This window comes from Atheta coriaria, unplaced genomic scaffold, assembly GCF_025399875.1.
Source record: "Atheta coriaria isolate IRGN ID8LTWV9N9 unplaced genomic scaffold, Caltech_Dcor_3.1 hic_scaffold_10_pilon, whole genome shotgun sequence".
Lineage (NCBI taxonomy): Eukaryota > Metazoa > Arthropoda > Insecta > Coleoptera > Staphylinidae > Dalotia > Dalotia coriaria.
The window spans coordinates 3744723-3805670 of NW_027045452.1; the positions used below are offsets into that span (position 1 = coordinate 3744723).

The 60948-nt window shown below is 34.5% G+C and overlaps 5 protein-coding genes and 4 long non-coding RNA genes across 14 annotated transcripts; 4 read left to right on the forward strand and 5 right to left on the reverse strand.

Moving 5' to 3' along the window:
- Window positions 1–16037: 16037 nt before the first annotated feature.
- Karl (lipocalin/cytosolic fatty acid-binding protein Karl) lies at window positions 16038–17509 on the forward strand. The gene is made up of 3 exons (XM_065314618.1): window positions 16038–16237; window positions 16703–16931; window positions 16982–17509. Exons 1-3 carry the CDS (start codon window positions 16094–16096, stop codon window positions 17350–17352), a joined length of 744 nt encoding a protein of 247 aa, XP_065170690.1. The 5' UTR covers window positions 16038–16093; the 3' UTR covers window positions 17353–17509.
- A 584-nt stretch (window positions 17510–18093) lies between these two features.
- LOC135801228 (uncharacterized) lies at window positions 18094–20939 on the reverse strand. Its single transcript, XR_010550334.1, has 2 exons — window positions 20748–20939; window positions 18094–20660 (listed from the first exon to the last, which is right to left on the reverse strand). It is a non-coding gene; the product is annotated as an uncharacterized lncRNA (long non-coding RNA).
- On the forward strand, window positions 19858–25021 carry LOC135801216 (uncharacterized). 2 transcript variants are annotated; one of them, XM_065314611.1, is made up of 8 exons: window positions 19858–20018; window positions 21874–22064; window positions 22271–22380; window positions 22525–22620; window positions 23405–23481; window positions 23545–23901; window positions 23956–24127; window positions 24197–25021. In XM_065314611.1, exons 2-8 carry the CDS (start codon window positions 21943–21945, stop codon window positions 24424–24426), a joined length of 1164 nt encoding a protein of 387 aa, XP_065170683.1. In that variant the 5' UTR covers window positions 19858–20018; window positions 21874–21942; the 3' UTR covers window positions 24427–25021. The 2 variants fall into 2 exon arrangements, with proteins under 2 accessions (XP_065170683.1, XP_065170684.1); XM_065314612.1 differs by lacking the exon at window positions 22525–22620.
- Window positions 25022–30441: 5420 nt separating this feature from the next.
- LOC135800423 (centriole duplication and spindle assembly protein centrobin) lies at window positions 30442–33784 on the forward strand. 3 transcript variants are annotated; one of them, XM_065313658.1, is made up of 9 exons: window positions 30443–30654; window positions 30741–31666; window positions 31734–31967; window positions 32036–32257; window positions 32324–32527; window positions 32583–32809; window positions 32867–33314; window positions 33371–33445; window positions 33503–33784. In XM_065313658.1, exons 2-9 carry the CDS (start codon window positions 30911–30913, stop codon window positions 33566–33568), a joined length of 2232 nt encoding a protein of 743 aa, XP_065169730.1. In that variant the 5' UTR covers window positions 30443–30654; window positions 30741–30910; the 3' UTR covers window positions 33569–33784. The 3 variants fall into 3 exon arrangements, with proteins under 3 accessions (XP_065169728.1, XP_065169730.1, XP_065169729.1); XM_065313656.1 differs by having other exon boundaries at window positions 30442–31666; XM_065313657.1 differs by having other exon boundaries at window positions 30443–31666; window positions 33371–33440.
- LOC135800424 (fatty acyl-CoA reductase 1-like) lies at window positions 33473–36432 on the reverse strand. Its single transcript, XM_065313660.1, has 8 exons — window positions 35512–36432; window positions 35215–35463; window positions 34890–35148; window positions 34746–34829; window positions 34589–34697; window positions 34290–34526; window positions 33965–34222; window positions 33473–33900 (listed from the first exon to the last, which is right to left on the reverse strand). Exons 1-8 carry the CDS (start codon window positions 35740–35742, stop codon window positions 33780–33782), a joined length of 1548 nt encoding a protein of 515 aa, XP_065169732.1. The 5' UTR covers window positions 35743–36432; the 3' UTR covers window positions 33473–33779.
- On the reverse strand, window positions 36433–37269 carry LOC135800784 (uncharacterized). The gene has a single exon (XM_065314104.1). It carries the CDS (start codon window positions 37267–37269, stop codon window positions 36433–36435), a length of 837 nt encoding a protein of 278 aa, XP_065170176.1.
- A 4231-nt stretch (window positions 37270–41500) lies between these two features.
- Window positions 41501–47874, forward strand: LOC135801117 (uncharacterized). The gene is made up of 2 exons (XR_010550306.1): window positions 41501–41743; window positions 46656–47874. It is a non-coding gene; the product is annotated as an uncharacterized lncRNA (long non-coding RNA).
- Window positions 47875–48854: 980 nt separating this feature from the next.
- On the reverse strand, window positions 48855–50998 carry LOC135801070 (uncharacterized). Of its 3 annotated transcripts, none has more exons than XR_010550286.1 (7): window positions 50508–50998; window positions 50237–50288; window positions 50072–50123; window positions 49737–49787; window positions 49572–49623; window positions 49407–49458; window positions 48855–49315 (listed from the first exon to the last, which is right to left on the reverse strand). It is a non-coding gene; the product is annotated as an uncharacterized lncRNA (long non-coding RNA). The 3 variants fall into 3 exon arrangements; XR_010550285.1 differs by having other exon boundaries at window positions 50410–50998; XR_010550287.1 differs by lacking the exon at window positions 50072–50123 and having other exon boundaries at window positions 50410–50998.
- Window positions 50999–51603: 605 nt separating this feature from the next.
- Window positions 51604–52558, reverse strand: LOC135800616 (uncharacterized). Its single transcript, XR_010550194.1, has 3 exons — window positions 52403–52558; window positions 51877–52336; window positions 51604–51723 (listed from the first exon to the last, which is right to left on the reverse strand). It is a non-coding gene; the product is annotated as an uncharacterized lncRNA (long non-coding RNA).
- Window positions 52559–60948: the final 8390 nt, after the last annotated feature.

A 60948-nucleotide genomic window follows, 5' to 3' on the forward strand; every position in this document is an offset into this window, starting at 1 on the left:
TACGAGGTACCATCAGTACCACACCTGTAGAAGATTGCATAAATTTGAATGTGATTTGGATTTAAATTTGGGTATCCGAGTTCACGCCGAAACTTTGCGTTTCATTGGTGAGCGTGGTGGAAGGCATTTGACGCGCGTTTAAGTTATAGCAGTTCCAGTTCTACTGACCCGGTGTCCCGATGCGATATGCGCGCCGCGCGCACGGCATTCAAATCGGATCGGAATCGCACCTTGAATCGGATATTGAGCTATTACCGGTTCACTTGGCCAACTTGAGAGTGTTTATTGCGCTCGAAATCGGCGCAAATCGCACTTAATCATTGTATTTTTCTACGCAATTACTGGATCTGGTACTGATTTTATGCTGGCTGCTGTGTGCGGTGGGTCATTGATGTTGAGAATTTGATATTGTTATTTATTTGAAAGTATCTATAAAAAGCAGGAAAAAAAATTAGATTTATTGATTATTTCTTAGTAATATTTTATGTTGTTTTACTTAATATGTGGAAATACGCAGGCGGAAGCTCCACCCGTGACTAAAGTCCGTGACTAAAGTATTTTAGTCACTTTTTTGGCCGTTTGTATGTAAAATACTGCTTTTTGTGTCTTAAAACCGTGGAAAAGTACCAAAAATTTGAAAAAAATGATTATTTTCATTAATTTCACAATTTTTTTAAACAGAAAAAAATTTTAATTGCATAACTTGCAAAATATTTGATTTTTCCTAATTATTAACCTCTAAAACTTAACTTAACCTAATTTATTTCCACATAACTTTTATAAAATAAATAAAATTCATTATCCACGATTCTAAAGTCACGCTTTTCGATAAATCCGTTCTATATGATTAAACGCATCATATTTTCTCAATACCCAAAGGCTCTCTTGCCTATCCCAATCGCTGGCTATATAAAAATAAAACCATCAAACAATTACCATGCTCTATAGTTTATAGCGCCGCTAAACAAACAAACAAATTGTTTGCCTGACGCTCAATCTCTTTAACCCCAATTTAATCCGTGAACTCAAATTACCTACGGGTGTGATTTTCATCATTTTATTATTTACCATTCAACAGATTTCCTCATCACTGATATTAAGTGCTGCGTTTCTCGACATGCGATTAGATAATGTGACAGATGATGCCGGTGTGGAAGCACGCGATTCGCACGCATCGCCGGCGAAATTACGCTAAACGCAAGTAATAAAATAAATAGGCACACGCGAATCAATGGCGAGGAAGAAGACGTCGCGACCGTTGATGATGGCCCAAGACGCATGCGAGCGCATGAGCGCTGGAATACAATGGGGTCACTAGGTTTGAATTTTATTTATACTCAACAACTAATAAACCAGCCGGCGCAATTATTGTCTAATAATGCATTTTTGCCAAGTGCGGATGACAAATAAATCATCGCTTCGAGTCGGGAAAGTCTTCATAATATTTAGGTAATATTGGATATTATTAAATACGTAAAAGTGTGGATTATGATTTATTATAGCTTTTTAAACGACCACCCACGATATTTATTGAAAATCTATTAAAATATTTAAATGTTTTAAGCATCAAATTGGGTTCGGGTGCTTTCGAGCGTTGAAATTTCGTAACTAAATTTTATTTTCAAGATAACTACATATTAAAACATTTTAGAAAAATGGAATTAACCTCAAAATGCGTTCAATTAATCATAGTTTTGGATAAAATTATAAAATTTTGTGGTTTTAAGTAATAAATTGGTTTAAATAATAATTTTTAACGTACATTTAATGATTATAGTGATTAAAGTACTTTAGTTACGGCCTATAATACTTTAGTCACGGCTTTAGTTGTCCGTGTTTAAAGTACCACTTTTTGTGCCTCAAAACCATTTTAAAACCATATTTTTTAAATTTAAATTGGGTTCGTGTCTTTTCCAGCATTGAATTTCTGAAATTATTTTTTATTTCTTTTATAATTTAAGTTCTAGTTAACAGAAATAAACAAATTATATCAAATATTATTTAGAATTAACCATACTTTTATATACAATTTAAAAAATTTAAAAAAATTGAATGAAACATTTCTGAAAACTTCAATTTTATAAAATATTTTCGAATGCTTTTTTAAATTTTTTATTATAATAATAAAAACACTTTAGAAGATATTTATTCTTCATAAAATAATAAAATCTAGCTCAAATGAATCATAATTAAACATATTTTAATATTATAAATTTATAAACGTAGTTAATACTAATATTTTTCCATAAACTTAAATCATGCCTGGCTGCTACATAACAATGATTTATCGCATGTTCGTAATGGTTGCACGCATCGACCACCCACGTCCCACATGTGTACAATATAAAAATAAACAAAACATCTAAATCAACGCAAATATCCGACGCAGAGTAACGTGGTGAGCGCAATAATCTGCATGCGCGCGCGCTCATACGAAGATTTATTATCGACGCATAGAAGTAATAGTCGTCATTACCACCTATAATTAACGACGCCGATTAGGATCGATACGCGCTGGAAACATCTTATTCTTATACATGTGGCGCTAGTATTTGCTTGTGCGCATTGTTGTTCTATTTGCCGCTTTGCGCTCACCACGCGAGAGAATTGAAGAATGAAGATCGCCGCGTGCGATAATATTCAAATAGAGAACGTTTTGTCCAGCCGGCGGAGCGCCGCGGTTACACGACGGTATAGATTCATTCATCAAAGTCGAGCGCGATTAAAACGTGTGCATCGTGTGCGCGCGCGCGCGCTTCAATTACATTCGCATTTATTGAGATTATTTCTGTGGCAGGCTGGCAGGCGCACGCACTGAATGGAAATTGATTAATTCTTATTTGGTTCTTCTTATTTTATTCTTATTCTGGGTACGGTGTATGTTCGGACATGCGTTTAGTCTTCTTTTATGTATTTGTAACTGTTTGATATTCATGTCGATGCAATTGTGCGTGGAATACTAAATCAACTTGCAAAAGAGAATGATTATGACATTACAAGTACGATTGTAATAAATATCAATTATGTTCAAATTGAATTAAAAATAGTAGAATTGTAGTTTTATATTTTAAAACTTAATAAAAGATTAAAATTTTTGTATAAAATATGGGTATTTAGTTGCCTATTATATATTTATCATTATTTTATATTAATTTTTATATATTTTTTAATTTCCACCAGTTTTTCATGGTTTTGAGACACAAAATGTGGTACGTTATGCACGGACAGTCAAAGTCGTGATTAAAGTACTTTAGTCACGGGGTGGAGCTTGCCACAATAAATGCCATGCGTCTATAATAAAAAACATATTCTATTGCATGATATGCTGTAATTTGTCATTTGTCATTTGTCATTACCAGTTTATTAGTTATTCTTGCTCATATTCGACAATTTGCATTCATTTCCTGTGTGAATGGTCCAACATAACTTGTTTGGTGATTTGTGAACGCTATCATTCATCATCGATGATTTTCAGATATTACCAACGAGCGGTAATCGGCAATCACCAATGAACACGATACAAATATACAAACACACACACACAACCTCAATGGCTGATTATTACACTCGATATTATTAGTAGTCAAACGATTTCGGCGTCCTTTTCATCTGGCAGCAAACGGAAATCTCGCTGCTTCAAAGAAATCATTTCGGACAACTCTATTTGGCTTTTGTGATGAAATTATGCTTTCGTTTGCATTCATATACAAAAAAGCAATTTAGATGCACATTTGTGATAAATGCATTTAAATATTTTTTAATTTTGTATTATACAGAGTGTACAAAACTAGATTGACTAAAATTTAAGTAAATTTAAATGCAAAAATGTATGTCACTGGTGCTTAAGTGAAGAATTTCTTTGTTGGGTGCGTTTTGTTTGCCACCGCGTTACTTACGCACAATTGTTACGTAAACTTGCATGGTAATGAAGAGTGCTGACACCGTCGAAGTGCATTAATTTATTATCAAGACGGTAACCTAGAGACGCGTGTGTTTGACAGCTTCCCACGTGTGTTTTCAAGCCAGCGTTGTAGTTACTTATTTGTTTTGCACACAAATTCACTTAAAGCAGACGCTATCTGCTTGTAACTTAATACACATTACATTATTTACATTATTTGCATTTGCTATTAAGTGTTATAAAGCTTTTATTGCTTCAAGTAGAAAAGAAACTAGAAAATTTCATTACTAACATAACCTCAACTAATCTAACCTAAATTTTAAGTAAATTTTACAAATTTTTTTTGTGATTTTTCTTGAGATTTGTTGTATAAATTGTTATTTATGTGTTGTAAGATTTTAGCAGTGCCTAAGTTTGCACATGAGATTATAATTAAATTTAGTTCATTCCGGAAACCATAAATTATTATTAATACCTACCGAGTTCTGCTAAGTTCTAAGTAGTACTTAAGCTTCTGGTTTTGCATGACTTGTTTTTAAACATCATAACAGTTTAATAGCGTGAAAACAAACCTATCAATTCGACAAAAAAACATAAACATAAAAGTAAAGAAAAATATTTTGATTAAGATAAAATTGCCAGAATAAATTTTTGGAATTAAATTAATTGAATTGTCAGCCAATGTTTATAAAAATTAAAGAATTCCATTATTATTTAGCATTTCCTTAAGATTAGGCAAATTGTTTAGCCTAGATATAAATTGGCAAAGTATGAAATAATCCGGAAGGTATAAATTATTTAATATCTAAACACCATACCTAGATATGAACGAATTTTTCATATTTGGATAAAATAATGATTAATATATTTATAGTATACTAGCTTTAACCCACGGCTTTGCTCGCGAATGTCGAAAATAATGAAGTTGCGTCCGTACGCGTATGTAGTCATAGAAGAAGTAACAATGAAGTAGAATGGCGGGAAGCTTAAAATGGCTGAAATGGCATTGGATTTGATGTTGACGTAGGTAATACAGTGTGATAATACAGTGTGATGGTACTATAGTACTTAGGTTTGAGCTTCATTGCTGGAATGCTAGATGGCGTTAAAGTAGTCAAATAGCCAGATCCAGAGGTATTATTGGCTAAACAATTTCTTTATTTTATTTAAAAAAAAATTTTTTTCATTAAATAAAAAGTAGCCTATAACCATTCGGGGACCACTAAGAATATGTGTACAAATTTTCATGATGATCTGTTAAGTAGTTTTTGCGTGAAAGTGTAACAAACATCAGGACTTTCGCATTTATAATATTAGTAGGGATCTAGACAACATATCTAGATATGAACGAATTTTTCATATTTGGATTAAATAATGATTAATATCTTTATAGTATATTAAGTATCAAGAGACTAAACTGGAGTTTTTATCTAACCCGAGACTAAAACCCGTGACTAAAGTACTTTAGTCACGACTTTGGCCGTCCGTGTTTAAAGAATCACTTTTCAACACGCCTTCCACTGGAAGTAGAATAAATAGCATAATATTACTATTTTAACAAAATTAGAATGTAGGCAACTAAATATACAAATTATAGCCCTCCGCTAACAAATTTAAAACCAATTTGATGTACTCTTAGTTGCAAATCTATTATACTACTAAAATTTAATGAAATCTTAACTTATAACCAAATAAATAAACAAATATTTCAATTATTAGCCATGAGCTCTTAAATTTTACGATTTTATAACTAAATATTGCACGCATGGGAACGAGATAGCCGATCGACAAAATTTCGCGATTATGTACCACTTAATTATTCGCTGTGTTTTTTATATCTACTGCTGTAGGTAGTAGTATTCATCGTCGCGTTGTTATTTAATGCTATGCGATGGCCCGTTATCGCCTCAGTTATTATGTAGACACGCATTATTACGAGATGTCGAGATGTGATACGCACGTTACGCACAATCTGAAGCGCTAATCTCTAATCGCCGGCGCGTAATCTGATTCCATTATTTATTTTTTGTTGAGATATTCGGCGAATGGCGAGGCGAAAAACCTGCAAATTTCAATTAAGGTCATAAATTCAAAACTTGCGGCGCGTCTCTGATAATTAGCGAACGATTTTTGATTAATTAAAGTCTGTATTCCCAATCGCTTCAAGCAATAAACACCAGAAATACCAGGCGATAGCGTAAACATTCCAAAAACAAACAAATTATATCAATTTTCATAAATTTATGATTTCTGGATTTCATATTAACATAAAACTTCACTAGATGGCGCTATGAATTTATTAAATAAAATAACAAGTATAAATAAATTCGAATGAATCATTGATAAATCTTTAACTTTGTATACTTATATTTAACTTGTTTCAATATTAACTGTAGTTTTTTTTTTGTGGTCTGCGGCTCGACCTTACGTTCGTGATGGCCAAACAAGTTCGCGAATTTGTTGGCAAACTCTTCGGGGCCATGATGAGTCTGCGAAGAATTAGAAACAAACGGACAGAGTGCCCCGCAACCGTGTTGATGCTCCATATTCAAATTCAATTTTAATTCGAGATTCGATTCATGCCAAACTATGTGTGTGTGTGTGTTATCTGCACGTCGGCTTCATTATACGCCAATCAAAAAGCGGCGAATAGAATATAATAAATATAATATCGCGGATGAATTTGTATAATAACACGGCGAGTATCGATAATATGTTATTACCAGGTGTAATAACAATTTACATCTACAGGTTACCACAACAAGTATAAAAAATTAAACAGTGCAAAAGTTTATCGTGTATATCGTGTGAATATTTTTTTACTCTTTAATTAATTTCTGCATTAATTATCAACAAATACTGTGGAAGCAAATTTGTATTTTTTATCAACAAATGTCGCTTCAAATTAATTATTAAATTAATATAATTCTGTCTTTTGATGAAAAAATGTCAAAAACAATGACATTCTGTCAAATGTCGAATTATGCAATATGACAGCTGCGCGCGCATATCAAATGACATACCTAACATTACCGAACGCTTCCGAAGTATTTTTCTCCTTTAATTGTTTCTTAAATACCTAGACACCAATTTAAAATATAACAAATTAAATTAATTAACAATATTATGAAATTTTTGCGACGCTGTGGGTAATATCACGTTTCTGCGCACCCAGCGCGCGAGAAATAAATCTAATCAGCCGATATTGAAGTAAAACGTAAAAAAATAAATAATATGAAAGCTGACAGGCTTGGGAATCGGCACGAGCGTGCTTTAAACATTTATTAGACGTCTCCTGAATAGTGGATGACGATGCGATCACGACGAGAATAGAGCGTTTACATAATTATGCCAGAAATGTTGTCAATTAAAAAATGTTTCGTTTATTTATGCGCGAATTTCGATGCGTACAACTCGTACAAAGTCGTTACCTGCTTATTTATCGCTGTTTAATCATTTTGTATTTATTGCATTCTTGCGAGTGTCAAAAATTCTTGAAATGCGTGAACCTCTATGTCAAAACGTTCAACATAACCTATACAATAATAGTTAAGTGCACATCCAACACGTGTTAGTGATTAAAATTAAAATATTTTATATATTGTTACAGATAACGGGCTTGTAACAATGAAAAATATGATTTTATTGCAGAAATATTGTGCATAACCTAAAAATATTTGTAAAATAGATGATATTGTAATGATGTAAGTAAATTTGAAGGTTATTCTTTGTATTTTTGACAATTTGTGCCTCGCTGCTTGGGTTTACAACTCACGCACGTCCCGCTTCTGTTCGGCAGTCTTCTTTCTTGTCTTCGTGTCTCCGCTGGGTTCCTCGGCACGCTCGCGCCTGTAAGTCAAGGTCAGCCAGCATTCCATCACCGGAGCTGGTGCGGCGTGTGATCGCGAGTTCCACCTTACTGACCCACTATTTTCACTTCCTGCATCAGCTCATCCCGCACGATTTCACATGCAGTCCGCGAAACACGCCGGCATTCCGCCGGACGCCGCCTCAGACGACGCGACTCCGAGAATGAAATTACAACATAACTTTCGACATTTCATACGCGTACCTATCTCGTACTTATATTATATTTTATGCAAGTATCAAGTTTCTAGTTAATGTTTTGTATTTGTTACGTTTTGCAATATGCGGTTTATATCGATGGCGATAATTATCATTCTAGATTATTACGATTATCGTCGGGCTATTATGGTGGTGGTTATTAATAGCCGAGAATTACGGAGCAAACCGCTAGGCCGTTAAATTGATTAATTATAACGAAAAATAGAGTGCAATAATTGTATAATTTGGCGTCGTAAAAGTTAATACAAGTTTGCAATTAATTAGCCCATCTTTCAGCTCGCGATAATTTACAGTTAGTTCTATCGACCGCGCACGTCAAGTTGAGTAATCAATGGATTCATCACACAATCCACAATCAGGACTAATTCTTACATTTTTAAAATGTAAAATTGGTTGCCTATATGTACATTTCTTGAAATTTTGCCTAAAAAATTAAAAAAGTTAATTTTTCTTCATTTAATACTTGTTTAACCAGACGCAAATATTTATTGATGAAAAACGGTTTTAATTGCTCATCAAATAATAAATCTCGTAGAGGAAATGTGCGTGCCATGATATTGAGAAGTTGCGTGTTGCTTCATGTCTTTTTAATTTAAACTTTAATACTTAATAATGTATAAATGTCATAATAAAACTAGGCATCTCAAATAAAAAATTATTATATAGTCTTCTACAATCTTCTTTAAAACAAAAAAACGCACAATGCATAATAAAAACTTAAATGTTTTAATAAAATGTTTAAAAACATAGAAATTTGTTTGTTTTAAGACAGTTAAAACGCATAAACTTCCATTTTTGTACGCTTGGTGTAATTTAACTTGACCAAAGGCCAAAAAAAAGTTTTAAAATGATGACATACACATAGTGAATTAAAATATCCAGTGAATGAATGAAGTAATGAACGCTCACGCAGTGAATAATTCAACTCACACACACAGATTGAAGAAAAACGCACGAAGAAAGAAGCCAACTGCCAAGATGCTTAATTTAAGACGACCGTAGTCGACTATTAGAAACACAGCGGGATTTTACTCGTATCTCTTTCTCTGCGCCAACATTTCTTCTTTTTCCTGCGTTTTACGAAATTTTGGCATGAGCGTCATTTCATTACGCACATAAACACAATTTCCTGTGTGTACGTCCTGTCTTCGTTAGTGCCTAATTTATACTCCTACTCGAGTGGCACAATAGGCAAGACATGAGAAAACACGCCAAAACACAACACGCCACCGATAATATCTGGGAAATTTATTTTTGAATAATTGTTGTCTCGCTGAGATGAAATATTCATGTTTGTATGGTGTACCCGAAAAGAAACAACATTCTATGAATGAATATCCTACTATTATATGCGTACATAATACATTCGTTTGTTGATTCGACGAACATTCATGCTAATTAGTATGTTCTGAGATGATACAAACAAAACAAAAAAAGGGAACAAGTTTTACGCGCTTGTTTTGCGTTTTGGGTTTTTTTTTTCGGGATCACTTTGATTGCATTACGCTAGCAACGTGTAATTAAACCTCTCACGCGTTAAAATAATACCGTCTGATAAGTACGTAGATGTAGAAATGAATGAACGCTAAACATACTCTGAGACAATTATTAATTGCCTCGTAAATTATCGCGTCGACGTCGTTGAATTATGGGCGAATGAAATTCACACGGAAATCAATTAGTTCAATGCAAACATTCATTTGCATCCTGTAATTACATCAACAACATATTGAACTATAAATAGGAATAAGTATTATAAATATTTACCTGTTATTTGGTGTAAAATAAGTTAATTTCTGGGTTTGTGAAAAAAATTTGTAGTTTCAGGTTATTTCTTGTGTATAAGGGGTTGCCTACAGTTCTGAACTTAATACATGTTAAGTTTTTTGGAAATATTTTTAAATTTCCATCTGTTAATGCAGTAGTATCAGTATAATAAATAAATATTATAAATATTATCGTTTTAAAACAAGTAAAACAAGTTAATAATTGTTTTTTAGAAGAAAATTTAACAAATTGCAACTTACTTTTGGTGTTAAACTGGTTGCCAACAGTTGTGTTACCACAACATGTTTAGTTTTTGTAGTAATAAAAACATTTGAGGTTACTATAAGTTAGTTTACACATTTTGTTTTTCTAGAAAAAAAGTTACCAATTTACAGATTTCTCTTGATGTTAAAGAGGTTGCCTACTGTTGTATAACCACCACATGTTAAGTTTTTCTTTGCACTTGCACAACTTGAGGTTATGAAAAGTCGATGCAGCAGTAATGAAAAATTAATCCTGCTAATAATAGAGGTATCAGCTGGTTTGCGACGCGTATAATGCACAACTGCACAACGCACAGCTAATTAATTAATTTTCTCCTAATGCGAGTAAGTAGCCAGCAAATTTACATAACTGTATCTCTATTCGCAAAAGTATTACACAATCAACGTGTAATATTTGCGGAAATTATTGAAATTTAATTATTTGTTAGTGCTAAACATTAAATGTGTGTAATCTTAGTAATTAAATTCCGAAAATAACTCAATTAATAACACGGTGATCGATTGCCTCTCGAATTCCGCACGCTCGCGTTCCAAATTTCCGCCAAACACGCCAACTAATAAATATTAGATGTGTATTAATTTATGCGCCGGCAACCTCAAAAAGCAGATGATTCGATTTCGATTAAATTGAAAATATTCACGTTCGACAGCCGGCTGTTACGAATATAACGTGAAAGCAGAAAAAATCGTGCCGATTTAAAACAAATCAGCGTGCGGAAAAAAATCCCGTCGATGATTGATCGCCACCAAACTCTCAAATGTCCAAACTGCCAAAGTATATAGTACTATACAACTTGTGTGCGATTTTAAGGTGAGTTCGAGTTCATGTTCGACATCGACATCGCGCTGATATATTTTAATCGGCAATATAATTAAAGAGAAGCGAAAGAAAAGGAAGAAATTCGTCGCGAGTGGCGATGTGGATGTGAGGCAAGTGGAAGATGAAATTTTAAAATATAATATAATCGATCCAAAGCAGCTTAAACAGTGAGACAAGCAGTGAGAAGAAGACACGCAAATGGAACGCACGAAGAAGAAGAAGAAGAAGAAGAAGAAGAAGAAGTGGAAGAGTTATGTTGTATTACGTGTTCTACTTTTTGCGAACTGATCAAGAATATAAAAAAAAACTCAAATATATATACGTATATATTTAAACACTAATGATATCATCGATTTATGGGCAAAATTTAACAAGTTCAAATGTAAAATTGATGTTTTCAAAACGTTTTTGCTGTTTGCATTTGAATTGTAAATTTTAAAACGTTGATTTTGCTTGAAACTACTTTTTTGCATTAAAACAAAGTGTTTTATTGCTATTTCAATATAAAATATTGTTTATAAAGCACTTTGCTATCATTTTTTCTTTTATTTGCTGTTATATAACTGTCATTTTTCGTTTGGTGCATAATTGGTTGCCTATACTAAATTTAATATGAAACAAAAGACTTTATTCAATAATATTGATTGGAAAAATGTTACGTTACCTTTCAATACCGATAAACATAAAATATAGTTTTACACCGTCGAGTCAAAAAGCCTTGGCCTTGTTTAGATTTGGTTGCGTACATCATACATCATGCCGGCGGCCGGCCGACCGATTGACGATACGGCTGCTTTCCAAAGCGAGCTGATTCTGTGCCGCGGAGCAAGCGCATTGAATGGATGAGATGCGTAAGGTGTTCCACTGACCACCTCGCGGCCATAGGTGTCGACTCTTACGTATTCGAGCCGAATCGCCGAATTCCGCTATTGTGTCACCGGCGATTTGCATTGCACATGACAATGACACCAATGGCGGAAACGTGCGCTTATGCGCATCAGGGTCGTGCTGTGATTTTAGCACCGATCATCTTTGTAAACTATTTGTAAGCAATCACTGGTTATGTATTACCTTTGCATGAGTATGTTTGCGCGTGCGTGTGAAGCAGACGGCCGAAAATCGAAAACATTTGAACTCACAACCTCGATTCTGATGTAACACGTACGTGCTAATTGATTAGTTTATCACCGCTGAGATATTCAGTTGCAAGCGCACGTCCTGTTTACTAGATTTCAATTATTACGCCTCATTTTAAGCAACGCGACATATGCTGTATAATGTGTTGCATACTTAGCAACACATACTATTATAGTGCGTAAATGAAGGAATCGTTTTTTATTTTTTAAAATTATGTTTGTCATAACTCACAACCTTTGAGGTCGTGTATTCATAAATAAATTAGGTAAGCGTTTGAGTGTAATTAATGTTTCGCTTGTGAAACTTTTAGCCATAGCTGCGATCAGTGCTTATCTTTCGTTTTCGATCGTTTTCGATCGTTTCCGATCCTTTCGACGCTTCTTCCTTGAATGCGCGATCGTAAATATAGCGTTTTATCAAAACGTGTTGCACAATGCGCATAAAATATGTATTCTTTGGTTGATTCTAGCGTTAAGTGTTTGAGCGCACTCGTAAACTACACGTACGCCGCACATTAACTGTCAGTTAATGCAGCCATTAATATTTAATAAAACACAGATAGGCTATGAATCAATAAATTGGTATTTATACCATTATTAAATGCTTTAAACAATAAAAATATAGGAAAATATAGTTTTGTAAGCATTAGACTCGATATTATATTATTTACATACATTTATTTATTGTTATTTAAAGATTTACCACCCAAATTAACAAATTTTAAATTTTCATGTAAAATGGGTTGCCTACTTTGGCTACACAGACATAGCTCGAATATCCGAGCTATGAATCAATAAATTGGTATTTATACCATTATTAAGTGCTCTAAGCAAAAAAAATACAAGAAAATATATTTTTATATGATTTATACTTGTTACTATATTATTCACATGCATTTAATTTTTGTTATTTAAAGATTTAACACACAAATTAACAAATTTTAAATTTTCATGTTAAATGGGTTGCCTGCCTTGGTTACAGAGACCATCATTTAAGTGAATATAACGTAGCTTCTTGGAGTAAAATTTTGACACAAATCGAAAATTAATTTACGTGCTTTTGATAATCCTCTTAAATAATATATGTAATTGTGGCAGAAGAGGCGTGCGGCGAACGCACACAGATAAATTTCCGTATTAATTGCTAGCCCATTACGCAAAGCGCCGTTCAGATACCGAAACTGCGCTCATGTTTAATGTTTAATGTGGGAAGCTCGGCGAGTTACATGCAAGATTTACTGATGCACCGATCGGCAATAAATAAAGCAGTCTTCTAATTTATCAGGTACGCATCTCACACAAGTACAGCTTAAATATAAAAACATTTATTTGTAAATGAGTTAAAATCCATCTCTGTTCCTCTTTCAGTGCGTAACTGTATCGGAAAAATAACATCTTTGGGTTTTTGGAGCGATGGAACTCATGGAACTTAAAGCTAAACACACATATGAAGCATTAATTTAATTTTTACAACTTTAGAATTGTGTGTTGCGTTGATGCCGACCTTCGAAAAGCGTGAACGAGGTAAAAATGTAACAGCATCAGCGATGGACCGGAAAAAGTCCGGCTTGCACATTTAATTAACATTTTTTTATTTCATTAAAAATTGGAGCAGATAAAACTGTACTTTCTTTCAAATATCAAACTTCAAATGCATCTACGCGCAGGTTCTGATGAGATGATAAACGCGCGATAATCGTTGATAAATTAAACTTAATTATTATTTTGTTTCGCTCCTATAATTTGTACAAAATACAAGAGTTTAATCATCATTAATCACTTATAGAAATTTATGAAAAATTTTTGAGGTTAGAAAATAATTATTATGTGCAATTAAATTTTCTACGATGGAGGAAATAATTATACGCAAACAAACACCGCAAAAATGAATTTATTGCCTATTGTTAACTCCGGCGGCATTATAAACCTCTACCACTTTATTATTCACGATTGACACGCGCGTTTATTGCTTATTCCGTTTGCGCTCGTATTGTGCTTGTTTGGTTGCCGGTATGCTTGTAAAAATAGTTATGTAGTTTTACGAGCGCGGAATTAGCATTGCAAAACGATTAAATTCGTTTAAATTTCCAGCGTCGATTTGCGGCCATTTAATATATTTGAAGAGGGAACCAATCTAACCGATTTCGATTCACACCTGCAAATTGTACGTTTCGTGTGCGGTGTGCCAATAACATCGAAACGGCCCATGATGATCATCATCATGCCGGTGGTGATGTGATGACTAATCGCGCAAAAACGTCTAATGGACTCACGCTCGGATATTCGATTGGAATTTAATGCTCATGTTTGATAACTATATTTTATAATAAACTGTGTCACATTCTGTATGGCAGGATGATATTTTATGCTTTTAACTCGTTGAAATTTATTGCAAAGTGGAAGTTTATTTGAATTTTGGTTCTTTTATTAGTAACCAGCTGTAACCCGCGGCTTCGTTCGCGAATATCTAAAATAATGAAATTGCTTCCGTACGCGTCTGTAATCACAGAAGAAGTAACAATGAAGTAGAATGGCGGGAAATTTAAAATGGCTGAAAGTATAGTCTATGGAAGCATAGTGTACAGTCTCCATAGTGTAGTGAATTGGATTTGATGTTGACGTAGCTGTGGGTAATACAGTGTGATAATACAGTGTGATGGTACTATAGTACATAGGTTTGAGCTTCATTGCTGGAATGCTAGATGGCGTTAAAGTAGTCAAATAGCCAGATGCAGTGGTATTATTGGCTAAACAATTTCTTTATTTTATTTAAAAAATAATTTTTTTTTTAATAAAAAGGAGCCTATAACCATTCGGGGACCACTAAGAATATGTGTACAAATTTTCATGATGATCGGTTAAGTAGTTTTTGCGTCAAAGTGTAACAAACATCAGGACTTTCGCATTTATAATATTAGTAGGGATAAGTGATGATGAAGTCAAATAATAACTGTATAAAATCAATTGCAAAGTTTAAAATCACTTATATTTGGCAAAACACTAATAAAATACAGTTTCATGATGAAAAGTTGGTATTTATTACCTTATTATGCCGTATAAACAATTAACATACTTGAAAACTTCATTGTTTTCTTCGTTTATAGATTATTTCATGATTTGACAGACGAATTAACGAATTCCTGCAAAATTAAACTCAAAAACATCAATTTCTTTACTTTTAACCACAATAAAAACTTAGACATTGTCAAAATGATGTAAAATGGGTTGTCTATACATTTTACACAAAAATAAACCCCAAACAAATCAAATGAAAGATTTTATTTTTAATTCAACTTAAATCGATGAGTAAACATTGTAAAAACTAAAAAATCACGTATAATCGATTAGCATCATTACACTTGTTAGTCCGCAATATGTTTATACATTGTCTTGATTCGTTGGTGTACGTAACGCGCCACAAATTGCCTGAGCAAAGAAGCAAACGAACGAAAAAGCGAAGATAATCTTATTTACGAGCTCACTTACTAACCTAATAATGCATAACCACAACTATATTTGAGCTGGTTATGGATTATTAGTTTTTCGGCAGGTCGTTCGGTCAGCACAGCGCAAAAACTGGCGAACGATGCGCAAACGAGCGTAAACATGAACACCAAGCAGATTAAACTGTGATTAAATGTTATAGTCGTTTAGTCGAAAAACGACAATATAACTGGGTAATATTATCGTTGTGATGAAATTTATTTACATGCAAATAAACGTTGATAAATAATGAGACATTATCACATTTTCTGAGAATTTTTAATCATTATACTAATTGTTACAGTAGAAATAAGTTTACTAACAAAATAACAATAAATTATTAATGATAAATTTAGTTCTCAATTTAAAAAACAAAGTTTTATGAGAAAATTGTATGAAAACTTATTAATTTTCATTTATTTAAGTTTTTTTCTTAAAATATTAGAAAATATTTCAAACACTTGGTATATATTAATGTATACATATGATAAATTATTGTGTGGGATGTTTGGATGGAATAGGAAGCTCTTATCATTTGGTTTCCACTCGCAAACTTCCTCAGAAATTCAATTCAGTCAAAAATGCTCACTGTACTTGAAACTAACGCGCAGTGAAAATGTGCGCGATACAATTTTGTCTACTATTCCTGTTCATCAGTGCCACAACATCATCTTTCATCTCTGGTGGATTTAAAAAACGTCCTGAAATTAAAACAAAGTGTCCAAATGTGAAATCAATCCGGAATTTTGATCTTGAAGGGGTGAGAAACACTAGACAAGTATTAATTACACTATAGGCAACCCATTTCACACTTATTCATTCTGTTATAGAACACGCAAAAAATAACTCCTTTGTCGGTTGTTAAGATAAGATAGACGTCATCTATTATTATATAGTTATTAGCATCTAAGCTTATTAAGCAGTGTTCGCGCTTCGTGTTACAATTCGTGCTAAAATAACATATTATTATTACCTATACTAGTGTTTGGGTCGCACCTTAGGTGGCGTAGTGAAAAGCAGGAGTACGACGTATTGTTGACTGCGCCTGCGCAGAATTTCACGCATCGGCGATCCCATTAATTATTCATTCACAGCTATCTTAGCTTAAACAACATCTCGGTTATGTTATTCTTAACAAAATACATATTCACAGCATGTCCAAACATTAATTTCTCCCACAAACAGAAAGAAAACAAATGTATTGATGTTGTGATATTGCCTATAGCTTTTAGGTCCATGGTACATCATCGAATACTATGCAAGCTCAGAGGAAGCATTGTCCTATCGCTGTATGCGAGCTGATTTCACCATGTCGAAACAACTCCTGGACGTGACCATGAACTTCACTTACAGCTTCACGGATGATCCACTTAATGAGCAGTTGATTGGTAATATCACATGGAATATCCCGGATATGGAACAGCCTGCACATTGGACACATTCAGAAGACACTTGTAAGCAAAAAAATAATTTTTAAAACAGTTTTTAATTTTTTAAATTTTAGATGAAGGAGTATACAATACATACGTCCTGGACTCTGATTACACCTCCTGGGCACTGTTGATGCACTGTGCAGAAAAGTCCAAATCTCCACGTTATTTATCAAGTTTTATTATGAGTCGTGAAGCGACACTGGGCGTCAACGTCATCTCTTATCTCCGGGACAAACTTCCACGGTATGATATTGACTTGCAGTATATGTTTGACATGGGCCAGAAGGACTGCGATGTTGCACAGGCTGGCATTGAAATCCCGCCTAGTTTGCTGGCGTTAAACATAACCTTAAATACGATCAATGCTACAGGCTTATTGCCGCCGAGGATACGCAATAAGAAACGCAAGCATCCGATGAAACATCATCATCATAATCATTAACAAATAATTATTTAATAATTTGTTAATATTTTCAGTGTGCAAAATGTAAAAATATTTTTTTAGGTTAGATTTATTTTGGCTGATGGCTGATGAATGTGTTTCTCTGTGTTTCGGTTTTCGGTAAATTTGTCGCTTTAATAAATTCACATTCTTTGCATGTTTCACCGGCGTTATGGCCTAGTATCCTCTATGATTGGTGTTCGTCTGCACTCGTTTTTGGCAGAGATACACAGCGCGCACAGTTGTGTGTACTCGCGCAGACTCTTCGGAGAGCGAAGACGTCGAACGCTCGTCTAATTTAATCATTTGGAAATGGGCCATCTGGGTCATTTCATTTCGGTTCATTTACTAATGATCTTTAGATTCCAAGATAACGCTTTACGAGCCTGCGCTGCCGGTGTAAATTTAAATATAAATTGAATTTACACAATTTACGAATGGATGTTATGAAATGCGCAACTTTACGTATAGAGAAGACCAAGAAGTATGCGATGAAACAAAATTTGAACTCTTTGTGTAGTAATTTCATCTTTTTCGTTTTTTTTTAATGCTGTGAATGGTGTTATTAAATGTGGTTAGGTTGTGCTGCACGCGATTGGAAATATTTGGTTGCTTCGTAAATTATGCCAAATTGATTGGACATTTATTGCACATTAAAAATTTGTCACATAAAAAGCAACATTTTTATCGCATTTTTTTATTGCTATGATTTAGTGATGTCATCGCACAAAAACGATGTCACAGAGGAAAACGTATTTATTTTAACATACATAGTAAATTCCAACTTGTGCAGTGTTAAAATTCAGTCACATATTACTGGAAAAGTATTTTTTAAAGTCATTTATATGAATACTTAAATAATAAGTAGCTTTAATGACATAACCTCTCAACAGATAACCGGTAATATCAATACCAGTTTTATTTTATTTTTAAAACAGTACATCATATTTTACTTTGGATTCTAAGAGAATTTTGTTCAGAAGAATTTCTATGTTAGTTCTGTTGTTTTAAGGCAAACGCCGTCTCGAAGAAGTTCTTGTAATTAAATCCAGTATATTGTCTTGATATAGGCAACCCAAAGTGTTCTACACACGAGTAAAACATGAGTATAACAACCTACTCAACAAGCAACTCTAAACAAATCTAAACAAGTGTAAATAGATCAAAGATTTAGTATTTTATTATTTTATGTAATCGTTTATCATTATTTGATGTTTGATGTGAGTAAAATAAGTCCAAACAATTAATCTTTAAGAATTTACGAAGAAAACATATTCTTACAGGAATTGTGTTTATCTTCAAAGTTTTAAAAACTCACCGCTAGATCGCACACGTAGCCAGTTAAACTTCACATTGAATCTTATTTATTTTTAGCTTTGAAACCACAAACAAAAACACTAGCTAAATATAAACGAACGAGAAGGTATTAAAAACTTATTGCCGCGTGTTGTATGTACACCTGTGTTGTTTTAAGCATTCTAAACGCTCAAAAACATTAATTTACATTAAAATTTTGAAGTAAAAGCCACGAGTGATTAATACAACGATTTTGTCGCAAAGCAAATTTTAGGAGGATCAGTAATGTTATATTAGTCAAAAATTAATGAGGAAATTTGTAAATATAACACACTGACCTATTTTTATCATATTTTTAACTTGTAACATTCCCGATGCCGATAAGAGTATGCGATACGTGGCTGATAGATGCTGTTAAACGTCAAAAATAACCAGGTTTTTAGTTTTTCAGGTGAAGCAAAATAAACTTATTATTTTTAACTTCTTACGTGGCTGAGCAGCGCAAGTGTTGCGATGAGAATGGATTTATTGTTTTAATCTATTGAAGCGACTGGTTAAATATGAGAAAATTATACTGGGTGCTAAAAAATATAAAATTCAAACAAATATTTGAAAAATTCATAAAGTGAAAAAGAAAATCTTGTAAAAAATTATGTGTAATATTGGTTGCAGACAAATTTCAGTAAAATTTATAATTGTGTAATGTTGGTTGCGGAAAATAATGATAATATTGTTAATCTGCACATGGTACAATTTTTCTCCTATACAAATGCCTCGTAAAACTAAATATAAATATTTAAATCTACGTTAAATCATGTCGCAGACATTTCCACGTAGTTCGCACACATTTATCGACTCCGTGAACATATCAAAGCTACGCAAGTCACAGTTCCTAGCAGATATATAACTAGATACGTCGACGCAATCTCAAAGCTATATCTAAGCAATTTCAAGCATTCGAGAAAAAGACTTAACCGACGCACTAATTTTAAGCACGCTTTCGAGTGCGTCTCCGCGCGCAACTTTTGCACGTGGCTTAAAATTAGCCCGAAGTTCCTGAAGTGCAAATTACAACTCAATACACCAACGTATTTCTGCATTCTGCGTTCGTAATTACATTATGTTGTTTTCGGTATGATTGTACACTGACAAGTTTCTGGCTGCAAACCGTGTGCAATGAATAATGCATCAGCAAAAAACAACATCGCGAGATCGAAAAAAATGCTGATGCTCATCAGCGTAGTCGGCGGGTTCGGGGCGCTCGCCGCCGCTCCACGAGCCGCGCGTCGTCGGCGTCGCTTTTAGTTTCTCGCAGCGATCTGTGAAAAGCGGCGTCCGAACGCACACGCTCGTTTTCAATACGAACACAGGTATAATATTCTCATCCACTTATCATCGTGTATAGTTTCACTTCATTGTCGTAGACTTTCTAACAGTTTTAAGTTAGAATTCAGTTTTTGTTTTTTTCGTGTTTTGCGTATGCTTTACTACAACCTTGATGGTGCGCTATGCAAAATCGCTGCAAATGTGAAGTAATGTGTGCAAAGCTTATTTCTGGCGCAGCTTTGTTATCCTCTCGTGCGGGTAACAACTGCGCCTGCCAGTCAGGAGGCATTTCATGAAAATCTAGAAACTACGCCAACGAAACGCTTAAATTACGGATTATTAATTCTAATTAGTATTGTAATGATCAAAGCAAACGGAGCGTAAACAATTTGGCAAAACAATAACAATTATAAGCCAACCGCAGTGATAAAATTAACTAGAAAAAAACAACAAAACATCAATTTCATTCGGTGGTATTTTAATCCCGCGTTTAATCTTTTCGAATTTATGGTGTTTTGCGTGAAACCTTCTCGAAATCATTGTTGTAAACGTTAGAAGAATTAAATTTAGCCGTGTGAGTTGTGTGACAAACCAACGCGGACGGCGATGATTTATGAGCAAGCCTCGAACAATCTGCGTGCCAAAAACTTTTCAAAACTGCGTCATTACTGCTTTAACCCAGTGTGCTATAAGAAAAAAAAACGTAATTAATTCTATTATTAAAAAATATTTGAATTTGCTTGAATATGTGAGAGATATTATAAATAACTTACCTTGCCGTGTAGATACAGCGATATAAGTGTTCCAATCAGATACTTTGGGAATTTGTAAAAATAAAATCCGTGAACGAAAATAGATTGAATTACTACGAGCTGTGAAATATGCGCCCACGCATTGTGCGTATGAGATTTGTGACAAATTGAATATTCAGACTATTTCAGTGAGTTAATAAGAAATAAATGTGTTGAAAGATGATTTTTGAATAATTTTACCAGAAATATTTGTTGAAAAGGTTTAAAACTTAATTTTATACTTTTTATTAGGTTATGTTTAGTTTTTCGAAATAAAACCTGAGAAACTTAGTTGTATTGCATTAATTCATGGTAGGCAACCAATATTACATCAAAATTCACAAATTTAGTTTTTTTAAATCTTAAATTAAGTAATACTTGTAAATGTAAATGTAAATGTAGTTTATATTTACGTATGAAGAAAGATTCTTACTTCCATAAATAATCACCACCACCGCCGAATGAACGTCCGACGAATGACAGATTTATATTAAAACTAGACCTAAAAACAAGAGCTTTACATACGTGGTTTTTCCATAAAACTTGCCTCACATAAATAAAACGAAAGTTTTTGGCATGAAATAAACTTATTAAATTGATGAGGCTGATGTGATGCATGTTTTAACGTAAAATCTCAAACTAAAAGTAACACTTAAAACACACACTTTGTATTGGAGCTTTTTCCGCTTGCCAAACTTCAGAAACGCGATCTTTTTTACCTAAACATAATATATATTTGTTTTGGCAGAGAAGAAATTAAAAATGTGAATCATACGAGTTTCAACACGCATTGTGCTCAACTCGCACGAATTGAGATGCAATTGATACTCGTGTAGTAGTTTATAAGCATGACTAACCATATTCCTATTTTTATATGTCTCGCTTAGCTGAAACACGTTAGGTTTCCATGTAAATATTTTATTGTATCGTAATCGCATTTTTATTTAAGTTTGAATGTTCGCACTGTTTCACGGTATAATTTTAAATAGACGCATGATTCACGCACTTTAGAAAAGCGTTGCAATGCCAACAAAATCAATGCGTTCAAGGATACAATAAAAATTTATTATTATGATTTCATTAATCATGTAATATTTTGCATTTCCAGCGACGATTATAAAATCAACGAACTCGCCCCGGCAGTAGAGGAAAGCAGCCTAAAATCAAAGAAAACAAAATGGCAGGACAACAACGACTCGTCAATAAGCAGTTCAACAGCCCCATTGGCCTCTACTCGGAATCGAACGTCAGAGAGATCTTGGACAGGGAAAGCCAAATGCTTGCGAATGGTGCTGTCGGGTATGACTTTATTTTACTATTTTCCGGCGCACATTACTTCAGAAATAACTCCAACGTGTATACCGACGTTTCAAACGACTGTTTTTATTGATTTTACGTATTCGTACCAATTTTACGATGCGAACTCTTAACTACGGCGAGACATACTGCAAACAAATGTATATTTGGCTGCCTGCATTCGTTTATGTGCGTTTTTCCATGTTTAGAATCGACTTTCATAATCCCATCTCAAGCAAGCCTGCCAACTTACAAAATTCAGCCGTGCTGCGCATGCTCGAAGAGGAAGAATCTAGGCAACGCAATGGACAATCCCCAGGTAACCAAGAAATGTTTAAATGTTTATTTAGTAAGCTTACATCATAGTTGTAGCAAAACATTTTTAGTTATTTAGGTGTAGGGCTTTAAAATCACAATATTTTTGCGATTTTTGTATTGATTGATTTTATTGACTGATGGTCAGGGTTCAGAAGCGATGGTAGTAAGCCTCTGTGTCGCGCATGGCCGCCGCCGGGAGTAAATAATCAACGGCGACGTTTTCAAGACGCCGTCATATCAGGTAGATTTGTGCGAGTCTACTCCACTCCTGATTTCCTGTTTTTTGTCACGTCTACACACAAGAAGTACTTGCATGCGTAATTAAGCGGAGCGAATTAAACACAGCGCGTGAAATGGAACACGCTCGTAAATATTCCGAATGCGCGCGCCGGGTGGGGGGAGTGGGGACGGTCTTTAAATGTATATTTCGGCTTGGATTACCTTGCACGCGAATTCCACGCTGCCAAAACGCGAATATTGCGATGACGCCGACATTCATACAGTTCCCTCATACAAAATGTCCGCGTCGTGTACACCTGATACATTGTACTCGCCGCGTTTTTGCATTCCGGACAGATTGTGTGCATGTTGCGCATGCGCATTCGCGGCGCCCACACACATCCTCGAGGTGCTGCTCTCCTGCTGTGCGGCTGCAGGACGCGCTGGCTTAGATCGTCGCTAGGTGAACGCGAAAAAACGTCCCAGGCTCGTCGTGCAGGTGTTGCGACGCTCATAACACTCTTCAGTCATTATTGCACGCCAATTAAACAACATACTATTCATTCTTTGGTAAATAACTTGTTTATCTGTGGTTGTTTTTGTTGCATTTTTTGTGAATGTGTATTTTTAACGTGCGCATCCATTTTTTTGTTGGCAACCAGGGACAAACGCAAAACCAGGATTAAAACCATGCCAACACAGCCAGATAATTTGAAATTTATACTGGCAGGCAATTTTTGTTGCACTTTTGGTGCATAAATATGCAAATTTTCAACGCGCAGTGTTTAATTTATTGTTTTTGGCAGGTGTTAAGCGTGTCGCCTGGCCACCACCAAAGGAAGGTGAAGACGAATACTCCGAAGAAGAAGCTGTACAAGCGCAGGTAAATAAAATTTTATTAATTTCTATTGTAGTTTATTTTAATAAATAACATAATTATGGCTAGGGTGGACCGCAATATTCCTCTCAAGCGCCTAACAGCATTTCGCCAATTAACCACCACATTGGACAGCGCCCCCTTTCGAGCGGCAGTTCTGCATCGCCTGGTTGCAGTCCACAGCCGCAGCAAGCGCAGCAACCCGCCTGGGCTCCGCAGCAACAATTTAACTCGCAGCACAATCTTCTGCTGCAACAGGTGCCTCAGCAACAACCACAGCCTGCTTATAGCCCAGTGTCTGCGCCGTTTCAACAGGGCAATATCCGCCCACAATCACCACAACCTTTTAATCAATTACAGCAACAACAACAACAGCAACCTTTGTGGGCACCAGTTCAAACTCCACAGTCTGTGACTTCGCCAAAGGTATGTTTCTTATAATAAAATTTATGGAAATAAATTTTATTTGGGTGTTTATAGCCACAGCAACAACAACAACCACCTCAATATCAAGCACAACCTACTCAGTATCAACCTCCAGTGAAACAATTTGAACCTCCACCGACGACTATCACTTTACGGCCGGAAGTCCCCATTAGTCAGGCACCTGCCCCAATTGTAACCTCACAACCAGCCACGGCGACCTTAAAAGGTAAAATCATAACCACATAACCTCAATTTTTAAGTTTTTATATATTTTTGTTTTATTTTTTATTTTTAGGAGGTAAAAATCTGCGCGGCGACCTAAAATGGCCGCCGGAAAACGTGCGCGATCGCATGAACGCAGAAAACCAACTGCGCATGGAGCTCGCGCAGGGTCCATCCGTCCGGCCACGGAAAGTCGCGAAGGACTACAGCAGTTTCTTCGCACAGCACGCGTTAAACAGCAGCTACCCTGGTTATAAAATCCCACCGGGTACGCAATACTACGAACACCATCCAGTAATGTAGTCGCAAATATGATAACCGCCCCCCAATCACTTACACTTAGCCCCTCCTAATTTTTGGATATACATATTTTACTTGATATGATACAGAGTACATGCAATTTTTTGTAGGTTGACGACTTTAAGAGATGCTTGATATATGAATATATTTATTTTTGTGATATCGATCGAATGGCCGATCGAGGTTTTTAATGTTTATGATTATTGCAAACATGGACTTGAGATTGCTTAGCTTTTTACTGGACTAACACTAGAGTGGGCGTGCAATTGTCGTGAGTTTTTTTCTATTTACACGTGCATTGTACGCCCGCTAGCTGAAAATAGTTGAATGCAATAATTACGCAATTTTAGTGATAATTTTATGTAATATATATATATACTATATTTTAATGCGAATGCGATAAGAAGAAACAATGAAATGACGAAACAGATACCTTTATCTAAAGCCGCTTTTTCCGAGTATTTCGACTTGTTTACGAATATGTAAAGCTTTGATGGCTTTTGTGTATTTTGTGAATATTGTATTTTACAAGAATGCAACACTTTATATTTATGCCTGTATCTTGATTAATTGCTAAATAAAGATGCAGAAAAATGTTTGTTTTCTTAGTTTTCCTACTTTTACCTAACATAACCTATAATATTGAAATAATTTAAAGTTTTCTCTTGTTTACAACTTCTAAATTTTATAAATCTCCGAAATACAACTGAAAAGACTCTAAAATGCATATCAAAACTGCTCTTTGTGATATATTTTCAATATTTTGTATTTCCTGTCACATTTATTCTCATATTGTAGTAAAAAGGCCTTAAATTTATTGCGTAATGCTCCCGGAAACTCCCAAAAGTTTCCTGAAATAACGACTAAACATAGCATAACCTTAAAAACTTGGAATAAAAAACACCTTATATCTCCTAAACCCCTGAAGCAATTTTAAGATTTTCAATGTTAAGTTTTAGTTTAAGACATTCTTTATAAGATGTATATCTTTTGAACTTTCTAAATTTCCAAGGGAAGCCTCTAAAAATTAATAATAAATTCATCAATTTCAATGTTTGGGTCGAACAACAAGTTGCCTATATTTCAGTTCGTATGAAAACCAGAGGTGAAGTTTTCTATTAATTAGTTAGCGCCAACGAATAAGTTAAAAACAAATTAATTTTGCTCCAAAAACAGGAGAAACTCTACAAAAACATGATTTAGAATATTTGGGAGAAATATTTTGGTGATAGACTAATTTTTCAACAAGAAATTATCATATATAACGAAATATTCGTGATTTCTAAATGTAAATTTAAAATTCTCATTTAAAATCTATAAATAATTTAGTGTAGCTTTACTAATATTACACAATAATTACAATTATTATATTTTTTGCCTTTTTACGATATTACACATATCATTAAACGGTGATTATAGCCCGGACATTATTACCTTTCCTAACTGCTTGCATTGAATATATTGTTGTCACCGATCGCCGTAATAGTCAAATATAATTTTTACTAAAACCATTGTTTATAAACAATTGAACAATAAATGTAATTCTTGCAACAAATGGACGCCTGATGACCGTTTTTCTTATATACAAAATGAACTGCCAACAGGAACGTGAAATATTTTCTTTAATTTATTTGTATTCATCACGTTGAGAAATGAATACATTACTAGCTGAGACCACTTTAAACATTCTTCTGCAATTGATAATTAAGACAAACTTTCAAAATGTTTCTTGTATTATATATTTTTACCAAAATAATTCAAATATTCAGCTATCTACGAGTATTTCGTTAAACTCTACTATTTCATTTGTAATAAATCCATTACAGTGTATTCCTGGTTGCCACCATTACATTCTACATGATCCAAGAGAAAACAATCCGTCTTGGATTAAAGAGTGTATGTTTCAAAACAACGATTATAAGTTTAGAGCAATCATTATTTTGGAATCGGAAAAGATAGAAACGTATTCTAAGAAAGCATACGCAACCGACGCTATATTCATATTTAAAGAAAAAAAAGATCTTTACGGGATTAGCGCGTTTGACGATTGGAATGTTACACAAGTAACTATATTAAATTATTGGTGTGCTAAAACAAACAATTTTCTTCGTATAAAATACAATGCATCGGATTTTTTTGATGGCAAATGGAAGTATAACAAAAAAAGTGATTTTTTGTTGCGGCAGAACTCAATTATACCAATTTATCAAAGTAATTCAAGGGAAATTCCGGTGGGAAGCGACTTCAACGTGCTCAAAGAATTTGCAAAATCAAATGGATTCAACATCGTCGAGGCGTTTTCATCTAATATAGCTGTTAAACATAATTTTATTTTCAGAATTACTGATGATGGAAAATACACGAATGGCGGGATTTATTCATATCCAATGACGGCTCTTGAAGCGACGTTCCTTGTTCCAAGACCAAGGTAAAACACAATAAACACAAATTAAAAATAATTATAATTCTGTTATTGTTTTAAGAATGTACAATCATTGGCTCCAACTGCTTAAAGTATTTGAACTAAATTTATGGCTTATGATTATACTTGTTTATTTTATTATTGGAGGATATTTTTGGATTTTAAAACGAATTGAAAGGTAATCCCACTCTGAAATATTCAGAGATATACAGATTCAAAACAAAAATGAAAATATTTTCAGAAATCAACCCGTTCCGAGACCTGTATCAATAATATCATATTTTTTAATGCAACCATTTAGTGAAATTGAAATTCCAACTGCACTTAGATCTCGATTTGTTTTATCTTTATTACTATTTCTGGGATCTACGGATCTTTGTTTTCTTCAACAATCGTCAGTAAGATGATTTATCCAAGGTATTTATCAATGCAAGCAGTAGCTAAAACTTCAAATAAAATTAAAACAAATGTTTTAGTTATGAAAGTTTAGTACAAACCATGGAAGATTTGGCACATTCAAAACTATATGTTTTCTTTCACCCTGATCAAAACTACGCGGCTTTGACGCAGGATAAAATGACAGTAGGTAGAAAATGTAGGCAACTTCTCATACATGTTTAACATATTTTCTTCTAGCAATTTGAACGCTTGATATTTACTGATGAGCGCGACGCAAAGTTGAATCATATCGTTGATGTCTACTCCATTGCCACATCAATTACACGCACAGAGAATAAAAGTAAAATTACCCAATACAAGAATAAAAAGCGGATACATTTTGTTTAATTTTACAGTTTGGGGAATGTTAGCCGATGCCCTTATGGAAATGACAGAATCATTTTTTAAAGTCTATTCGAAATATCAATTGCAACCAAATTAAACTGAATATGCTCATCTGGTACCAAAACTAAACGATTTCATACTGCAGTGTAAAGCAGCAGGATTGCATCGTCGATGGGAATGGGAGTTTACAATTCACATATATCGTTTTCTCCCTACATCTGAAAAAGTTAATTATCGCGTTTCATATGATGTTGCCTTAACAGAATTGGGTTTAAAACATTTACGTATTGCATTTGTGTTGTGGTCTGTGGGCATTGTATTATCAATTGCTGGTTTTCTACTAGAATATCTAAAGTTTTGTTTAATTGAAAGAAATAACTATATTTAGATATTTTTAGGCAACCCAAATAGCATAATTTTATAACCATGGCATCAGTTTGGTGATATTCAGCAAATATTCGTGATTTCTAAATGTAAATTTAAAATTCTCATTTAAAATCTATAAATAATTTAAAGTAGCTTTACTATTATTATACAATAATTACAATTATTATATTTTTTGCCTTTTTACGATATTATACATATCATTAAACGGTGATTATTGCTTGGACATTATCACCGATCACCGTAATAGGCAAATATAATTTTTACTAAAACCATTGTTTATAAACAATTGAACAATAGATATAATTCTTGCAACAAAGGGACGCCTGATGACCATTTTTCTTATATACAAAATGAACTGCCAACAGGAACGTGAAATATTTTCTTTAATTTATTTGTATTCATCACGTTGAGAAATGAATACATTACTAGCTGGGACAACTTTAAACATTCTTCTGCAATTGATTATTAAGACAAACTTTCAAAATGTTTCTTGCATTATATATTTCTACCAAAATAACACAAATATTCAGCTATCTACGAGTATTTCGTCAAATTCTACGATTTCATTAGTAGTCAATCCATTGCAGTGTATTCCTGGTTGCCACCATTACATTCTACATGATCCAAGAGAAAACAATCCGTCTTGGATTAAAGAGTGTATGTTTCAAAACAACGATTACAAGTTTAGAGCAATCATTATTTTGGAATCGGAAACGATAGAAACATATTCAAAGAAAGCATACGCAACCGATGCTATATTTATATTCAAAAAAAAAGAAGATCTTTATGGGATTAGTGCATTTGACGATTGGGATGTGACACAAGTAATGATATTAAACTATTGGTGTGTTAAAACAAACAATTTTCTTCGCTCAAAATACAATGCAACGGATTTTTTTAATGGTAAATGGAAGAATAACAAAAGAAGTGTTTTTGCGTTGGCGCATGGCGCATTTATACCAATTTACTACAGTATAGAAGAGGAAATTCCGATGGGTAGCGACTACAATTTGCTCAAAGAATTTGCACGGAGAAATGAATTCATTTTGGACGAGTCGTTTCCATCAAAGAAAGCTGTTCAGCGGAATATTATTTTCAAAATCACTGATGTTGGAAAATACAAAAATGGCGGGATTTATTCATATCCAATGACAGTTCTGGAAGCGTCGTTTATTGTTCCAAAACCAAAGTAAAACATAATAAACGCATATAGCAAAAAATAATCATTATAATATTGTTATTGTTTTAAGAATGTATAATCACTGGCTGCAACTGCTTAAAGTATTTGAACTAAATTTATGGCTGATGATAATATTTGTTTATTTAATTGTCGGCGGATATTTTTGGATTTTAAAAAGAATTGAAAGGTAATCCCACTCTGAAGTATTCAGAGATATACAGATTCAAAATAAAAATGAAAATATTTTCAGAAATCAACCCGTTCCGAGACCTGTATCAATAATATCATATTTTTTAATGCAACCATTTAGTGAAATTGAAATTCCAACTGCACTTAGATCCCGATGCGTTTTTTCTTTATTACTATTCTTGGGATTGCTCCACGGATCTTTGTTTTCGTCACAAATCGTCAGCAAAATGATTTATCCAAGGTATTTATCAATGATAGCAGTAAAGCTAACGAAAACTTGAAACAAATGTTTTAGTTATGAAAGTTTAGTATTAACCATGGAGGATTTGGCACATTCAAAACTATATGTTCACTTTCACTTTGATCAAAACTTTGCGGCTATGTCGGAAGAAAAAATGACAGTATGTACAAAATGAATTAATTTCTTAAACAGATATGAATTCTTTCATTCTTTCACTTATAGAAATTCGAACGTATGATATTTGCGGATGAGCGCGACTCTGTTTTGAATCATATCCGTGGTTTCGACAATACTGCATCAACCATTACACGCACAGAGAATAAAAGTAAACTTTCACAATGCAAGATTAAAACAAAGATATAGTTTTGTTTTATTTTGCAGTTTGGGCAATGTTCTCCGGTTCCTTCATGGAATTAACAGAATCATTTTTCAAAGTCTATTCGAAATATCAATTGCAACCAAATAAAACTGAATATGCACGGCTGATACCAAAACTAAACGATTTTATTCTGCAGTGTAAGGCAGCAGGATTGCATCGTCGATGGGAATGGGAATTTACATTACACATCTATCGTTTTGCCACTTCGTCAGAAAGAGTTAATTACCGCGTTTCATATGACGTTGCCCTAACCGAATTGAATTTAAAACATTTACGTGTTGCGTTTGTTTTTTGGTGTGCTGGCATTGTATTATCAATTGCTGGTTTCCTAGTAGAATATCTAAAGTTCTGTTTTGTTGAAAGAAATTACTATGTTTAGATATGCGTATTATAATGAGCATTTTTTTATTAGGCAACCCAAATAGCACAACTTTATAACCATGGCATCAGTTTGGCAAAACAACCTCACTTATTTGTTTGTGTCGTCCGTATCGTTCAACTACTGTTTACATCAGTTTCTTCATAAAATACAACTTACAACAAACCGCTCGTTCTTCAGTGCAAACAAATAAAATGTTACATCAATACTAACCCACAATTGCATACATAATTTTACAGTAAGTGCGCTTAACTCGCCGGTAACGATGAAGGTAGGTGAGCTTCTAAGGACTCTGATGGAAAGCAATATTTGATTTGAGTATGAGTGATACTGACGACACCGATGATTTGCTGCTAGTTCCACCAGACCAATACATTGCTAATCCTGAAACCGAAGTGATCCAGTCGCTCGCACATGGTACCTATTTCAAAATCGTCGATTCGCTAATATCTCAAGTAAACCGGCTGCATACACGCGTGCATTCAATCGAACAAATAGATTTAACATCTACTAGTATTGATGACACCATGGATCATCATTCCAACAGGTACAAAAGCTCTGATGACATATTAAGAGATGGCTACTACAATAGTAGTACATTCAGCACACCACAAAAACCTAGAATGAGGTACAGAGCCAGCTCACAAAGTCCACAAAAGCCAAAAAGCTGTTTTACAGCTACAAAAAGTAATTATTCTCCCAGGAAGTTGCATGAATTTAATGACTATATTCATACCACATCCAATGCGATAGAAACAAATAAGAAACTTGATGCAAACAGTGACATTGTGGAGGTGAATGGTAGGATTATTAATTTAGCTGAAATTGAAAATATGCTGGAGGAGATTGAGGTACAGAAAAAAAAGAATGACCTTAGACTTAGGGAACAGGAGGAAGTTATGCAGAAAAGTCAGGCTTGGAGGATGGGAGATGATGTAAAAACATTACCTCCATCTTGTCAAATGCAAAATGATAATCAAGTCACAGAGAATTGCAACGATTTTGCCAAAATGACTGTAACAACTCTGGGTGTTACTACAAGTGGATATGGTGGAGATAAGTCTTCTACTCTTAGCAGTACTACTACAACAACAGATTCAACTCAGTTGACTGCTAGGCATGTAATGCCAACAAGACAGAATAATGGCGAATTTGAGAATTTTAATCATACTGAGGAGATTTTAAAAAGTAGAAGACTGTTGAGTTTGAATGAGCTTTGGGGACAGAATGAACAAGTTGGCAGTTTGACAGAGAGACTAGAAGAGGAAAAACTCAGGAGACAAGTAAGAAATAAACTAATTTTTTAATTTAATGAAATTTATTATTATTTTTGGCCATATTTATGTGTAGCACTGTGAAGATTTAATACAAGACTTACAAACGCGTTCGTTAGAATTGCAAGAAAGGTTAGCCGTTGCTGTGCAAGTTGATAAAGCTAAAGATAACGCCCTGTCGAAGTTTCACGACTCTTGGGAGAAGGTAACGTCTCGATTGCGTACTTTAATGTTGGAAAACAGGACTCTAGAGGAAAAAATACAAGAATTACATTTAAAAAATGAACAGAATATGCAGGAATGTTCAATGGTAAGTAAAACATTAAAATATAATTCTGAATTCATAGATTTATTATAATTATTATTAATTATTAATAGAAAATCAAACAATATGAAGCAGAAGCATCAAAAGCTTTAAACCTTGCTCATGGCAGTCATGATAAACTTAGCAGTTACATGGTACAAAATACCGAACTACAAGAAAAATTAGAATGTCTTGAGAAGAAAATCCTGGAAGTTGAAGAGAGTCACAATGCGGAAATACAGAAAAGTAAAAAATTAAACGATATTATCGTACAGAAAGAACTGGATTTGACTGAGGTATACTATTTGTGCATGTTTTATTTCGTTGTAAGCTTTTTTATCAGGACTGCGTCGATTTTTCAGAGCAGAAATGTTTTGAACGATTCGCGACTAGAAGTTGCGAACAGTAAGAAGGCGATTGAATTGTGCCAAGTTGAATTCGCAAATATGAAAACACAATATAACAGTTTGGAGGAAATTTTAACCGAGAAGCAGAAAACAATAAAAGATCTTGAGTCTAAAATCCATGGTTTAGAAACAGATAATGATAATCTTAAAGTTTTACATGTAAGTGCATCAATAACCTAAGCAAATATATGTTTTAAATTAATATTTTATACAGGCTGATGCACAAAGGGAAGTATTGGTTTGTAAAGAAAAAATGGACAAAACAAAAAGTGATTTAAGAGATTTCTATCAGCAACAAGTAGAATTGCTTGTCCAGGATAAACTGAAAGAGTTCCAATCACAGCTTGATCGAGCTGAAACTTCTTTACAGGACGAAATCAACAAACGGGAACTTTCCATTGCCAAAACAGCAGCTACACACATTCAACAAATTACTGATAAGTAAATACACGTGTGACTAGTAATAAATATCATATAATTTATTTGTTTATTCATCAGACACAATTTAGAAGTACAATTATTAGAAGAAAAGCAAAAAGAAGAAATTAAGTATTATCAGATGCAACTTCAGCAAGCACAGCAACAAATTACAACACAAGAAAGTAAATTAAAGCATTTCAACGAACGGCGGACGGCGTTAGCGCATCAATTGCACAAAGTAATGGAAGTGCAGTGGATGGAAGCATTGAAAATCATTAACAATACTAAAAGTCCATACAATAGCACACCGATTGACACCACATTGGACCAGTTAAAATCACTCAAAGTCAAAAGTCATAATAATTTAGAAGAAGTGCTTTCGGACCCTGGTGAATACTCTGCGGAGCTTGAGAGAGATAATTTCCATGCTCTGAGTGAAACACCTGTAAGTTCTAAGGTACAAATGAATAAAATTCAGAAAGAGTCTCGGGACAATGGAAATGAATTGCAAAAATATGTCAGTCTTGTAAGTATAATGATTTATAATATATTCATTACGATTTATGTATTTATTTCATCTAGTTATTGAATAAACAGTCAACTTCGACACAAATGGAACCCATGAAGGAATCCAGTCAGCCTACACAAAAAAGTGAGGTAATTGTTTGATGTACAATTTAATAATTTTCATTGATCATGAATTTATTTATTTAGGAAATCGTAGATAGGAATAAAATCAACATAAATGATAATCGCACGATGAAACCGCCTTGGAAGTGACTAGATTATTAGTCTGGTGGAACTAGCACTAATTTGTTTTTCTTTTTTACACATATCAGAAATACCACGATGTATACAGTGTTTTACAAGTAAGTGTAATATAATATATTTTTGATATGCATTTTATGAAATTGAGACAATATTTTGTGTGTAGAGTGCGCAATTAATTTATATCAGTATTTGCCATTCACCTTCAATAAATACAATTTAATTAAAGTGATATTAGGTAATCAATGAAAGAATTCCACCCAGGGATTAGAAAATTATTCAACGTGAAGATGAGAAGCAGGATGCTGAAGATGAATTTGAGTCCATTGTGTACATAACCCATTCTGAAACATTTTTTAAGGTTATTTTTTTAAAATTGCATTATATTTAGATATTTATGTACTCTACCTCTTCATTGTGCGGTAGTTTTGCTTGGAATTACTTAAATCTTCTTTCATGATTAAAGGCACACCAATTTTAGCGCTTGTTAGGAAAAATTCCATCACATCGATTGCTCGCATATCTACGTAGAAGTTTTCCTGATCGGATTCGTGTAAATAATCGTCCATTTCAAGGAGTTTGTCGTTTTTAAACACCCAGCGATGCCGCATGAAATATTCCAAACAACCAAGGGCCAAGTAGATTTTTCGTTGAATTTTAAACAATCTAAGAATATATTCAATGCGAAATAACGCTATAGTAGACAGGTAGTATAGTTTATAAATTAGGTTACCTCGGTGGCTTTTTAAAACATTTTAAAATCAAATCGATTATAATGGCCGGCAGCAAGTGATACAAATAGATTTTGATCATGTGGTTGAATTTGTTGTCTGTTGTTTCAAAACATGGATACCATATTGGCTTTACAGTGACCTGTTCTTGAACGTGATAGCCGATTTCTTGTAGGGTAGTCACATGAATTTGAACGATGCCTTCACTTGAACAGTTATAAACTGCGATGTGATCTTGACTAAAATATGCCGCATATATTATACTATTTTATGAAGATTTAAAATAATCAAAAACAATTACTGTAGAAACTGATGCAACCACGTGGCTTTCAAGATGAAATTTATCGCAACGTCTACAGGATTAAAGTCGAGGATAGATTCACGACTAGCGAATATTGAGCGTAATATTCCTAAAATCAAGTTTTACATAAGCAATGCTTTTTTAATAATGGTTTTACCTTTTCCTGATGCTGCTACTAAACCCACTGGACCATTCATGTTATCATTCCAGCCAGCCATGGGATCTTTATAAGTTGATACAACTACAAAAACATTTTGTAAATTTTAATTCGTTTATTTTGTCCCCTTTGTGTTATTTTTACCTATCGTGGGTCTCATAATGATAGTTGGTACTTTTCCTTGCAACATATCAACTATTACATTCTCCGCCAATGCTTTTGAATAGGTGTAGGTGTTGGGATAACCATCCATTATTTTATGACTTAACACTTTCATGTGATACTGATCAGTCTCTTCCACCATTTTAATCATTTTTCGCCAGTCATTTCTAGGTGGATACAACTTCTCTTCGACAATTTTCTTATCATGTTGGCAATATGCAGTTGAGACATGAAGAAATGCCTAATTCAAGAACAAAATAACTTTTAATTTACACTTTTGTTATAATTCATAATAATTAAAACTTACGGTGGCATTTTTTAATTCCAATACTAAACTGCAAACCTCGCGCGTTCCACGTGTATTCATCAGAATGGAATCCGCAAGGGTTTCGTCAAATCGCACGGTTGCAGCAACATGATACACAATGGAAACCTCTTCAATCAGCGTTTTTCTATCCTCTTCCGATATGCCCAAACGTAATTCTCTTACATCGCCTCTGATTGGGACAATTTTTGCGAGTGCAGCGGGGTTTTCTTGGCGTAACTTATCAAACAACTACAAAATATTTAAATATAAACATTTACATTAAATCGCTAAACTTACAATATTTTCCGTAATATTCTTGACTCGTTCTTGCAAACTTTGTTGATACTTTTCTCTTAATAAAATGTACACGTTGCCGATCTCGGGACAAGCGCGAAGCAGTTTCTCAATGAGAACTTTTCCCATGAAACCCGAGCCACCGGTGATGAAGACATTTTTGCCGGCGAAGAATGCGGGTATAGTTGAGTGCGGGTCGACTTGTCGCGCAAATTCGATCACATTTGACCTCATGGTGTTTACAGTAATACAAGATATGAACGAATGCGCTATTTCTGCACAGTCAGAAGTTTTTATAATATTGGAAATGTAAATGTAGCGTGCATTCGGTGATTTTGCACACAATGCAATTAATTTGCGTTAATATGGTAAATTACAGTTCAATTCGAGTTCATTTACTTCATGACTCTGTTTCGACTGCATTTGCAAATTGTAAAGAAGGAACTGCAGCCGAAAAAAAAAACGTTTTAATCAAAATATTTGAGCGGAAATAAAAGAAATCAAACTTCCCAGAATTTCACTATACAACAACATAAAGTATTGTTCCATATGCAAGCAACTGCGACATTATCAATATATTAATTTGATTTCATCGCCGTCCTTCGGTAAATTAATAAGAATTATGTAGCGCAAACGCACCACAACCCTTAAATTTATCGCAAAAATAATTAATTATGTTGATTTATTCATATTTAAAAATATTCTTATGAAATAGATTACAAATCACATAGATTCTTTTATATCACTATTCTTATGCACCCAATTTTTTGTTATAAATCTTTAAATAATCATAATTTTAGGACAAAATGTGAGATTATATAACTTGTAAGTTTATACCAGCAAGTTACCAAGTTACCATACAATCAGATTGATCTAAAACTATCACAATATACCTTTGTGTTGTTTTTTGGTAAAACTATTTATTTAGCGATATCTTATGGGTCGCGGTCTGTCATGATAATACGCTCCCCTGGAAGTACCCATCAAATCCCTCCAAACCATTGCAAAGAAAACAAAAATTGCACCAATTACTTTCTGCAGGATATCCAAACATTTCATTACTGCTGGCATGGATACTTTAAGCAAACCAGTGAGTGCATGTATCAGTCTGATAAGATAATCCAGTAAATATACTCCAGCAGTGCCAAGTAGTGTTATCAAAGCACCAAGAAATCTAAGAGTGTTTTTAATGTTTTCTACTGTTAGCAACTCCCACATACCCACTGCAAACAGTTTAGACTGGGCCTGGATAACTTCCTTGGAAGTGCTTAATACTTCATAAATACTTTTCTCATTGGCTGACATCTCTGGAACCACTTTACCTTCAGTCTTAATAATAAAGCAAATTTCATTCTTGGTAAATTGAATGTCTGTGATTCTATAGTGATGAGGTTCAAAGAGTTTGTCAGCATTTTCAACCCAAAAGCAATGACCATCTTGAACAGCCAAATCACCAGGTTTGGTAACACCAGGCCAGCTGTTTGGAAAAGCTTGATAGATTCTCATTTGTAATTCAGTGATGATGGGTACAAGGGGATCTCTTGCTTCAATTTGGATGACATCTCTGTACTGTCCCAGTTGGTCAACCCTGATGGTTGCTGTGAATTGTCCAATAAATGTTTTCATTTTTAGCATCGCCAGAAGGAGAGATTTGACGTGTCGTGGACTAGTAGATGAGGTGCTATCGGTTGAACGATGTCGCGAATTGCTTCGTGAACGTCGTGGACTTGCAGACCGGTCAGAAACGTTGAGATCTTCCATATTGTGGGCGGTTTACCAACAAATGGAAGAGTGTTATCAGCCAGTGAATGTCTTTAAAGATGATGTTGGGTCATGCTGCTCCAGCACACATAAGTGACATTATGAAGCAAACGAAACAACTCGGTGAATTTTGCTCACTGAGTCACTGCATAAATGCGCAAAGTTCAAACGAAAGTCAACGACATCTAGCAGGTCAGAGAAATATCTATATAAATCAAAAATTTGAAAAAAAAAGTGTGTGTGTGTCAGCACATAGATTAGTAAATTACTGATAATGAAAGCACCTATTATATTACTCAAAGCATACATGATACATATATAATTATTGCTTCTCTTTGAAAGCTTGGGTGTAATCATTTATTAATTTTAATAATCTAAATTCCGGGATTATTAAAGACTAATATTGGAATCATATTTGTATAACACAGATTTAAATTTGAACATCACGTCTCATCTAGATTTGATGTATTCCATTTCTGTATAAAACTGCTACTTATTTAGACAGGGAAGTGCACGCACACTTTCCCGTACGTGTATCACATGGACGCTACCATCTAAGTGCGTGACACCTCACTGACTCATAGACAAATCAACACTGCTACATATGCGCGCCACACTGTTTAAAACACTTTGTGTTTTTGTGAGGTATTTGAATGTGTCCTCAGATGGCGCCACAATGTAGGTTTAACTAAAAATATGACAGCTGGTGTATTTTGTTTTTGCATCGGTGCGATAACGACGAACACACATTCCACACTTTCGGCTTGTGTTATTGTTTGATATAAGTTCGGTAAATCGCGTAATATTTCCAGTTCGCCGATGATTATTAGTGTTAATAAACGTGTATCATCTTTTATCTGCTATTTTTCGCGTGTGTAATCTTCGTAATTTTAAATTTTGCGTGTTTAGTTTATTCACGTGTTTGTGAGTTCGTTGCCGTCGGGCGACAGCATTTTTGCCATCAGCAGATGATTATGGACTAACGTTCTTCCAGGTAAATATTGTAATTCCTATTATTATTATGCGAATAAAAGGAATTTTAATTTAAAAACTGTTTTGTTTTTCATTTATTTCAGAATCTACCAACGATTTACCATCTGTAAAAACTGGTTAGTAAAATAAATTCATTATTTTTAGAATTTGTTTGCCGTGTACCCAGTTTAGTTCTGCGTTTGATAGTTTTTCTGCAATGTCACTAAATAACAAAGTTCTGTCTGAAGGAAAATTAAGAATGGAAATTTGAAGTTGTATTTAAAAAAGAATCAATAAGACATATTCCTCAACTTCTTATCTAATTATAAAATTTATATATCATAATATTTGATGTAAAATCGTATAATCTTTCAGCATATTAATTTTGAATTACATAAATCGAATTTCATTTGTTCATTGGTTTTAATACTTAATCAAAATTGTGGGATTACTACTTGTATCATTTATAGATGGCACTAGCATGAACTAAAACTCATAAAATGAACTTGTATTGTTTATTTCTATATTTATCAGCAAACGTGGGCATTCGACACCGGAATTGTTTACACTTTTTTATTGCTGTGTTTAAATCGCCGGTCTCGTGCCTATTGAAATTTGTGCAACAATGTCGCGTGTCATTCTTGCGCCGGCTTTGCTTGTTCGGGCAGCAGGTAGTCTTATCATGGATTGTCGCGGACTTGTTTGCATGTCTGAGGCATACACTATTTTAATACTTTGTCTTATAGAGAAGTAGAAGAAGATTAATAATTTTAAATAAGTTTCTCTTTTAGTTTCCGAAATATGAAAATTGGCTATTTTTACCACTTTTTAACACGATTTCTGAACTTTATTTCTCGAATTTTAATTATTTTCTCATGGTATTTTACAGAATATCTTACCGAACTTTTATAATCTTCAATCAGTTTAATACTGTAGCTTAAAAGCTTAAAAGATATATAACTAAAATACTCGAAGCAAAATAATGCAGCACCCCCCTTTGGCCATTTTTTCTTATAAATTATTTTTTTAAACTTTAAATTTTCAATTTAACTAGCTTACCTGATAGAGAATTTTCCGTAGGTTATGAATTTACAATCCGCTCATTTCTATCATTTTTAGTTTACGAGATATTCGTAATCGAAGAAACCTCTTAAAATATGAAAACGTCCACTTTTTAGCACTTTTATACCCGATTTCAGAACCTTTACACTAGGAATTATTTTCTTGTCTTATCTTATAAAGAATTTTCCAAACTTTCAAAATCTTTTTAACTAAAATCGCTAGCGACCAATCGATCAAAGATATTCACTATCGAAAATCCTCGAAAAAAAATTATGGTATTTATAATCATTATCTTTGATTAGTCGATAAATTCCTGAATAATATTTTGTGTTTAATTTTATAATACTTTATTTGTACCTGATTATGAAGTACTTTTTACCGAATTACTCTTTACTGAATATTTTCTTCTAGATAAGGATTAAGGAAGTATAATTTATAATTACGTAATAATTGAAATCGAGCGTGGTGTTACATTATAATTAACTGCGACGAACATTTACATTCTTTGCGAGACCAGACGGTTAAATTAAAGTTTATTCACTTGAGTATGTCAAGAAAGTCAAGAAAGAATTTTCTTTGTTTATTTCGTTATATAGTTGAAATTGTATTGTTGAGTCTCATTCGGTGTACCGTAGCAGGGTGGCGGTAGAAGTGATTCGTGTTCAGGGCACCGTCTGAAGGTTCATTTATTTCAGTGTCTATCAACATATCTTCGATTTACGGTTTTGCATAACTGGTAAGTAAAATAATTTTATTATTTATAAAAAGAGTTTCTAGATTTCAGATTAGTTAGTACCAAATGACAAAATTCGGTCAGAAAATTACGAATGGAAATTTGAAGTTTTATTTAGACAAGAATCAACAAGACATTGTTCTCAACTTCTTATCTTAGTAAGATTTGTATATCACTTAAATATTTGATGTAAAATCGGGCAAACTTTTAGCATAGTAACATTGAATTACGCAAATCGAATTTTAATTTATCATTAATTTCAAAACTTAGTCTAAATTGAGGAACTAGGTACTACTTGTATCATTTATTGATGGCACTAGCATGAACTTAAAATCGTAAAATAGATTTGTATTGTTTATTTCTATATTTATCAACAATCGTGGGCATTCGAGACGAGAATTGTGCTTGTTTACACTTTTTTTATTGCTGTGCGAATAGCAATGCCCGAAATTGCCGTGTGTTGTCGTTGCCATCCTCTCACGTCTCGCCCTACTGGTGTTCGAGTTTAGTAGAATAAGAATCTTCAATTCTGTCTATAACTTTTAGTTTTTGTGATATTCGCAAACAAAAGTACAAGGTAAAATATGAAAAAGCACCACTTTTACCATTTTTAATAATATTCGGAAATGGGAATTTCAAAAGTCTCATAAAAAATAAATTATAATGTAAGAATTACTCAATTAAAATGCCGTTTAGCGCGTTTGAAACTTCATATACTATTTTTTTAGCTTAGTATACAAAATTGCAATACTATATGTTAATGGGCACCGCTTTATTTTTAATCTTTAATTTTGACCTTAATTATTTACGTTTTAATCAAGAACGACCAAGCCACGCACGCACGGTACATTATGATAACTTTAGCGTGCGCAAGAAAAGAGCAGCCTTCAGCTCTGCGTCAAGGATGACAAAATTGTGCACTTTTGTGTGATTGTATGTATTGATTCAATGAAATAATTCATTTTTGTTGATTATTGCTTCTCTGTGGAAGCTTGGGAAAACGTATTTCCAGCCGACATTTTGCGATTAATACAAATTGCAAAACACCACTTTAATAGGTAATGTAAATACGCGGAATATTTCATTAATTAATAATCTTAATTCCGGGACTTCTAGGTGTAACATTCACAGATGGCAGAAGCATAAACGTTCGCATTCGGCACGAGAATTTTGTTTTGCTTTTGTATTCGTTTTGAACACAATTTACTTTCTTATCGCTTTCGCGGCGTGGAATGCAACGCATGAGATTCTCGATTGTCGTCGTTGCAAACCTCTTACACCGCAGGCAGCATATTCACGTTTAGTTTAGATCGGGCCTATTGCAATTCGCGTACAAGGTCGCGCGCAATCGGCGCACGGGTTTTGCGCATCTCTTGCTTTCTTATCGTAAACGGTCGCGTCGCGTGAACTTGCTCGGCTACGGCGTGCACTATCCGCGGATTGCGCTCAGTGTCGTGTCGGTCTCTAGTTGATTCAGTCGTGTCTCTCGCGACTCGTATCGTTTGTTCGGACTTGTGCTTTTTAACTTTGCATTATATTCGATCGCCAATAGACGATTTAGTTTTAACTTGTGACTATAGTATTGTTATTGACTATTTGCATCTTTATTGTCCGTAAATGCCGGTTAAGTGTATTTTGCAACTCACAAGACGGCGAGTTGCTAAATACATCAGCCCCTGTCGGAGTGTTGGAACGCATAAAATACTGGTATGGTATATATTACTTGTTTGTTCTATACATTCGTGCTCGTTGCACGTACGCCTTTAATTTCCCGCGAACGGCGTCACGTATACGAGTACTTGAACGGCGTGACGAGTGATGCGGAATTAATGATATGCTGAATTAAATTCTCCGTCGGGTGGTATTTAACGCTTGTAGGAATTTGACCTGCAACCCCCGAAAATTTGCATATAAGAATAATTTTCAACCCTTTTTTTTTGTGAAATATTTGTTTTTTTCGGGTTTGCACGCGATCTATGCGGCGTAGTAATTTCACCGTAGCGTCTAGAGATGCGGAATTAAATTGTCCGTCGGGTGGTATTTAATGCTTGTAGGAATTTGTCCTGCATCCCCCGAAAATTTGCATATAAGGGTAATTTTTCAACCCTTTTCTTGTGAAATATTTGTTTTTTTCGGGTTTGCACGCGATCTATGCGGCGTAGTAATTTCACCCTAGCGTCTAGAGATGCGAAATTAAATTGTCCGTCGGGTGGTATTTAATGGTTGTAGGAATTTGACCTACAACCCCCGAAAATTTGCATGTAAGAGTAATTTTTCAACTTTTTTTCGTGAACTATTTGGTTTTTTCGGGTTTACACGCGATCTATGCGGGGTAGTAACTTCACCGTAGCGTCTAGATATGCGGAATTAAATTCTCTGTCGGGTGGTATTTAATTGTAGAATTAATTCGACTTGCAACCCCCGAAAATTTGTATATAAGTGTAATTTTTCAACCCTTGTACGTGAAATGTTTGTGTTTTTTCCGGTTTGCACGCGATCTAGGCCGCGTAGTAACTTCAGCGTAGCGTCTAGAGATGCATAATTAATTTCTCCGTCGGGTGGTATTTAATTGTTGCAGGAATTCGACCTGCAACCCGCGAAAATTTGCATATAAGTGTAAGTTTTCAACCCTTTTACGTGAAATGTTTGTGTTTTTTCGGGTTTACTCGCGATCAAGGCCGCTTAGTAATTTCACCTTGGCATCTAAAGATGCGGAATTAAATTCTGCGTCGGATGGTATTTAATTGTTGCAGGAATTCGACCTGTAACCCCCGAAAATTTGCATATAAGTGTAAGTTTTCAACCCTTTTACGTGAAATGTTTGTGTTTTTTCGGGTTTGCTCGCGATCTAGGCCTCGTAGTAACTTCACCTTGGCCTCTAGAGATGCGGAATTAAATTCTGCGTCGGGTGGTATTTATTTGTTGCAGGAATTCGACCTGTAACCCCCGAAAATTTGCATATAAGTGTAATTTTTCAACCCTTTTACGTGAAATGTTTGTGTTTTTTCGGGTTTGCTCGCGATCTAGGCCGCGTAGTAACTTCACCTTGACGTCTAGAGATGCGGAATTAAATTCTGCGTCGGGTGGTATTCACTTGTTGCCGGAATTCAACCTGTAAGCCCCGAAAATTTGCATATAAGTGTAATTTTTCAACCCTTTTACGTTAAATGTTTGGTTTTTTACGGGTTTGCTCGCGACCTAGGCCTCGTAGTAACTTCAATTTAGCGTCTAGAGATGCGGAATTAAATTCTCCGTCGGGTGGTGTTTAATTGTTGCCGGAATTCGACCTGTAACCCCCGAAATTTTGCATATAAGTGTAATTTTTCAACCCTTGTACGTGAAATGTTTGTGTTTTTTCCGGTTTGCACGCGATCTAGGCCGCGTAGTAACTTCAGCGGAGCATCTAGAGATGCGCAATTAAATTCTTCGTCGGGTGGTATTTAAACCTTGCCGGAATTCTATCTTCAACTCGCGAAAATTTGCATAAATGTGTAAATTTTCAACCCTTTTACGTGAAATGTTTGTGTTTTTTTCCGGTTTGCGCGCGATCTAAGCAGCGTAGTAACTTCAGCAGGGTTTCTAGAAATGCGGAATTAAATTCTCCGTTGGGTGGTATTTAAACCTTGCAGGATTTCTACCAACAACCCGCGAAAATTTGTAAATAAGTGTAATTTTTCATTCCTTTTTCGTGAAATGTTTGTGTTTTTTTTTTGGGTTAGCTCGCGATCTAAGCGGCGTAGTAACTTCAGCAGGATTTCTAGAGATGCGGAATTAAATTCTCCGTTAGGTGGTATTTAAACCTTGCAGGATTTCTATCTTCAACTCGCGAAAATTTGCATAAATGTGTAAATTTTCAACCCTTTTACGTGAAATGTTTGTGTTTTTTTCCGGTTTGCGCGCGATCTAAGCAGCGTAGTAACTTCAGCAGGATTTCTAGAGATGCGGAATTAAATTCTCCGTTAGGTGGTATTTAAACCTTGCCGGAATTCTATCTTCAACTCGCGAAAATTTGCATAAATGTGTAAATTTTCAACCCTTTTACGTGAAATGTTTGTGTTTTTTTCCGGTTTGCGCGCGATCTAAGCAGCGTAGTAACTTCAGCAGGATTTCTAGAGATGCGGAATTAAATTCTCCGTTAGGTGGTATTTAAACCTTGCAGGATTTCTACCAGCAACCCGCGAAAATTTGTAAATAAGTGTAATTTTTCATCCCTTTTTCGTGAAATGTTTGTGTTTTTTTTTGGGTTAGCTCGCGATCTAAGCGGCGTAGTAACTTCAGCGGGGCGTCTAGAGATGCGCAATTAAATTCTTTGTCGGGTGGTATTTAAACCTTGCCGGAATTCTATTTGTAACCCACGAAAATTTGCATAAATGTGTAAATTTTCAACCCTTTTACGTGAAATGTTTGTGTTTTTTTTCGGTTTGCGCGCGATCTAAGCAGCGTAGTAACTTCAGCAGGGTTTCTAGAGATGCGGAATTAAATTCTCCGTTGGGTGGTATTTAAATCTTGCAGGAATTCTACCAGCAACCCGCGAAAATTTGTAGATAAGTGTAATTTTTCATCCCTTTTTCGTGAAATGTTTGTGTTTTTTTGGGTTAGCTCGCGATCTAAGCGGCGTAGTAACTTCAGCGGGGCGTCTAGAGATGCGGAATTAAATTCTCCGTCGGGTGGTATTTAAATCTTGCAGGAATTCTATCAGCAACCCGCGAAAATTTGTAGATAAGTGTAATTTTTCATCCCTTTTTCGTGAAATGTTTGTGTTTTTTTGGGTTAGCTCGCGATCTAAGCGGCGTAGTAACTTCAGCAGGGGTTCTAGAGATGCGGAATTAAATTCTCCGTTGGGTGGTATTTAAACCTTGCCGGAATTCTACCAGCAACCCGCGAAAATTTGTAGATAAGTGTAATTTTTCATCCCTTTTTCGTGAAATGTTCGTGTTTTTTTGGGTTAGCTCGCGATCTAAGCGTCGTAGTAACTTCAGCAGGGGTTCTAGAGATGCGGAATTAAATTCTCCGTTGGGTGGTATTTAAATCTTGCAGGAATTCTATCAGCAACCCGCGAAAATTTGTAGATAAGTGTAATTTTTCATCCCTTTTTCGTGAAATGTTTGTGTTTTTCTGGGTTAGCTCGCGATCTAAGCGGCGTAGTAACTTCATCGGGGCGTCTAGAAATGCGGAATTAATTTCTTCGTCGGGTGGTATTTAAATCTTGCAGGAATTCTACCAGCAACCCGCGAAAATTTGTAGATAAGTGTAATTTTTCATCCCTTTTTCGTGAAATGTCTTTTTTTTTGGTTAGCTCGCGATCTAAGCGGCGTAGTAACTTCAGCGGGGCGTCTAGAAATGCGGAATTAATTTCTCCGTCGGGTGGTATTTAAATCTTGCAGGAATTCTACCAGCAACCCGCGAAAATTTGTAGATAAGTGTAATTTATCATCCCTTTTTCGTTAAATGTTTGTGTTTTTTTGGGTTAGCTCGCGATTTAAGCGTCGTAGTAACTTCAGCAGGGGTTCTAGAGATGCGGAATTAAATTCTCCGTTGGGTGGTATTTAAATCTCGCAGGAATTCTATCAACAACCCGCGAAAATTTGTAGATAAGTGTAAGTTTTCATCCATTTTTCGTGAAATGTTTGTGTTTTTCTGGGTTAGCTCGCGATCTAAGCGGCGTAGTAACTTTATCGGGGCGTCTAGAAATGCGGAATTAATTTCTTCGTCGGGTGGTATTTAAATCTTGCAGGAATTCTACCAGCAACCCGCGAAAATTTGTAGATAAGTGTAATTTTTCATCCCTTTTTCGTGAAATGTTTTTTTTTTTTTTTGGGTTTGCGCGCGATCTAAGCGGCGTAGTAACTTCAGCAGGGCTTCGAGAGATGCGGAATTAAATTCTTTGAGGGGTGGTATTTAAAGCTTGCAGGAATTTTACCAGCAACCCGCGATAATTTGCATATAAGTGTAATTTTTCATCCTTTTTTTGTGAAATGTTTGTGTTTTTTGGGTTTGCGCGCGATATAGGCGGCGTAGTAACTTCATCGGGGCGTCTAGAGATGCGGAATTAAGTTCTCCGTCGGGTGTTATTTAAATCTTACAGGAATTCTACCTGCAACCCGTGAAAATTTGCATTTAAGGATAATGTTACAACCCTTTTTCGTGAATTGCTTGTTTCTTCGGGTTTTTTGCACGCCCGATTTTATGTATTTTCAGTATTATATAAATTGTATTACACAGACATACCTGAATGTTTCATCTTCCGCTCTACGCGTGTGTTGGTGTTTGTATATAAACAACTTTCTTATCGCTTTGAACCAGTTCCACGCTGCGGTCGTGCGACGAGCATTCGAGCGTTTCAGTTTGTTCTTATTTGCACGCCACTTTTCGCCTTTCTTTCATTTCAATTCTATAAATTGCACTTTAACGTTAATTATCGACATAAAAACCGACACGTAATGATAATAGACTATTTAGTGTTATGCTTATAATGATTTGTGCGTGAAACGATGGATTTATATTTGTGCGTTTGTCGGTTAAAATATTGCGTATGATACAAGACATTATCCGACGTGTAGACTTAATAGAGCGGCGCAGCACAGTTCGTAATCTAACACACGTGTTTTTTCTGTTTCAGTGCTTCCTTTGATTACCCTTTGCCTCGGTAAGTTGTTAAATATCATTACATCATTTTCACATTGATGTCTTTAGTCGCGTGTAAGAGAGTACCGTAATAGTCGTAAGTCAAAATTGTCGCATGCCGTCGGTTGCGTTTTCGATCTTGCCTGAGAATGTGGTTTTCACCGTTATTCTCAGCTCTGATTGTTCTTTTGCATTCAAAATACTGTAATCGCGTTGACGCGTTTAAAAACGATTTCCATATCTTACCGCAAATCGAGTATCATGCCGTTGGTCAGCACTTTTCTATGGTTGGCATGGCAAAGAAAATCTCAATATGCAATAAAATTCCTTATGGTGTTTTATTGTTATAAAAAAAATTATATATATCATTATCCTACCATCTCTACTTTTACTTTTCTTAGATATTTTCTCCCCTTTGGAATGTATTAGTAGTTGATAGTTGTATTTCTGTTGTGTTGCCTTCTTTTCACTTTCCTTTGATATTCGTTGGGAAACTTGTAAAATTTTGTAGTTGTTCATTTTGTTGATTATTTTTTGCGATTTTTTTTTAAAATACGTAGTCTCATTTTCCTTTTTGTAACATCCTGTATATGGAATTTTCTTGATCAACAAAGATTTATAAAAATTTATCTTTTTGTATATTTTCCGCTTGACCGTGGGATTTTATTTTTAAAAGTTTAAATGTTCTTTATGTATCACCCTGTATATTTATTTCCCATGATTTCCAATCAGTACTTGACTACATTTGTTTTTTCCAAGTCTTTTCCTCTTGATCACAGGATTTTATTTTTAAATCTAGTAATTTTCCTTTTGTATCACCCTGTATACTCGTTTTTCTTCATTTATAATCTGTCACTGACCAAGTTAGTTGTCCGGGTGTTTTCTATTTTGAACTTTATATTTTCTTTCTGTATCGCCCAGTATATCACTTTTCCTTAACATAATTGTTAATGTGGGGAAATTTATTGTTGTAATGTAATTCTTGTTGTAATTCTTTTTTTAATCATTGGTTTTCTTTTTTAACACCCTGTACATTAGTTTTCCTGTATTTAATTGCTATTTCATAATCATGTAGTATGTTGGTGTTTATAATTTGGTACTTATGTGCATATGTGAAACGCAGGTCGTAAGACTTACTTCAAGATGGCGGCCTGAAATTTGTATGTATTTTACATTCTGTTATTAAATATGTTAATAAAGAAATGTTAAAAGAGGTTGTGAGTGGAATTATTCGTGCACCCCTTCTATCATTGCAGGTACAGGTCATAATTTGTAAGAATATTTTTAAGTGTCGACTCTCTCGAGACGACTTAAAACTTAGAAATATTTTTACATGTTCTTATAAGGAGTTTCCTCTCTCAGGGGATGATCTCCACTATAAAAATTGTTAAGGTATCCTTTATGATTTGTGTACTCCATCTTTCATTTCAGCTACAGGTAAGAACTTGTAAGAATATTTTTAAGTGTCCCCTCTCGTGAGGCGACTTAAAAATTGGAAATATTTTTACAAGTTCTTAAAAGGATGTCCTTATAAGGAGTTCCCTCTCTCTGGGGATGATCCCCCACCATAAAAATTGTTGATATGCCTGATAATTCCGGGGATGAAGCGCAGAGACATCGTAGCTGTAGGTTGGGCCGGGAGCAAAGGACGGATCGAAGCAGTGACCGTAGACTGTCTTATAACGACACGTGCCAAAAAATTTAAAAATCTCATCCACTCCTGTCCTCTTTCTTCTATCTCCTCCTCTTCTCTACTCTGTTTCTCTTCCTTCTTGTCTTCTACTCTTCTCTGGCTATTCCTACTACTTCTACTTCTCCCATTTCTCTGTTCTCCGTTTCTCCACTACTTTTTTATTTCTCTTACTGCGTTCGCTTGTATTCCAATTTCTCTTATATTTCATTTGAGTTTACATATGCAACCCAAATTACACCTGTTATTTTTATATTTGAGAAAAACGCGCACACCTGAACTGGGGATCGAACCTACGACCCCAGGTAATGTAGCATATCCTACGTTCCACTGAGCCACGCGGCTCTCTTATCAAACGTTACTTGTTTCTGCTATATATATTTACAATATTACACCTTTATAAATAATTTATATATACCGTTATACTTAGTGTTAAACACGTCTTATATATAACTCATACTGAAAACGATAAGTAAACACCAAGGGTTAAATGTGGACGAGAAATTAAAATTAAATTATCCTTTATTTACAGAACAGTATTCTTACATGTATCATAAAATCAATCCAAATGTATATGTATAATTTAACAGAAGAAATTTTGTACCTGATGTTACATACTTCTTTGTTGTTCGGTTTATGAAGTACCAAAGCGCATAAAGTAGTACTTTTGCACTGGCAACAATACCCCACAGAGAAAACGCGTGATTTATCTTCACAAATTAACAATTGAATAATGTTGACCAGTAAATCCAATCCGATGGCACACGATTCTAATGCTTGTACCGTATAAACAACAGAATTGCTAACAGTCGCGATGAAGATCGACGGAGAAAAATAACACGTACACTCCTCACAACAGCGTATCACCGACTGACTTTAACGTGCGGACACCGGACGCACTCGAAGCTGCCAACCGGCTCGGTACTGTTCAAATGGCAGCGCAGACTATGCTGCGCAAATTAATCCTTCGAAACACAAAAATGCGATTTTAGTTGCTAATAAGTAAACTAATCAGCAAAGTTATTTATGAAATTCATAAAGACATTTATTACGTACAATCTGATATAAGAATGGTTCTCCTTCGATGTGGGGTTCAGGTTTAAAACACCTAAAACAAGGAAAAATGAGTCCTTCGAAACTCAAAAATGTAATTTTGGTTGATCATAAACAAACTAATCAGCAAAATTATTAAAGAAAATTATAAAGAAATTTAATACTTACAATCTGATACAAGAATGGTTTTCCTATGATGTCGGGTTCAGGTTCAAAACACCTAAAACAAGCGAAAATTAGTCCTTCGAAACACAAAAATGCAATTTTTGTTGCTAATTAATAAGTTAAATACCAAAATTATTAATGAAAATTGTAAAGAAACTTAATACTTACAATCTGATAAAGAATGGTTCTCCTATGACGTCGGGTTCAGGTTCAAAACACCTAAAACAAGCGAAAATTAGTCCTTCGAAACACAAAAATGCAATTTTTGTTATTAATTAATAAGCTAATCACCAAAGTTATTTATGAAAATGATAAAGAAATTTAATTCTTACAATCTGATCAAAGAAAGAATCAGGTTCTCCTATGACGTCGGGTTCAGGTTCAAAACACCTAAAACAAGCGAAAATTAGTCCTTCGAAACACAAAAATGCAAGTTTTGTTATTAATTAATAAGCTAACCACCAATGTTATTTATGAAAATGATAAAGAAATTTAATACTTACAATCTGATACAAGAATGGTTTTCCTATGACATCGGGTTCAGGTTCAAAACACCTAAAACAAGCAAAAATTAGTTCTTCGAAACACAAAAATGCAATTTTTGTTGTTAATTAATAAGCTAATCACCAATATTATTTATGAAAATGATAAAGAAATTTAATACTTACAATCTGATGAAAGAATAGTTTTCCTCCGATGTCGAGTTCACGTGCAAAACACCTAAAACAAGCAAAAATTAGGCCTTTGAACAGGGGCGTAGCTACCGCCGTATTTGCCGTATCAATTATACGGGGCCCCCGGGCCACGGGGGCCCCTAAAGTGTGTAAGGAAAAACCTTTACCTCCATATAAGGGCCTCCAAAAAAATTTTTATACGGGGCCCCGACAAGGAACGCTACGCCGCTGCCTTTGAAACACCATAAAGTATTGTCAATAATACAATTTTTGTTGCAACGCGAGCAAGCAAATTACAAACTCAAAATAAAATGATAACAACCGCGAGAAACACGCCCGAGTCAACCAACGACCTGCTCATAGCTGCGCTGAGTGGCGCTGAGCATACCGCGCAGCGCAGTCAGCAACGCGGCATGATAATACGCGATAATACTGCGCGCACGCTCCAAGAAAACGGGCACTATTTGCAACAAATAATGTTTCATGCAGAATAATCAACTCAGGACTCAGGGAATGCGACTAGAAAACTTGTTCAGTGACATTCCGTGTGCGAAATCGCATAAAAAGGTTTGAAAAGAATGCGCGAAAATCACTTGGATAATATATTCAAGATGCGTATAAACCAGCGGTAGCAAATGACTCGCGATATTGCAATACTATTACCGAATTAAAAAAGAAACTTTGTGAACTGCGACTGTGATCACCCAATGAGAAACGAACTTTAAAACCGGCGAACGTCGAACGTACGAACGACGCACAAAATAAGACTGATTGGAAATAAATTACGGACGAAAATAAACTTGTAAAAAACGCGTGTAGCGCTATCTATTGACAAGCGAAATAATGAGGCAGCAGAAAGTTGCATACAGACTTAAACCACTAGCGCCATCTAGTGGCAAGGGATCAATATACTCAATTTTTGTAGAAAACTGTAAGTCCGTACAGCCTTTCTCCCGAACCAGTTATTTTTCTGTTGTGTAGCCTGATTGGCAAGCACAAAAAGTTTAATTCTACAGCAATTTTATTGTATTGTAGTTTATATGTACCACGAAAAATAAGAATGCAATTTTTGTTGCTAATTAATAATTTAATCACAAAAATTATTTCTGAATATGATAAAGAAATTCAATGCTTACAATCTGATACGAGAATATTTCTCCTACGATGTCGGGGTCAGGTGCAAAATCCAGACAGCAAGCAAGAATTAGTCCTTTGCTAAACAAGAATACAATTTATGTAGCAAATTAAAATTTATAATTATGATGAGGATGAGGTGATTACGCACGCAGCAACCACCCCAAAGGATTGTATGTTTCTTGATGCGGAAAGGCGAAGTGTTTATATAATAACAATTATGTTGTATTGTAATAATGTCTCGATTTTATTTATTTAAAAATCGTGATATCAAAACAAAATGTTGCTTCTTTGCCCCGGGTCTCTATTGGTACACGTCGACGGTGGCAAGAGTTGAGTGTTTCTTCCTAAAACAGTAAACATATTTTAATTGAAATAAACAATAGTTTTATAACCAGATTTGTAATGGTTTTATCAAGAGTCGTTTTGCAACATCCATTTCTGATTTAAATAAAAATATTTTCATAGATGTATAAATTGAATAAATGAAGTTAACTTGCAGGTCGTTCCGGAACAATTACTGTCGATCTGCATCTTCACATCTCTGAATAAACGCAGTCAGTTACATTTGCAACGATTGTATCTCAGTGTTCATTTTGCAGTCCACTACACTACTTCTAGATTACGACTACAGCTACAACTACAACCTACGACTACGCGCTTGCTATGACTACACTACACTACACTACGAACTGCTCGTGAACACATGAAACACAACCTTGCGTTATCTCATTCTGACATTTGTAGATCAATTTTATGTTCTCTATAGAATATGACATCTTCCATTATAATGTTTCGTCTTCTTAACTTTCAAGTTCTTTTGGCAAAACTAAAACAAAAAACATCAAAGCAATTAAAAAAATTATAACAATAAATTTTTTGGTGCTGGATAGTTGTTGTTGTCGCATGTCCTCTATTAGTTAAATCCCGACATTGGCAAGAAATGTTGTAACCCAGCTTCTATGAATAAAAATATTTAATGAATTAATAATATTGTAAGCAAAATTTGATTGTAAAAATCCTTACCTCAGCATCTTGGCGGCTGTTTATACCCCTAGAGGCAGCAGCCCATTCCTGGATGGGTATACACATCGAGCCCTGACCCCCAAAGGCTTGTTCTCGCTGAGAAGCTGGATACGTCAGGATCGACCGCGGCGTGGATGCAACTGCTCCGCACCTGCTCTCCAGCTACAGATAACATTAACAAAATAAGTAAATAAACAATTTTGTAAATAAATTTATTCTTATAACATTTACCTCAGTTTCTTTTAGCTTTGCGAGGGTAGGAACCCATTCCTTGATGGGTATACACATCAGGCCCTGACCCTTCAGGGTAGCTAGAAAGCTGACTGATTTGGGACCTTCAGGATCGACCTCGACGGGGACGGATAACATCATCTTCTTCGGCTTCTGTTAACAGAAAAAATAAATAAAATTAAATATTATTGAAACCAAAAATTAATTGTTATCGTTACTCACTTCAACTTCTTATGAAATGTGCCTTATTTAAATAGAACGCGTCATCTCTCTTTGGCCCTCAGGATAGAAGGATCTTCTTGTTTCGCATTCAAAAGCAAAACAACAACGTGCAACATGACAATTAATTCAATGACTATGACTTTTCGTGCAGTTAAAAAATGTGTATAAACTGTTGATGCATCTGTAAAGAAATTATTAAATATCTCAGAACTCCCGCACTATATTGCAACACTTGCGCACTCCCGCACTAACCCTTGCTTAACTAAACGCACCATACAATATAATACACAACAATTCACTGCACTGCACATTCTGTTGACATCAGCATTTCAGAATTTCCATTCTCATTTCATTTCTCATTCTGAGATTTATTCATTTCCATTTTCAGTTGATGATGAAATTCCTAGTTCCAATATCTGTTATCCTTCTTCTGGGGTTTGTCTTCTGTTTTCTGCGTCCTGAACAGTTGTTAAACAGTGACACTGAAAAATAATGATGCGCGCACTTATATTTGAACACTACTCACTCACTTCACTGCACTGCACTGCACTGCACTAATATATATGATATTTATGATAATGTGTATTATGTGTTGGTGATTGTGTTAAAATGTAAGGTAAGATATGCCGAAGCACACCAATACCCAAGAACCCTGACAATGATCATGAACAGGGTAAAAAGTGTAAAATGTGTGTATGTAATTGTTAACTAAAGTAATTTGAATTTCACTCCCGCACTATGAAACAACACTCGCGCACTATAATTCAGCACTCGCGCACTATATAAAAACACACAAACACTATTATTTATCACAGTTGTTGTTGTTATTCATGTTCATTCCAATTTCCAAATTGATTTCTTGCTCTTCTCAATTTGCTGTTGATTCTAACTTGAAGTTTTAACGTAGTTTTGTTTGAATTCTTGATTCATAGTTTCGTTGAATTCTTGATTCTGTATATGACTGTTAACTGATAGTTGCCTGATTGATTCTACGAAGTTCAGTTGAAATTAAAGTAGATTTTGTTTACCATTTTATTCGTTTCCCAATAATACTGGCTGGTCCATGGTTTGCTTTTCCATTTAAATAACTTTTTTCTTCAATTTTCCCATTCCCATATTTATTTCATTCGATTTAAGATCGTCTTCTGGATTCTGAAATCGATTACAATAATTCGTCTTCTAGCATTGAAGTTCTTTTGGAAAAACTAAGAAAAACAAACAAAAATATTAAAGCAATTAAAATTCATAATTTGTGTACATGTTTATGCCCCTTGCCCTCTATACTTGAAACCTCATCTTCATCTCTAAGGAAATGATGTCATCATCCAGCTCCTGTAAATAATTATATAAATATTTATGAGTACGTAATCTATTTAACATCAGACTAATAATTCAAATCATGTATAATATTAAAATATTATTTAAATTCTATAATTAAGATAAAATAATATTTTGAGCAGAATGTAATTAATTTTGATTGTAATGACACTCACCTCAGCATCTTGGCGGCTGTTCATTCCCCTGGAGGCAGCAGCTCATTCCTTGATGGGTATACACATCGAGCCCTGACCCCAAAGGCTTGTTCTCGCTGAGAAGCTGGATACGTCAGGATCGACCGCGGCGTGGATGGAACTGCTCCGCACCTTTTCTCCAGCTACAGATAACATTAACAAAATAAATAAATAAACACTTTTGTATTAATAAATTAAAAACATTTACCTCAGTTTCTTTCCGGCTTTCTGAGGGTAGGAACCCATTCCTTGATGGGTATACACATCAGGCCCTGACCCTTAGGGGCAGCTGGAAAGCTGGCTGATTTGGGACCTTCAGGATCGACCTCGGCGGGGACGGATAACATCATCTTCTTCGGCTTCTGTTAACAGTAAAAATAAATAAAATTAAATATTATTGAAACCAAAAATTAATTGTTATTGTTACTCACTTCAACTTCTTATGAAATGTGCCTTATTTAAATAGAATGCGTCATCTCATCTTGGTCCTCAGGATGGAAGAATCTTCTTGTTTCGCATTCAAAAGCAAAACAACAACGTGCAACATGACAATTAATTCAATGACTATTAATTTTCGTGCAGTTAAAAATACGTATAAACTGTTGATGCATCTGTAAAGAAATTATTAAATATCTCAGCACTCCCGCACTATATTGCAACACTTGCGCACTCCCGCACTAACACTTGCTTAACTAAACGCACCATACAATTCAACACTCGCGCACTATAATACACAACACATCACTTCACTGCATCAGCATTTCATTTCCAATCTCATTTCATTTCTCATTCTGAGATTTATTCATTTCCATTTTCAGTTGATGATGAAATTCCTAGTGCCAATATATATTATCCTCCTGCTGGGGGTTTGTCTTTTGTTTTCTGCGTCCTGAACAGTTGTTAAACAGTAACACTGAAAAATAATAATGCGCACACTTATATTTAAACACTACTCACTCACTTCACTGCACTGCACTAATATACCTATATGTTATTTATGATAATGTGTATTATTTGTTGGTGATTGTGTTAAAATGTAAAGTAAGATATGCCGAAGCACACCAATACCCAAGAACCCTGACAATGATCATGAACAGGGCAAAAAGTGTAAATGTGTATGTGTGTGTGTGAGAATGTATGTAATTGTAACTAAACAATTTGAATTTCACTCCCGCACTATGAAAACAACACTGCACTATAATTCAAACTCGCGCACTGCAATACACAACACTTTTGCACATTCTGTTGACATCAGCATTTCATAATTTCTATTCTCATTCCATTTCTCTTTCTGAGATTTATTCATTTCCATTTTCAGTTGATGATGAAATTCCTAGTTTCAATATCTATTATCCTTCTTCTGGGATTTTGTATATTATATTTGAACACTACTCACTCACTTCACTGCACTGCACTAATATATATGTTATTTATGATAATGTGTATGTGTTGTGGTGTGTTAAAATGTAGGTAAAGATATTAGCAGAAACACACCAATACCAAGAACCCCGTCAATGATCATGAACAAGGCAAAAGTGTGGCTGTATGTGTGTATGTATGCAAGTGTAAAAACTGATGAAATTCGATTTTCACTCCCACACTATAATTCAACACTCGCACTATATTGCAACTTTACTCGCGCGTTAGTAATTATGAACACTGCACAGAAGTTGATATATTGAAAATGTGATATGTAATGTGTAGATTCTGACACCATTTTATTCGTTTCCCGTGAAAACTGGCTGGTCCATGTTTGCTTTCAATTTAAATAACTTTTATCTTCAATTTTCCCATTCCCCATATTCATTTCATTCGATTAAGATTGTCTTCTGGATTCTGAATCTCATTCTAAGATTTGTTGATCAATTTATTTGCTCTGTTGAATGTGACCTCCTCGATTACAACTAACTCGTCTTCCTAGCATAGAAGTTCTTTTGAAAAACTAGAAAAAACAAACAAAAATATTAAAACAATTAAAATTTATAATCTGTACTTTTTTATTGTTATGCCTCTTGCCCTCTATACTTGAAACCTCATCTTCATATCTAAGGACATGATGTCATCATCCAGCTCCTGTAAATAATTATATACATATTTATGAGTGCATATTTAATAGTATTGCGAGCAGAATATAATTAATTTTGATTATAGCCAACACTAACCTCAGCATCTTAGCGGCTGTTCATTTCCCTGGAGACAGCAGCCCATTCATATTAGGTATACATCGAGCCCTGATCTCAAAGGCTTGGAGTCTCGCTGAGAAGCTGGATACGTCAGGATGGAGTTCAGCGTGGATGGAACTGCTCAAATCGGCCTTTTCTTCAGCTGCAGGTAACATTAACAAAATAAATAAATATAAACAATTTTGTTTTAATAAATTGATTCTTATAACATTTACCTCAGTTTTCTTTCCAGCTTTGCGAGGGTAGAACCATTCCTTGATGGGTATACACATCAGGCCCTGACCCACAAAGGCGGAAAGATAGCAGAGCCGAGACTCAGGATCGACGCACGGCGTGGACGGATCTGACATTTACTTCTTCGGCTAGCTGCCAACATTAAAAATATATATGAAAAGGGGTAATATTATTGCCACAAAATATTTATTGTAATTGTAACTCACCCCTCAACTTCTTTTTGAAATATTGCCTTATATCAAAAGAACGCCTCATCTCATCTTAGTCCTCGGATGGAAGATCTTCTTGTTTTCGCATTCAAAAACGAAAAATAACAACGTGCAATATGACTATTTCAAACAATTGACTTTGTATTGACTTTTCGGTGCAATCATTGCAAACTGTTGATCTGTAAAGGAAATTATTAAATATTTCGTACCCACACACTCGCACTAACACTTGTATAACTTGGCCCGCACTATATACGAGTACTTCAACCCTCGCACACTATTAATAATTCACAACACATCACTATAAGTTGATATCAGCATTTAACCATTTCCATTTTTATTTCATTTCTCTTTCTGAGATGTATCCAATTCCATTTATTTTCAGTCGTCTGTCTTCTGTACTTCTAAATAGTTTTTGATTATTTTAAAACACTATACTTCACACTCCTGCACTATATAAACACACTCGCGCACTATATAAAAATACACAAACACAATTATTTATCACAGTTGCCATTCATATCCAATTCTAATTTTCAATCTGATTCAATTTTTCCATTTTTCTCGATGTATCTAGCTTGAAGTTGATTCTTTGGTTGTTACAGTTAATTCAGGATCCATTATATCTTCGACTTCTTGAAATTTTTCGGTCCTCGTTCGGAATAATTCGATTGGTCAATATTTTTCATTTTCTCAAGGCTTTTATCTTCATACATCTTTGGGAAAATTCTCGATCTGCTTGGTTTTTTCGTGTCTTATTATAAATGATGCAATTTGAAGTTGACTGCCTGCAAATGTTTTCCCCAGAAAATGAAATCTAATTCAATCTTTTGGGTACTTTGGCTTCTCGTTTCATTCTTAATTTTATTCGGTTTCTATTGATGCTAACCCAATGTTGTATTGTTTTAATTTTGGTTTTTTAGGAAGATGATGATGTAAAAAAATATGTAGGTGTTTTTGGGTTAAAACTTCAGGTAAAGCTGTGCCGAGGCACAGCAATACCCTGGCCCAGTCAATGATCATGAACAGGGGAGAAATTGTAAGTGCATGTGTGTTGTGTGTGTGTGTGAGTATGTAACTGTTGACCGATTGACTCTAAATGTTTTAATGCAAAATTGAAATGAAGTCCAGTTGAAATTAAAGCAGATTTTGTTTACCAAATATTAACGAGTACAAGTTTCCAATTGATACAGACTGGTTCTTGGTTTCTCATTTCTACAATTCCACCCATTTAAAATCTTCTTCTTCCTTTGGTATATTGCAGAAATTCTTTCCCGTCATATCAGAATCCCGTTTCTTGAATTATCTTCTTTATCCATTGATGAATAATGATGGATTGACATTTGCAGCAGCAAAGCATTCAGCTTTTCGAGTTCACTTTGAGCGGTTTTCCATAAATTTTAACAGACACAAGGACTAGTAATAAATGATTATTAATACATTCATATCAATGATTCTACCAGTTCACCAAGCACTTCGAATACCTGTATCAAACAAACAAGCAAACAAAGTTGTGACTAGTAAATTTCAAGAATAGAACACAAAACAGCACAGAACATTTGATATACAAATCGTTGATTTTGTTTAATTTTATTTTGTAGCTGATATTTGAACTTTCAAAGGTTTTCCCATGCACTAGACTTTACATTTTGATGCAATCAGTGCATTTTTCTTAATAATGAATTTTCAATCTTTTACATTACATCTTCGATTTTATCAAAACTCTATACGAGAACTTGATTATTTCTTAATTCTATTGCCGTTTTAAAAATTGTTTTCACTGACGCAAAAGTAGCTAATTGTTTTGACCCTTCTAGTGAGCACTTATCAATTTCGGGCTTTCTGCAACACACAACACTTTTCAGTCTCGATTTCGTTGTATCGATTCATCCGTCCACATTTCTGTTGGTCCAATGAGGTGGTACTGCGATGGTGGTGGCCAAGTACTTGTACGCCACCGTTAGAATGGATAAATTTGTTGGTATAAAGGTATTTTGACAATGGGATACAATAAAATGCATAAGCAAAATGGTTTCTCATTGAAATTACTTGTAAATTTCTTGAGGTACCCGAGCAGTTTGAAAGGGTGAGTCCGATCAAACCCCTTAATAATTCATTTGGCTTGTGTAAATAATGCTAGATGATCGTAACATTTAATAAACTGGGGATGTTTAAAATTAATTCAAACTGAAAATATCGTTAAAAGTGAGGCTTATTGTTCGTTCAGATTGACTCTTGTGGCTCTTGAATTTGTAGGCTTAGGTAAATTTTACATTGTAAAATAGAGTTCAATTCATACTGCATGAAAGTTTTTGAAGTGCCGTGGAAAAGAGTTACATTGCTGTTTCGATAATGTCCAAATTTTTAGCGCGTATCGGTTTGGTCACAAATGGCTTATGAAAGATGTTAATTTATCAATACCAGTTTAATTATCGCATTTTGATTTCCGAAAAGTGCGTCAATATTTTCGGCTTTTTAATTTCTTGTAAATTTAAATTTCCTGTAATGAACTTAATTCCTGGGTTCCTACTATGTTTGCAAGTCCTCTTTATTTCTTTGGTGTAAATTAAATTCCTGTTAAAGTATCCCAATCTGTTCGCAGTTTGATTTCAAGATGGTCATAATTCCTCGCAACGCATTACTGAAATTAGCTGATTTTAGCTCATATGTAAACACACGAACAAATTTCTACATACCAGACTTATATTTCCTGCTAATATTAAGATAAAAACCCTATGATATCTATCTAAAAATTTTGGCTTTTCCTAGGTCTTCAATAGCCAACCGTTCGTAAGTTAATCGGTTCTACTTGAAGCGCTGGCCTGGTTGCGGACTGCCATGATCAATAAAAGTCCTGCAAACGTGTAAAAGATTTTTTGCGTCGTTTAATTTTCTTTTGGTTTATGTTAGTTATTTATTTAGAATTCTCACGAACTCTCTAACTTTACGGTAAATTACTGATTCGCGTAACGTTCAATTTGTCAAAAAACAGGACGGGGCTTTCTATTTTTTGTTGTCTGATGTACTCTTCTGGTTCAACGGTTGGTATATATCGTTTTTTATTTCGTTCATTTTGTTCATTTTTGGTCTTTGTTTTCTTTCTAACTGTTGGTGATATAATAATTCGTGTGAAAGGTAATATTTCATCCTTTTCCTGTTATTATAATCTTGATATAAAGTTTGCCCTAAATCGAGTTAAGAGCGTTAAGATTTCGCCATAAGGACCATATAAGAGTGAAATGGTAAAAATCCTGTAGATGGAGTGAATTGTTTGATTGTTCACGTTATTGTAGAAATTCACAAATTTTGAGAGGTGTCATTTTTCTCTTTTCAGCTTTATGATCCTGGATTTTTTCAAGAATGGTGGAATGAAAAACGCTCTATCGGTGAATCGAGCTGGATTGTAATTTGTAGTGAAATGTAAATCACCTTGAAAAGCTTGCAATATTCCTGAAAACACACTATTTTTAAATTCTTTTTCCTTCGTCGCAAACAATTTTGTTAGGGTAGTTGTGATGCGAAAAGAAATGTCTGAATTTATTGAGAATTAGTTAACTGGCAAACGTTGTTTCTGCCATATAAATTATTTCTAGTTTCTAGATAAATTTTAGTGTAGACAAAAAGTAACTTTAATTTATTATAAAAAATAGGGTTGGTGATAAGAACCAAAATTTAGGTTAGCGTATTATTTTAAATGCCACATTAAAAAAAATAAAAACAAAAAATTTTTCTCCAAAATTTAAAAAATTATGGGGTGAACAACCTTATCACTTAGGAGATAAGGAAGGTTACCGATTCCTCAGACCCAATTGAATACGCACATAAAAATTTTCTCTGAGCGGGATGAAAAATGATTAAATTACTAAAATGGCTATAAAGAAATAGGGGTTGGTGATAAAAAACTAAAAATTTAGGGTTGTATGTATTTTTTAATTCCACATTATAAAAAAAATAAA

What these genes read in the sequence shown, in the direction of transcription:
- LOC135800423 (XM_065313656.1), top strand. Translation starts at nt 30,704, where the DNA reads ATGAGTGATACTGACGACACCGATGATTTGCTGCTAGTTCCACCAGAC. An exon ending in ATATGCAGGAATGTTCAATG is followed by an intron (nt 31,968 to 32,035) that starts GTAAGTAAAACA and finishes AATTATTAATAG; the next exon opens with AAAATCAAACAATATGAAGC. An exon ending in AGCCTACACAAAAAAGTGAG is followed by an intron (nt 33,446 to 33,502) that starts GTAATTGTTTGA and finishes TTATTTATTTAG; the next exon opens with GAAATCGTAGATAGGAATAA.
- LOC135800424 (XM_065313660.1), bottom strand. Translation starts at nt 35,742, where the DNA reads ATGAGGTCAAATGTGATCGAATTTGCGCGACAAGTCGACCCGCACTCA. An exon ending in AGAATATTACGGAAAATATT is followed by an intron (nt 35,464 to 35,511) that starts GTAAGTTTAGCG and finishes AATATTTTGTAG; the next exon opens with TTGTTTGATAAGTTACGCCA. An exon ending in AGTAGCAGCATCAGGAAAAG is followed by an intron (nt 34,698 to 34,745) that starts GTAAAACCATTA and finishes ACTTGATTTTAG; the next exon opens with GAATATTACGCTCAATATTC.
- LOC135801216 (XM_065314611.1), top strand. Translation starts at nt 21,943, where the DNA reads ATGGCAGGACAACAACGACTCGTCAATAAGCAGTTCAACAGCCCCATT. An exon ending in TCAAGACGCCGTCATATCAG is followed by an intron (nt 22,621 to 23,404) that starts GTAGATTTGTGC and finishes TGTTTTTGGCAG; the next exon opens with GTGTTAAGCGTGTCGCCTGG. An exon ending in AAGAAGCTGTACAAGCGCAG is followed by an intron (nt 23,482 to 23,544) that starts GTAAATAAAATT and finishes AATTATGGCTAG; the next exon opens with GGTGGACCGCAATATTCCTC.
- Karl (XM_065314618.1), top strand. Translation starts at nt 16,094, where the DNA reads ATGTGCGCGATACAATTTTGTCTACTATTCCTGTTCATCAGTGCCACA. An exon ending in GGAATTTTGATCTTGAAGGG is followed by an intron (nt 16,238 to 16,702) that starts GTGAGAAACACT and finishes TATTGCCTATAG; the next exon opens with CTTTTAGGTCCATGGTACAT. An exon ending in GACACATTCAGAAGACACTT is followed by an intron (nt 16,932 to 16,981) that starts GTAAGCAAAAAA and finishes TTTAAATTTTAG; the next exon opens with ATGAAGGAGTATACAATACA.
- LOC135800784 (XM_065314104.1), bottom strand. Translation starts at nt 37,269, where the DNA reads ATGGAAGATCTCAACGTTTCTGACCGGTCTGCAAGTCCACGACGTTCA.